The 72,089-nt window shown below is 37.6% G+C and overlaps 3 protein-coding genes across 3 annotated transcripts; 2 read left to right on the top strand and 1 right to left on the bottom strand.

The window, feature by feature from the left end:
• The first annotated feature begins 5,360 nt into the window (after positions 1 to 5,360).
• On the top strand, positions 5,361 to 6,311 carry LOC142440417 (olfactory receptor 5A2-like). The gene has a single exon (XM_075542865.1). It carries the CDS (start codon positions 5,361 to 5,363, stop codon positions 6,309 to 6,311), a length of 951 nt encoding a protein of 316 aa, XP_075398980.1.
• A 30,038-nt stretch (positions 6,312 to 36,349) lies between these two features.
• LOC142440416 (olfactory receptor 5A2-like) lies at positions 36,350 to 37,300 on the top strand. Its single transcript, XM_075542864.1, has one exon. It carries the CDS (start codon positions 36,350 to 36,352, stop codon positions 37,298 to 37,300), a length of 951 nt encoding a protein of 316 aa, XP_075398979.1.
• A 30,694-nt stretch (positions 37,301 to 67,994) lies between these two features.
• OR1C1 (olfactory receptor family 1 subfamily C member 1) lies at positions 67,995 to 68,936 on the bottom strand. The gene has a single exon (XM_075542863.1). The coding sequence runs from the start codon at positions 68,934 to 68,936 to the stop codon at positions 67,995 to 67,997; it is 942 nt and encodes a 313-aa protein (XP_075398978.1).
• Positions 68,937 to 72,089: the final 3,153 nt, after the last annotated feature.

Raw genomic sequence — 72,089 nt, 5'->3', positions numbered from 1 at the left:
TTGGAATTCTGTGAATTTCAGGTGTCTTAATTTTGCCCAATACCTTCAGTGTACTTTGAAATTTCTTCTTTAATTCCATCAATTCTTGATCATATGGGACTTGCTGAAACAAGTATACATTGACCAATTGATTTTCTTATAGTGATTCTGTATTCCTTATATTTTTTACACTTTTGCATCATTCATTATTCAATATTGGATTCTTCAATATTTCAACTTTAGTCATGATTATTTTTCAGCTTGAGAAATAGAAGTATGGTCGTCCCTTTTGGATATATAATTCTTGGTCTTTACAAACTTAATTATTTGTCTTCTCAAACAACTCTTTGAAATCCATTTATCTCTTTTACATCAAAATACCTTAGTCACTTTAGATGCTCAAAATTCACGAACAACTTTCAAAGTCTCTTTTGCCATCCATTGCAGTCTTCTCTTTTCATTCTTATATTTTTAACGGCCTTTTGTTTCTTCATATATGATGTGCTTGATGTCATCCTATAACTCATTTTGTCTCTGACCATTATGGCCCAATGAATCATAGCTGTTCTTCACATGATGGCTAAACTAGGGGGATATAGTCATGGCTGCACTTTACCTCTCAAGGAAATTCCCTCCATTTTCTTCATCTTTAAAGTGAACTTGCATATGAGCAACCACGGCCATGTTCCACAGCTAGCCTTGTTTTGATGATGATATTCCCCCTCGTCTCTTCCCTCAGATATAGTTATTTTTTATTCCTGTGTATTCAATCTGGTGTGATAAAAGTATGTAGTCACTATTAATGTTGTTGAAAAAGACATTTACTATGAATAAAACACCGATTTTGCAAAATTCTGTCATGTGAGTCTTGACATCCTTTCTAATAGCAAGGCCATCATTTTCCAACTAGTAATCATGCTTGTCTATTCCCAAATTTTATATTCAAATTATCGGTAATAATCAATATAACTTTCCCTCAAAATCACTTTATTGGGAGCTAATACAGATATCATATAATTCCATAGTTCAATGACATCAAACAGTATTTCAGTTTTGCTCAATTTCAAATGGTAGAATTTTGTTTGTTCCCCAGTGTCTGTGGCATGTCCCTGTTCTTATACTCTTCTTTATGTAACTGAGCAGTGATTTGGTTTAGAATCTGCCCTACACTAATATAATAACCACAACCAATTGATTATATTACATCACCTTGTACGGTGGAAGGCATCCAGAGGAAAATGAGCTTTAAAAAGTTAATCATGTAATATAAACATAAGGATAATATAAACATAACAAATCCAAATTAAAATGTATACAAGTTAACAGGACAAGTTTCACAAGAATGCCGAGTAGATACATGAAGTGATGCTCACTAATTTCTCCTTACAAATTTGAAAAGAGAGGCAAAATCAGATATAATGTGTACCTACAGGAAGGAATCTTTAGGAGACAGTATTTGGAGTGCTTATTTGCTAAGCGAATTGTGGGCTGTTTGAACCTACTAGTCACTCCATGGGAGAAAGAAGTGGCAACATGATTACATATAGATTACCCATAGATTATCTATTGATTGGAAATATTCTGGAGCATTTCTACTCTATCCTATAGGCTCACTATGATATGAGTCATAATTGACTCAAAGCCTGCAGGCTTGTGGTGTTCCTTATACATACACCGGAGAATCAAGACTTAGAGGTAATAATCCAGGGTTTACATTATGCATGTATGGGTGTATATAAATATAAATGTGTCCATATTTATAATCTAGATGTCTAAGTAGCAATGCTAATATAATTATGTTTATGCTGATTCCGTTTGTATTTGTTATAATAATGAATACATTCTATTAGTTACAATTGTTATAGCTTCATATTAAAAGATACTATTTTGAAAATATAATTTTAAAATTAAATAATGAACAGAAACTTCTAAAAGAAAAAAACACCTAAGGCACCTACGCTGCTGTTCCTTTAGTTTCTGTGGAGATCTTGCTAATATTCCCTCTAGTCTCTTTGTTCTATCTTTAGTCCTGGGGGAAAGTGCTCTGACCCTAGCCAAATGAAAGTCCCCAGAGAATTAGAATTGTGTCCCCAGGTAGAGGGCAGCTTTTCAGGGCTCCTGGATGATGAAATCATAAAAACATCACTCAGAACCATGATCTCAGGCCATCGCTTGCACTTTGACCACAGGAATCGTAGATGTCTGACGGGGGGGGGGGGTGGGGGGGGTTGTGGGGGAGGGGCGGGGAAGCACACAGGGGTTTGTCTCCAGCACAGATGCAGTGTGATAGCCAATATATCACCATTAAAGGATCTCAACAAGTAGTAATGCGGAAATATTTTGTTTCCCTTATGAACTGATGGAATGAAGTTTAGACTGCGATCCATAGCCTTCCTGAAGTGAAGCATCTACACGAAATTTAACTAATAACATATTATTTCGGGCACACATAACAACTGAATAGAGGCTGTGAGTATTCCTGGAAATATAGTGTCCGTGCTATTGCTCACTTGGTTCAAAAATAATCAAGGGGAAGGGCAAATAATTATACATAAGAATGTTTTGTACTTTTGGATATTTGTATGATCATGAACAATAATAAGCCTCTAATCTTTACTTTGGAATAGAGAGAATAATTATGATTTTAATGTTAAACTAACAAAATATATACAAATTATTGTAAATGCATGCATTTTATGGAGCCCTGTTGACTCAGGGGTTCAGTGCTGGGCTGCTAACTAGCAAAGTCAGAGGACAAACCTGATCACAAACAGGTCACTGGGAGAAGAGGAAGGTCTTTTTCTTCAGCAGAGCCTCTGAAACTCTAAGGAGTCGTTCTGCACTGGCCAATAGGGATCCCCTGGATCAGAACCAACTCAGTGGTAGGTTTGTGTTGGGATTTTCTGTCTTTTATCTTTTTAAAAATATAAACTGACTTTCTTTTCCAACTTAATCTTAAGGTTATATAGGTTACATTTAAGCTAAATTTAGTTCTATGAAGATAGAGTTATGAAAACACGGTCTGTCTTAGGAGAAAAGATGGGAGACACACTTAGAGGTAGTGGTATTGTGCAACTGTCACAAAGCCTTCAGAAATATTTCAGTCTTCACACATTTTTTATTTTGCTCTCTTTTTTTGAGTCCTAATGAAAAGTTACTACGCATGTTCCTTTCATGATGAGAAGACGAATCACCTTGGAACCTTGTGGTTACACGCAGCAATTGTGACTTTAAAATAGGAAAGAAGAAAGGAAGAAACCTGATAGTAAAATCTGGAGACTAGATGGTTAAATACTCTCCAAGCTGTTTTATTGGAAACAGTTTTCTCTAATGACAGATTCTAAGAAGATTGGCATTCATAATGTTTAATATTTTTCACCAATTGGTTGGAAAAGTGATGTTAACTACATAATGTATAACCTTTTATAGGGTAATATTGTATAATTCCTTGAACTTTAAAAGAATTCATAAACAAAAGTCAATCTTGTGATGCAACCAAGGTCTCTTCTGACCACGTGAATATTACCTAGCATGTTAGTATGTTCTTGTTTAGTATATTTATTTTACTTTATCCAGATATTCCATTATATTTATATACAAATTTTCCTACTTTTTTTACCAGTACACAAGAAACATCAATATTATGCTATGATGCCTAGAGTGTATTTGTGTTGTTTTCTTCCTTAACCCAATTTTATAACTTTAAACCTCCATTAAATTTATATTTAGAAATCTATCAGCATGAACACATCTAAAGCAATAAGTTATTCATGTTTTTCCATTGTGATAAAGGTTTTATGTATTTATTTTTACTGCAGGAATTTAAAAAATAATAATATAAAATACATTTACTGATATTTTATTATGAATGTTAAGAAAAGTTTTTATTTTATATATACTCTGAATATTTTGACAAATAAACATTTCCATCCACTTAGAATTCATTCTTTCTTTAATAACAAGAATTCTGAATTTTAAACTTATTTGTTAAAATGGTGCTCACAAAATATAGTTTTAAAACAGAAAACACATTGTTAAGACAAGTTTTGTTTTAACTTCGTGCATTTAAAATGTGTTCAATGAATAAGAAAGAATTCAGATTGTATAATGGATAAAAAAAACGAAGAAGAATAGATGCATTTGAATTATGGTGTTGAAAGTACCATGAGCTGACAGAACAGCAACAGCAAAGTCTGTCTTGGAAGCAGTACAGCCAGCATGCTCTTGTTGGCATTTTCTCTCACATACTTTGGACATGTACAAGGAAAGACTAGCCCCCGGAAAAGAAGACTATGCTGCGTAAAGTGGAGGGTCTGTGAAACAGAAGACCCTCCAGAAGGTGGACTGACAGACACAGTGGCTACAACAATGGGCTCAAACACCACAGCAGTTGTGAGTGATGCGGGACCTGCAGTGTTTCTTTCTACGTGTATAGGGTCATATGAGTTGAAACGTACACAGTGGTACATAACATGAAACATCAGGGTGGTTTGGATATTTTACTTCAAAAAACTTGAAGATTTCAGAATTAAAAACAGTAAAAGCAAAAATAACTCGCAAATAGGTTTTAAATGTTCTATGTTTCAATTTCTGAAAATAGTACTTACCCATCTAAATGTGTAAATAACATATAATTAATGGAATATATCAAGTCTTGAAGTTAAAATCGCTCTACCTCCTTAGTTTCAACTCAGTAATGTGTATGTCTGAGAAGTCTCAGACAAAGGTAACTAGTCCCCTGGCTTTCAACCTGCACCATCCTGTTGATCCTGAATGTCTAATCCCTCAGACTAGAATATCTCAATGATGCAATAATGCTGTTTTTCTATTTAATCACATTTCATGTCTTAGCTTGGACTATGATTTTAAAGCAATATGCCTGTGTTTTAACTTTGCCACATCAATCTAACCACTGGTAAAGCTAAATAGAATCTCAATGTCCTTGTCTGTATTCTTCATACATAGTTATCTGAGAGATATATTTTGAATACAAGAGGACTAAAGAAAATTATGGAGACAATCTACTCTGTACAAGTGTGGACACATTAATTATAATAAACTCTACTCTTTCAGGTATAGTATATTTGTGTTACATTTTGATGAGTTACTGAGTGGAGAAACATCAAGTTTTGGGCTACTATTGAAATGTTTGGATCTCCCTGTAGAGGCCGCAGAAGAAAAATATGGCTAACAATTTCCAAAACCTCCGCTGTTGAAAACCCATAGCACACGACAATGACATTGAGAAGGAAGTGATGCAGCATCAACTATGTTGTTGTTGATGTTTCATGATTTGTAAATAAAAGAGGATTAGTCTTCTTTCTGCTAATCTCTCACGCCATTGGGCTTGTTTATTCCTTCCAGATTAGAGAAGATGAAATATGGATGTGACAAACCGCACAACAGTAACGGAGTTCATCTTCCTTGGATTTTCGGGTGTTCCCCAACTCCGGCTCACATTGTTTGTGCTCTTTCTCGCCGTGTACTTGCTTTCCCTCACAGGAAACACACTCATCATTTTCATTGTTCTGTTGGACACCACACTCCAGACACCCATGTACATTTTCTTGGGAAACTTGTCCTTTCTGGAGATCTGGTATACCACAGCCACAGTGCCCAAACTGTTGGCCACCTGTGTCTCACAGGTTGTGACCATCTCGGTGGCTGCTTGCATAACGCAGTACTACTTCTTCTTCTCCATGGGGGCTACCGAATGCATTCTGCTGGCGGTGATGGCCTATGACCGGTTTGTAGCAATATGCAACCCGCTTCGCTACTCGTTCCTCATGAGTCTTCAGGTTTGTCTGAGGTTTTCAGCAGGATCCTGGATTGGGGGCTTCATTGCCCCACTCCTCCCTACCATACTCATTTCTTATCTTAACTTTTGTGGCCCCCAGAAGATCAACCATTTTTTCTGTGACTCAGACCCAATTTTCAAGCTCTCCTGTTCAGACACGTTCTTAGTGGAGGCCTTGGGCTACACGTGTAGCTCTGTGGTGATTCTAAGTTCCTTCCTTCTTACTATGTCTTCCTATTGGAACATTGTGCTCACAATAATCAGACTTTCTTCCCGGGAGGCTCAGAAGAAAGCGTTCTCTACATGTGCCTCCCACCTGTCTGTGGTTACCATCTATTATGGCACCATTATCTTTGCCTATGTCCGACCTCCAGCTAAATACAACTTCACTATTGGTAAAGTGGTATCTGTATTCTACTGTGTGGTCACACCATTGGTAAATCCTCTAATCTACACCCTCAGAAACAAAGATGTGAAGAACGCTTTCAGAAAGACTCTAGAACGAAAAAGATTGCTCTGGGCCAGCACCTTGTAAGATTTTTAGATTTCAACTGATAATGAATTTTGAAAATACATTTGTAAACTCTAAGTTTTGATAATATATTGTGAATTGTTACTATATAAGATGTACATTCATTTTGGGGTGGAATGCCACTCAGTTATTCTATACTTATTGTGCTCCAGATTCCACAGTACAATGTCACAGAAGATAAGGCACAGAACGTTTCTGCATGCAAAACCTTCCCAAAAGGAAAATAGCTGGGAATAATCCCATATAAAGTCTTCATTTAATATTTATATATTTTATATATTAAAATTAGAGGGTAAGGAAAAGCATCTTAAAAGCTCTTAAATGAAGCAGTATTCTTCCATCTGGTAGATGGGCTGTAAAACTTCATCACTTTGTAACTTAAATCTGTTTTTACTCAATAAATATTTATTGAGAACTACCTTGGGCACACTAATGATGCTATGGACTAGGAACTGAGATGCTAACTAGTAGGTAAATGGTTCAAATCCACCAGCTTCTTGGTTGCAAAAATAAGGCTATCTCCTTTTGTAAAGATTCACTACTTGAATAAATACAATTTGGGGTTGCTATGAGTCAAAATGGACTTGATGGCAATGGGTTTGTGTTGGTCCTCTTAGGTATTGACCTTAATTTAAACATAAATTTGAATATAGTTGTATTAGACATGCTCTTTTTAAAATATCAGATGACTAAGCATGTTTCAGTTGATATGCAGTCACTGATAAGGGTCAATATGCTTCCAAATATTACAGGGAGTAACATGGTTGACAAACTGAAGGAAAAAATGAAATTTAAACTTCAGAACTCGGCAATATAAGAGGGGATATTTAGCTAACATAGTAAAACTAACTATGCTATGGAATTCCTATACAGTATCCAAGTGGTCAATTCCTTCAACAGAAAATAATTCTATGTAGAGGAAAAAAGAAATAAAACCCCAAGTAAAATTTATTTTCTATGGACATGTATCTCCTTCTAATGTGAAAGAAGAAGCATTAATATTTTCTGCGTGTTTTAGTGGTTTATGAATTAAAGGGATGGCAAGATTATAGAAGAAATAAAATAGCACCCACATTTTTACCATACAATTTTACCATACCATTTTCCACTTGATTACCTAAACAGAAGACTACTTAAGGTGTGATCCATGGACCAGTAAATTCCCATCATCTCTGAGCTTCTTAGCAATGCACAGTCATATACTGAACTCAAACATACTTAATTTCATTGAGTACTTTAGAGATATCCACAGGTGATTGGCTTGTGCATTTAACTTTGAAAAGAAATATTGTGAGCAATTAAAAAGGGGATAATTAACAGTGAGAAGAGAAAATAATGAAAGCAAGAGCCAAGCAACATCTGAAACTTTTCTTAGTTAAATGTCAGTATATATTCAATTCTCTTGGACATAGGGAAACTCTGACACAGGAACTTATCAAAAAACATGTCTTTGTCACTTCATCCATTTCAAACTTATAAATGGATTTATTTCTTGACTAGGATAAATGTAAATTACTTGGCAAATTTGAATGTGAGTAGTTTTGAGAAAATAAATATGATAGTTCAAGTTATTCATTTTATCATGGCATCTTTTTAATACATACTTTGTCTTGTATTTTAAAAATGCAATGAACGTAATCAGGATGTTTTCTCTAGAAAGAGATAATAGGAGAATTAAAATATCTGTAGACAAGTGTATTTAAGCAGACAATCCTGAACTGTGTGCTTCAGGAAATCTTCGTAGTATATCAGTAAGACATGAAATGCACACTGACGTATAAAAAAGTTTGATGATAGAAAGAAGGAAAGTATTATAGAGTAAATTTCTTTAATTTGACAATAAAACTAAGATAGTACTTGAACTAAACTTACTAAACATGAAAAAGACACTTTTGTTTCTTTATTTCCAGGCAGTTTTTTAAATCTTGAACATTATTTTGTATAAACATTTCAATCATCTGGGATAGCATGTATGTAATATTAACATATAGGAGTATTTAAGCAGCTTGGTGTTAAGTATTTTAAAAAATGTTTTGGTTTTCTGTATAATATTCAGTAAGATAAATTTGTTTAAATATCTTACATTATTTACATATTAAGTATTAAATTGTTCCTCAAGTTTTATCAAAATGTGGTTTTGATTACTATCCTTAAAAAATATCTACATCCCAGGTATTTTCTGTGAAAATGCTCTTTAACAGTAGCACGTATCAGTACAAAGCTAAATTCAGAAGTATTTTACCAACTCTAAAGTAAAAAAAATACTATTTATTTAATGTCTACCGATGCATGTATATTGGAATACCATCACTTAGTATCACATAAGGTCCCCTAATCCATCATTCTTCATAGAATCACATGATATACTCAAATCCATTACTCTTAATATTACCAGAACACTTTATGTTTGCTTCCAAAAGTTTTTGCAAGGTACCAGCCTATTTCTATATTTATAGGCAGCACTGAAAGACCCTATATGAATATATTTGGGATACCACAGTTTGTCTGTTTTCTCAGGGAAATTTCATCTCAGGACATCTTCCAATGCTCATTAATACCACAAAGAGTGGGGACCATTACTTAATGTATATCAGATTGCATCATCTTTTTGCTTCGAGAAGAACAATGCCTTTACATTTAAAAACCAAAACAATTAAATATTCATTCAATAGTAGGCCTTAGTTTCTTTAGATCAAACCCCATCTAATTATGACTATAGCATAAAATGATTATGTACAATAAAGTACTCTAAGCTTCTAAGTTATATATTAGACTTTTATATACTGTATAGGCCTATCCTAAACTGGGCAGCCAATCCCTTCATCTTGTCAAATGTTAAAAGAACAATGACTTTTTAAAGAATAAAAAATATATAATTCTCCCCATCTGAAACTTTGTTTTCTGGGATAGTTCAATTCTACATATTAATTTAATGGCCTCCCTAAATTAAAATAAAGGTATAATCCCTAATTATTTTATTCATCTTTATTATCTGATCAATTAGATGAAATGACAAAATTATGAGGGACAGAAAATTCTATGTCATCTTTTCACAAATGTTTTACATTTAATTGCTTGATTACTAGGTTCATAAAAAAGGGATGCAAATAGGTGCTTGAGTTGTGTTGTTAGTTGAACTTAAGTCATTTCTGAGTCACAGACTCCCGATGTACAACAGAATGAAACAGCGTCCAGTCATGTGCCTTTCTCCCAATCAATTTTATGTTTGAGCCCATCTCTGAACTACTGTGTTAATCACAATGTCTAATGTTTTACTTACTCTCTTTCACTGTAAACTCCCTTCTTAAGCATGATGCCTTTCTCCAGGGACTGTTCTCTCTTGAAAACATGTCCAAAGTCCTTGAGACAAAGTTTCACAATCCTCATCTATAAGCATAACTCCTGTTAATCTTCCTCCAAGACGGATTGTTTTTATCTTTAGGCAGGGCGTGAAACTTAAAATACTCTTAGCGCATAATTCACATGCATCAATGTTCCATTGGTCTTCCTTATTCAAAACCCAACTCTCACATGCCAACGAGATCATTAAAAATACCAAGGCTTTGGTCAGGTTCAACATAGTTCTCAAAATATCATCTCTGTGCAATGAAGTCCCCAGGAATAGATGTGGGGCCAGTGTATGGCACCCCATCAGACTCCACTGGAAAGCACTCATGGAGGACAACAAACAGACCCTGAATTATTTCTAGGGTTTTGTTGTTATTGTTGTAGCTATTGTATTACTTTCTATTGTTACTTCCTTGTACTCAGTCTTGTGATTTTACATAGCAGGTCTACCTGGAAGGGATAAGCAGGATAAACAAGCAGGAAGAGAGAACAAAGGGATGACAGTTCCAAGGAGACCTGGGAGAAAAGGTGGTGGGAGAAAGGAAGAGGGTGTTAACAAACCCAAGGAAAACAAATGAGTGTCAAGGGGGGTGTAGGTGGTCTGACAGGGCTGGATCAAGGGCAATGTAACTGAAAAGAATTCCTAAAACCCAAATGAAGGCTGAACATGATAGTGGGACAAGAGGAAAGTACAAAGAAATAGAGGAAAGAACTGGGAGGCAAAGGGTAGTTATAGAGATCTAAATACAGGCATATAGAGATATAAATATATTTATATATGATGAGGGGGAATAGATCTATGTACATATATTTGTAAGTTTAGTATTAATGAAGCAGATTGACAGTGGGACCCTGTTCAAATACTCCCTCAACACAAGAACACTTTGTTCTAACAATTCGGCAGTCTGAGATGCTCACCTTACTGGCAAGATCGCTGAAGACAATGGGTGCACAGGCAAATGTGGTGAAGAAAGCTGATGGTGTCCGGCTACCAAAAGGTATAGCATCTGAAGTCTTAGGCCTGAATATAAACAATCGGCCATCTAGCTAAGGAACAACAAAACCCACATGAAAGAAGCACACCAACCTGCCCCGACTCAATCGCTGAGGACAAAGCAGGTGCATAAACAAAAGTGGTAAGGAAAGATGCTGGTGCCCAGCTATCAAAAGATGTAGCATCTGTGGCCTTAAAGGCTTGAAGATAAACAGGAGGCCATCTAGCTAAGAAACAACAAAGCAAACATGGAAGAAGCACACCAGTCTACCCCAGTAATAGCTCTAAAAGCAAAGTGGATGCATAAACAAATGCAGTAAAGAAAGCTGATGCTGCCCGGCTGTCAAAAGACATAGAATCTGGGTCCTATAGGCTGGAAGATAAACAAGTGGCCAGATACCTGAGAAACAACAAATCCCACAAAGAAGAAGCACACCAGCGTTGAGATCACAAGGTGTTGAAGGAATCAGGTATCAGGTATCAAAGACCAAAAAACAAATACATACAATTATGAATGAGGGGGAATGCATGAGTGGGTTCTCAGAGCCCATCTCTGGGAAATTGGACATTCCCTTGCAGGCAGGTTGCAAGGAGGAGACTAGTTTGTCAGGTTGCAGTGTAGCAATAATGAAAGTTACAATTTTCCTCTAATGCTTGAGTGCTTCCTTCCCCCACTAACATTATAACAATTCTACCTTACAAATCCGTCTGGACCAGATGATGTACACTGGTACAGATAGGAACTGGAAACATAGGAATCCAGGAGAAATGAACTCCTCAGGCCCAGTGGTGAGAGTGGCATTGCCCAGATGGTGGAGGGTAGGTGAGGGAGAAAGGGGAAACAGATTACAAGGATCTACATACAATCTCCTCCCTAGGAGATGGACTGCGGAGAAGTGGGTGAAGGGAGATGTCAGATGGTGCAAGACATGACAATATAATAATAATGTATAGATTATCAAGGGTTCATTGGGGAGGTGGGAGCAGGTAGGGAGGCAAAAAATGAAGAGCTTATACCAAGGGCTCAAGCAGAAAGCAAATATTTTGAGAATGAAGATGGCAACATATGTAGAATTGTGGTTGACACAATGCATGGATGTACGGATTGTGATAGGTGTATGACCTCCCAATAAATGTATATATATATAAAATCTCTTCTTTGTGGAGGGCCAGCCTCCCTACAACCAAATGGGACTATGGGGCAGATGTGTAATTGAGGGGTAATTGAAAAGACATCAGACAAGATAAAGCATGCAAGGGTTCTTCAGGAACCAGGTGCAAGAAGAGAGACTATAATGTAATGTCATGACCTTATATAATCTGGGGCACACATTCCATGATAAGCACATATGTAATGGGAAGGGGCTGTACTAGAGGCATGAATGTAACAGGAGTGGGACAAGCTTGGGATATGCCCACAATAGGAAGGGGTTGTACTAGAGGCTTTTATGTGAGTGAAGGTCAAGATGGCAGCCTAACCTTGGTTGTCTCTGAGCTGGCTTGACCTTAGGTGTTTTTGAACTCCTCTTCAGGGGAACATTCTATGATCCTTTTCAGAAAGGAGGGGGCCCTACTGTAGGTGGGACACACACTAGGGTCTGATTGCCTTTAATGGCAGACAACCTTCAGGCAGGTAGCTTTCAAGCAGCTGACTTCAAGTATGTAATACGCGAATTGGCAATATTACGGGGCTCTTTGAGGGGAATGACTTTTACTTAGAAGAATGTGAGTGGCATTCATCTTCTACCCACCAACAGGAAGGTTCCCTCCATGAGAGCGCTGGCTTCCCAGACTTATTAAAATATGAAGGTTGAGAATTTGTGCTCCTGTACTCTCTTCCAAGTTCTGGTTCCCAAAATGCTTTGCAACATTTTAATGAGGTCTTGTGTAGTAGATGAACCCAATCCTTTTTGTCTTTTGATCTCTTGACTGCTGCTTCCATGAGAATTAGTTGTAGATCAAGGCCATAAGAAATCATTGACAACTTCATTTCTTTCTCAGTTTGTCAAAATGTTACCTCCTGGTTTAGTTGTAAGGATTTTCTTTTTAACTATGGAGTGGCAAGCTATACTGATCCTTGATCTGAAGAAGCAGGTGCTTCAAGTCCTCTTCGTTTTAAGCAAGAAGGTTGTGCAATCTGCATACCTCAGGGCTTTAATAAGGCTCTCTCCAATCCTGATGCCATATTCTTCTTTATAAGTCAGCTTCTGTGATGATTTGCTCAGCATTCAGATCGAATAAGTATAGAGATAGTTTACAATGCTGATACATAATTTTTATGAATTTAAGTCCTGCAGTATGTCCTTATTCTCTTTTCACAACTATAGTTTGTGATGGCCCACACAGTTGAATGCCTTATCAAAGCCAATAAAACACAAGGAAACATGTTTCTGGAATTCTCTGCTTTCAACCAACATAACATCTGAACCAGCATTTGTACCCCTTGTTGCATATCCTCTTCTGAAACTGACATAAACTTCCAGAAGCTCCCTGTCGATGTATGGCTGCAACCATTGTGGGATGATCTCCAGCAAAATTTTACTTGCATGTGATATGAATCACATTTTTGTACAATTTGAGCACATTGTTTTGTCACCTTCTTTTGGAATGGGTACAAATATGGACATCTTCCAGTTAGCCAATGTTGTAGCCTATTATCCGTTCCCAGAAAGAAAATAACCCAAAATGCCAGCAAGTTCAAAAGAAAAGTTTTATTTCCTGCACAGGGACTGTCAGCCCTCTTGAGAGGAGACTGGGTGCCCCCCAGTCTAATTTTCCAAAGGTTTTTATACTTTTGCAATATGTAGGTGTACAAGCAAGCAGAGTACAGAAGCGGGATATTTTGGTTAGCCATTCTTAGTTGAACAATAACTGCTTTGGTCATTCTCATGAGCCTTCTGAACATACATTTCCTTTGGTACGTTCAGCAAAATCTACCTCCCTAATATCAGCTAGTTCATTTATGATTCATAATGGCTTCTGTCAACTCAAAATGGCTTCACTCTTGTCAAGGCTGTTTAAGCTTTTCCTAGAGCTATTACATTCCCTTCTGTTCTTAGCCAAGTTCAAATCATTGACTCTGCTGTCGCTAGCCGGGTGTGTGGTGGGCTCACAACTAAGAGTTTTATGGCTGTACTTGCTGTGAAATGAAGGTCACTAGCTTATTGATTACTATTGGTCCAAATGTGAGGGTTAGCCAGAGAAGGATTAGGGGTCTGGCTTGGGCCGTTACTAGGGTAATTAGCCAGGGTGACCAATGAAATAGCTTTTCAAACCAATTGGTTCCTTCACTTCTTTTCTTGTCTCTTTCCTCAAATTTTTTTCTACTCTGGGCTAAACTATCTTTAATGATTCCTGAATGATTTACATAAAAACAAGTTTCTCCCAACGCCGTGCACAGCACTCCTGGTTTCAAAGAGAGCAAGTCAAGCCCTCGGCGGGTTTGCAACACAACTTCTGCAAGGGAGTCTAGGGATCTTTCTAAATGGGAAACTGATGTTTTAATCCTTGCAAGTCTAAATCAATTTGCTGGCGAAGGGTCCGATAGTTTAAGTTTCCTTGTATTAAAGCAGCTGACCCTACTGTGACTGATCCCGCAATCACAAGCCCTCCTAATAGTAATTGGGACTCTTAACTCATCCAGAAATTCCAAAGTGATCCTACTTCCTTCACCAGAATACAGGTACACTTGAAGAATAATATGCACAAGCACACAAATACCAAATACCCAAGTCCACTGCTAATACTGGGGAAAAGAGACAGGTGTTAGTCCTGTGGAACAAGCAAAACAAGTACCCATTGAAGTGGATAACAAATAAGGATCAGCATTTAGTTAAATAGGAACAGCTTGAAGACAAAAATCTCAATATCTTGATATGTTTATGGGATAATTAGATGAATAAAGACACAGTCCTTGCCCTTGCAAATATCTAAAGTGAGCTTAGAATTCTGATCCCACCTATAGACTAACTGCTGCTTAGTGAAATCCTTCATACTAACAGTTTTAATTTGATCAAAGTCTATACCAATAGTGCTCTTTGTATCTGTGCCTACATAGTAAAGGGGAGAAAGATTCAGACAAAGCCAACAACGAGCTGTGAGGTTAGGATTTGAGTTCATAAATTGGAAGACAGCATCCAGAGTATTAAACACAGAACCTTGAGGTGGCTCCTGAATGGGAAGGGCCTTTGAGTTGGGTTGGCAGTGAACGGGAAAGTCTGAAGGGTGTGGCAAAGGAATCTTAGTGACACGCTGCTGTGGCTCTTCAGGATTTAACACTAAGTTTGGGCCTGTAGGGACAGGAGGTTGCCATATTTTACTTTTCTTGATAGTAATGGCTATCCCTGGATCTCTGTCATTTACATAAAGTCGAATATTCCCCTTTTTTCCAGTGATCCACTTCTGCTCCCAATAACGCTTATATCCAATTCTTACTGGGTTACCTTTGAAAACTGTACAAGAGTGGGATTAAACCCCTCAGACTTTAGTTCCATTCTTTCAAAAGTTATGTCAGGGTCTTCTCTCAGAAGTTTCCACCCTTTAGATGATGTAGGCTACACAATGGTAATGTCCCTCCCCTTGGCAGTTGGAGGGTCCATCAGCAGGGCAGATAGAAGCTCTGACTTTTAAGATGTAGTTTTAAAATTTAGATTTGAGCATCCCTTTGATGTGCAGGAGTTATATTTATGTCCGACAATGACCTTTACATGCAACTCAGGTCTAAACAAATCACACAAATCAAAGCAGAAAGCAGGGGGGTCATATCCAGTGTAAGAGGTTACATTTTCCCCACTGGAGGTTCTAGTAAGAGACCACAAATGTGTTTGTAGTTGAAAGGGGAAATGGAGGGTGCTGTCAGTGATACTCAGACAGACAAAAACAATTAAGCTCTGTCTTATTTTAAGGGGTTTTCCGTCTTTCTGAGTGTCCATCTTTTCGGGATATGCTTGGAAAGGGCTTTATTTACTTGTGACTGATGAATTCCAAGTCCCTTCCCCGCTATTTTAACAGCAGATGGTGTTGTAAGTATCACTTGGTATGGGCCAGTCCACCTTGGCTCTGAGGTGTCGGGTTGGTACTCCTTTACCCACATCCAGTCTCCAGGTTGCAAGTTTTGGGCTCCTTCTTCACCTTTCCCTCATTTGGGTCCAAATTGAAGGTGTCTGAGCAGATGATTTGTCTCTCTCACCTGCTGCACAGCTTGCAGGGACTTAGTGAGAGAAAGATTAGTGATTTCCATTATTTCTACTTCCTTCAAATTTGGAAGGATTGAGGGAGGTCTGCCCAACATGAATTCAAATGGGGCAATGCTTTTCACATAGAGAGTGTATCAGACTCAAAGTAGGGCAAAAGGTAAAAGATCCACCCAGTGTTCGCCAGTGTCTAAATGCAACTTAACCAAAAATTCGTTTAGGGTTCTGTTCATTCTCCCCACTTTCCCTGAACGTTGGGTGCTGTAAGGACAGTGGAGCTTCCAGTTAATATTTAAAATCATTGCTAATACTTTAGTAATTTGAACAATGAATGTTGGGCCATTGTTGAATCCCAAGGTGGTGGGAAGGCCAAATCTAGGGGCAATTTTAGTTGCTAATAATTTACACACAGTGGCAGTGGTTCCTTCTTCTTTGGGAAGTTTTTTACTCATCCAAAGAGGTGTCCACGAACACCAGCAAATACCGGTAGCCATACCTTCCAGATCTGATTTCTGTAAAGTCCACCTCCCAGAATTCTCCACGACTACTACCTCGAGCTTGTGGGTGGAGTTGTTCCTTCTCTTTTCTAGGGTTGTTTCCCTGAGAACAACGGTGCAAACAACGGTGGGTGACATCTGCCACCCAGTGTCCAAGCCTGGGTATGTAAAAGTACCTGCGGAACAAATGAGACAATATAGAGGACCCCAAGTGCATACCTTCATGTAGTCCTTGAATCAGATCTCTCCCCAGAGCTTCTGCTATGACTCTTCTTCCATCGGGGCGGAGCAGCCACCCTGAATGCTCTGAGTCTTTCTGGCAGCCCAGCTCTTGGCTTACCTTTACATCATTCTCTGAGTATGCAGCTTGTGGTGTTAACACTGGGGATGGCATGGTCACGACCACTAGCTCAGGGGGATTGGCGGTATAATCCTGGCGTTCGAGATCCTCCGGTCTGGGGGACTGGTTAGGAGGTTCTCAACCATAGGGCCCCCTCCCACAGCAATGTCCTGTCCCAGTGTAAGCTTTCTAGCTTCTATAACTAGGATGGCGGTGGCAGCCGCAGCTCGCACGCCACTCGGCCATCTTGCAGCTACAACATCCAGTTTCGTTGAAAGGTAGTTCACAGGTCGCTTCCATGACCCCAAGTTCTTAGTTAGCACTCCGTTTACTGTGCCTCAAGCCTCATGTAAGAACAATTGGAAAGACTTTTTTTTTTAATGTCCAGAAGGGCAGGATTGAGTGCCGATATGATTGCATTTTTTTCAAAGATTCAAAGGTTTGTGCTCTGCCTTCATCCATTTAAGTTCTTTTTCCTTTCACGAAGTACTTGCGTAGAGGGGTTTGGCTATTTCTGCAAATCCCCAAATCCATAATCAACAGTACCCCATAGCTCCTAGGAACTCTCTCACACCTGCCTTTTAGTCTCAGGTACTGGGATTTTGAGGATCGCCTCCATGTGGCTGTGGAACAAGGTTCTTTTTCCCTCCTCCAGTTGGCAGCCTAGGTATACAGCTAGATTGACACACAGTTGAGCCTTTCTTGCAGATCCCCTGTACCTCAATTTGCAAAGGACTATTAACTGGTCCTTGGTAGCCCTTTTGAATTCCTCCAGGGTTTCAGAGGCTAGGAGGAGATCATCTGCATATCAGAGAAAGGTTGTTTTGGGGTGTTTCTCCTTGTATTCCTGTAGTTTTTACTAGGTTGACTTACAGGGGACAAGGACATGGAGAAGAAAGCATCCTTGAAGTCCAAAACAGTATCACAAATCCGGTTTGGCAGAAGAGTACTCAGGAGGGTATAAGGATTTGGTTCCGTGGGATGAATAGTGTTTACCCTTGCATTTACTTCTCTGAGATCCTGCACCGGTTGGAAGTCCTCAGTTCCCGGCTTCTGCACAGTAACAGGAGGGTATGCCATGCAAACATGCAGGGCACCAGAATGCCTGTCCTTTTTAGTCTGCGTATGTGAACAGCAATACCCAGCATTGTTTCCAGGGAGTAGCGTATTGCTTGACTCTCACCAGTGTAGCTAAGCTCAGAAGTTGTACTACCACAGGCGCCTGATGCTTGACAGGGCCTGGCAGGTTGTTCTCTACCAAACAAAAGGAATATCTTTTAGCCATTTATCAAGAAGTTCCTTTGATGAGGAGGTTTCTTCTGCTCCTTGATAAAACACATATTCGTCTGACAACGGAACAGTGAGCAAAACCTGGTCTTTTTCGAGTTCAAGGGTTATGGTGGTCTCAGTAGGCAAGAAGTAATTGTGGCCCCCAGTTTTCATAATAAGTCCTGACCAATTAGGGGATAGGGGCACTCAGGCATTACCAGGAAGGAGCGTGTAATTGTTCCTTGTGCGAAATTTGTTATTCTGGCCGTTGTCCATGGGTTTGCTTGGGTCCTTCCTGTGGCCCCTTTAATTAAAGTATTTTCTTTTGACAATGCGCCTGTAGGCTTTTTCCAAACCCAGGAGGTGGCCCCTGTGTCCACCGAGATATTTACTGGCTTGTACCCTACTTGGAGTGTTAGCGTAGGCTCCTGAGGGCCAAATGAAACAGAGCCCTGACCCTTTCATTTAGCTTCTTCAAGCATTATTGTCTCTCGCTTGAGTTTTTTTTAGGCGAGATTGAGGCCCATCCTCCATGAGTGGGCCATGATTATCTTTTCCTAAGCCTGTCCCCATGGCAGTTACTGGAATTTTCGCTAGTTTCTTTGTCTCTCTCACGGTGGGGTCATTTCTGTTGTTATAAACCCGCTGAACCACTTACACCAATTAAGTAAGATTTTTTCCTTCAACCCCTTCCAACTTCTGCAATTTCTTTCTAATGTCTGGGGCTGAATGAGTAACAAAGGCAATATTTATTGCCATCCTGTTCTCGGGGGCCTCTGGGTCTAATAGGGGTATGAAACCTGTAGGCTTCCATCAGCTGCTCTAAAAAGGCAGCCGGAGATTCTCCTCTTAGAGACAGCAAAGTCTCACTGACCTTAGATAAATTCATAGGTTTCCTGGCCCGTCTGCAGAGGCCCTGCAAAAGAAACTGAAGATACCTGGTTAAGGCCACCTGGATCCCACATCGGTCCCACAGTAGTTAAAAGAGTTTTCTCAAGTGGGGAGTGCCCGCTGGCTTTCCATCAGGGGCAATGACTGCCTTCTGGACCTCTCTCTGGATGCGATCCAGTTCCTCTGATGTGAATGACACTTGGAGAAGTTGCTTGTAATCATCCCAGGTGGGCTGATTAGTATTGAAAACAGCTTCTAACAAAGAAATCAGACCTTGTGGTTTGTCAGAAAAGGAGAGATTTTGTTGCTTCCAGTTATACAAATCACTGGAGAAAAAGGGGACATATGCCAAAAAGGTCATAGGGTCGTACACAGATATTGGGGCTACTTGTCTTAAGGGGAGAACGGCTGCCGCTGAGTCAACCTTCTCAGGGGTTTGGTGAGACGTGCCAGCCCTAGTGTGGGGGGAGAGGGACTCCAAAAGGGGTTGTTAGTATTTCCCTCTCTTCAGCCCCTGGGAACCTGACAGGGTGATGCTGGCACCAAAGGGTCTGAGGCCAGCTACCCCACCCTAGAGTCCTTCCTGAAAAATGGAGTAAAACCGTTGGGGAAGGAGAGGGGTGGGTTAGGCTTTGGTGGTTATAGGAACTTAGACTAGTTTTTTCTCCTGTTCACTGCATTTCCTGAAGTCTTGCAAACAAGAACCCTTTCTGTTGGGAAGAAGAAAATCTTTAATATATGCTGGCTTATCAGTGGCAATGTCAATCCCCATATCAATATAGGGGATCTGATCAGGATGTCCTGGTTCCCCATAAACATAACGATGAACTCTGAGTAATAAGGGAAGGGAACCAATTAGGGAGTCCTTCTGCGCAATCACCATTAAATAAATTGTGGGGTCTCCGGTCTTTAGGGTTAAAACCATATGCTCTTCATGAGCGCCTAGAGAAATCAGAGAAATTAGCCAACAGACAATCAAGTGATGTCAAAGGCTTCTGTCCCATTGTGGAACTCTCTGGATTCTCATCTGCCTCTGAGAAACCTTTAAAAGGGTAAAATAAACACTTAAAGCAGCAACACAGACTCAAAAGTGAAAGCAGCACAAAAGCAGCAAGCAAACAACAAGAATGCCAACACCCGTGAATAGCCATGGATGTCTCCCTGGGACCTCAGGTGACTATCATATGCCGACTCCAGCTGACAATTCACCCCCAAAGGTGCGCCGTGCAAGTCACTCACCAAAGGCGGTTGTTCAAATCAAATGAACTAGGGTGAAGGCATGTCTCTTCGGAAATCCCCTAGTTCTGGGGCGAGCACTCCTATAAAGGGGGTCTCCTTTCTACCCAGGCTCAGGCAGTGACAGTAGGCTCTCAGTGGGACCTCCAAATGTTGTCGCCTACTGTCCATTCCCAGAAAGAAAACGACCCAGACCGCCGGCAAGTTCAAAAGAAAAAGTTTTATTTCCTGCTCAGGGACTGTCAGCCCTCTTGAGAGGAGACTGAACGGTCCCCAGTCCAATTTTCCAAAGGTTTTTATACTTTTGCCCTGTGAAAGTGTGCAAGCAAGCAGAGTACAGAAGCGGGATACTTGGTTAGCCATTCTTAGTTGAACAATGACTGCTCTGGTCATTCTCTCATGCCTTCTGAACACACATTTCCTTCGGTGCATTCCGTTGGGCTGAGTCTGCACAGCCTACCTCCCCAATATCAGCTAGTTCACTGACAGTTCATAACTTGTTCATTTACAGTTCGTAATGGTTTCTGTCAGCTCAAAATGGCTTCACTCTTGTCAATGCTGTTTAAGCTTTTCCTAGAGCTGCTACACCAAGTAGATGTCTTCCAGGTTTCTTGATAATAGATGAGCGAGTACTTCCAATGCTTCATTAGCTGTTGGAACATTTCCATTGCTGTTCCATGAATACTTTCATCCTTGTTTTCTGCTAATGTTTTCAGTTCTGGTTTTACTTCTTACTTCAGTACGACTGGTTCTTTATCATATGCTCCTTTTTAATATGTTTTAATTTATACTGATTCTTTTCACTAAGGTGACTGCATTTTTCCATCTTTTAAATATTTCCTGCAACATTAAATATTTTGTCCATAGAATCTTGAAATATTAAAATTTGTGGCTTGAGTATTTTCTGGAGTTTTTCCATTTTAAGATATACTGAGAGTGTTATTCCATTTTTATGTTCTAATTCTAGGTTTTTGTCCATTTCACTGTAATATTTTACTTTGCATTCTCCAACTGTTTTTTGAAATTTTCTCTTCAGCTCTTTGGCTTCATCATTTCTTCCATTTGCCTTAATCTACTCTATTATTAAGAGCAAGTTTCAGAGTCTCTTTTGATATCCACTTTGATATTTTCTTGCTTACCTTTTTAATTACGCCCTCCCCTTCATATATAGAGTTCCTGATGTCATCCCACAGTTCCTCAGGTATTAGTCATTAGTGTTTAATTAACATTAGTGATTAATTGATCGAGTCTTCTCTTACTGTTCTCAAAATTCAGATGAGATAGGCTCAAGGTCATCCTTTTGGACTTGTTTTCATTTTCGTCAGTTTCACCATGAACTTACATATGGTTAATTAATGATCTGTTTAACCGTTAACCCCTGGCCTGGTTTTAGCGGCTGATATTGAGCTTCTCCATCATCTCTTCCCACAGATATGATCCATTTGATTTCTGTGTATTTAACCTTGAGAAATCCATGTGTATAGTTAGTTGCTGTGATAGGTAGGTTTATTGTGCCAACCTGGCCTGTAAACACATGTGGGATTAATAAGGTCACCGGTTAGTTGAAGGACAAAGAGATAAATGGCTCAGCAAGCACGGCCTTTCTGTATCTTATTCTCTGACAAGCAGACCAGTGTGTGGCAGCCTTAACTAGCTTTCTGATTCAACTTTTGAGGTCCACTACCTGTCAGAGACCCAACCCATGCACTGTGTCGCTGTAGTCTGAGGTTCCTTCAAGACCTGCTTTGCCACACTTCTAGTGTATGTCACTTAAGCAGGGGACTGGCGGACCCTGTCATCTGACTGACTGTTGGTGATCTACCTGCCCTGCAGTTTGGTCCCTGTGTGTGGCTGGACTGCCTATGTGGCTCTAGAAGACTCAGCTGTCTGCTTTCTGGATGTGCACACACCAGCTCTCTTGAGTTCAAGGATGGTGGAAGTGAATTTACCTGAGTCCTCTCTACTGCTCTGTGGACTAATTAGTTTATTTCTTCATGATATATATACATATGTGATACATATATATAAAATCATAAATTTTTTGTTTTTGAAAAAAACAGGATTTTTTGTCATCTTTGCTTCATTTCTATCACCAATGCCATATTTCCAGCTACTGTGTCTTTTTTGTTTCCGACCTTTGCTCAATTTTAATCAAGTTTTAATCAATGCAAAGTGCTTACATATTTGATCAATTTCAGAGTGAAGCTATAGATAAAATTTTTCAATTTTCTGTTACCAGCTTGTTGGTTGGTGCATAACTTTCAAGAGTAGTTATATTGGTTATATTTCCTTGATTTTAAATAGATATAATCATCTCACTAAAAGCATTGGGCTTTAAAAAAGATATTAAAGAGTTTAGAATTCCACCAATAACACAACTTCAAACACTTTCTTCCTCTTACATCCGTAATGAGGGTTGCTGTTTGCCATCGTAACTATCATTTAACTGCACAACTACAATCCAAATAATAATTTTTACTTGTTAAATCTATTACATTACAAAGTGCCACATCAATTATATTTATTGTTGTTTTTATTTCTTTTTTTAATTCTGCAAATATATATTCTGTATCAGGCAACAGATTAACTATGTTATTGGTATTGTTAAACACCTAGTCAATTCCAGGTTAAAGGAACCCCATGTTTCTAGCGCCGAATTGCTCCCTGGGGTTTTCTTGACTGTGACTTTTCAGGAGCATACAGCCAGCTCTGCCTCCCTAAGCACTTAGGACTGTGTTCAAACTGTCATTACTTTGCCTAATATTTGAGCACTTAAGTAGACATCTAGGGACTCCTGGTAAGTAACTAGAAGAGATAAAAATATTAATTTGTTTTCTGAATTAACTTGTTGTGGACCTGCATCCCACATATATTTGCTTTTTTTGGTGGGGATGGGTAGGGATGGAACTAATAAGCTATTTGTGTGTGTCTTGTGAGTGTGTGTTTGTGTGTGTGTGTGTGTGTGTCTGTAGAATAAGTGCTCAATAATCAATGATGTAAGAGGATCACAGACATAAGGTTTTTAAGTCAAGAAAAGGTCAGGCACATCAGCACTTTGTCAGATGTGAGAGCTAACATATGATGGAATTCGAGGGAGCATAATTTTTAAGCACGTTAACTTTACTTCCAATGATCCACATAGTTTTCTTCTGATACCACAGGCATCCTCCTCCTGTATTAAAATAATATTATTTGATCTTTCGATGACCATAGCCTTTGGCGAGCTTAAGAAATTCTTTAGAACCCAGTGCTATGGGATTTCGTTTCTAGGATCCTTCTTCATAGCAGCTCACAAGCACTGCTTTCTCTTTATTACATCAATCTTTCATTGAGTGCCTGTTTATCTGAAACACTTAACTGGTGGATCACACAAACATATTTAGAAGCATTGCTGTGAGCCATGAATACTATTTTGTCTTTTGCTGCTTTGGGGGATTCATCTCCACCTAGTGGACTATTCACTGAACTGCTAACCATTAGGCCTGTGGTTGGAAACCATCAGCTACTTTGCAGGACAAAGATGTACTTGACTACTCCCCCAAAATATTTGATGTCTTGGATAACGCAAATGGATAGTTCTATACTATCCAAAGATAGCTTTTACTAGGAATCAGCTGAATATCAGCTAGTTTATTCATTTTTTCTTCATGTTGCTTCTTTCCTTATTATTTAACATATTCGTGTGTGCTCACATACACACACATCTAATATAGCCAATATTTAATGGGGTTGTGCAACTTGTTAAGCTCTGCATGACTAACTGAAAGTTTGAATGTTTTAAACCACCCAAAGTTCTGAAAATTGATTTCTGAAAAGTCACATTCTTGAACACACTAAGGAGTAATTCTACTTTGCAAATTAAAAGATTATCATAAGTTGAAATTAACTACATGACTAATAACAACACTATCTTGAAATATTAGCCAGTTCTTTATTTAGAAATCACATTTTCTAGTTATTTTATCAAAGTTTGCCACTTCTAATGAATGTCATTTCTTTTATCTAACATTACTAAATCACAGAGTTGCAACACTATTATTTATATAGACAGCAAATTCTCCAAACAAAAAAATTATTGTTATTCTTAAAGTTGTAAATAAACAACATGATCAAAATCCTATATTTGTGGAAGTGGTACACAAGGTGAGGGTGATAAAATCCTTTCTCTTAGCAGTTTCTTGATTATGACTTTTCATTCTTGAAATAAATTCTTCATTGGCTATTCATAGTATTCTATTCTTCTCTCTTGATTCTTTCTATCAGTAATTAACAACCAGGGGATTTTACTCATGTATTAAAGAGTTTACCTAATTTTTTTCCACCACAGTTTCCATTATAAAGTTTATAAAATCATTATCTCTCAGAATATCTTTGGCCTTCTTTATCCATATGATTTGAATGTAGGTTTGATTTTAGAAACATATCTCAGGCCCTTGGGGTATTTCTTTAATTACATACAATATAATTTTTAATTATTTATAACTTTATCATCTATATATATAAATGGGTGACGGGAGATGCCAGGCAGTGTAAGACATGAAAACACCAATATTTATAAATTTATCAAGGGTTCGTGAGGGTTGAGGGGAGATAAAGCAGGGGAGCTGGTACCAAAGACTCAAGTAGAAAGAAAATAATTTGAAAATGATGATGAAAACCGATGTAGAAATGTGCTTGATACAGTTGGTGTATGGATTATTATAACAGCTGTCCCCCAAAGTGATCTATAAATAAATAGAGCTGTATAACTGAAAGTTACATTTCTTTATCTTTTTATTCTCGAATTCCAAAACCTCTAATAAGTAATTTTATTTATTTTTGTGTGCTAGATATAATATTCCATTATCTAGTCTCTGCTCTTACTTATACCAGTGATGCTTAAAAACATTTCAAGGTTCTGCTTTAAAGGAATCTGATGTGCACTAGAGGTTATATACCTAACCAAAAATTGGCAAGATTAACATTTAAATTTTAAGTCTTTCTTACTTAATGGGCTCTTCATTCTTTTGTCACGACAAATACATTTAGATTTGTAGGGGCTGTAATTTTTTAATATGACCCTTCTAGCCGAAGTATCTCTCACACATCAAACAAGGTTTTCTTGTATGTGGCTTGGTAAGAAGCTGGGAGGAGGGAGACAACACTGTTGAGAGTCAACTGGGATTAATTGTTAACAGGCTACATTGTAGTTGCCATCCTGCTGGGTATAAATTGGGCCATCTGAGAAACAGGAGGTGGGAATCTCACTAAAAGTAAGAGCCTGCAGTGGAGTGCTTCTTCTGGATCCTGGGCTTCCTGCAGTAAACCTCTTTGATCCAGAAGATGCTATGACATAAGAGAAAGAGCAGCAGAACCAGGAGTCAAAGCATGAGACAGAGTGGGGGAGTTTCTAGCCTACTGAGAAAGCAAAGCTTTCTGTAGAAAACTCTCTCAATTAATTTCATAGCATATTAGGTGTGCATTTAACAATTTTTTACATATATTGTTTAGTGATGTCAGTTACCTATTTTACAATGTGTCAGTATTCTCATTATTTCTATTTTGGTTATTGTGTTTCTAGTACTCTGTGATACCTGCCCTCTTACCTTCTCATCTTTGTTTTAGAGTAATTGCTGGCCCTTTGATCTCATATAAGAAAAGTTTTTATAGGAATACAGTATTCATTGGTGGCATTTTTAATTTTATGAGACAATCTGTAATTTATCTAAATTTTGCTGATTTTCACTTCAACATACACCTTTTTCCTCTACTATATTAAACAATATTATTCAAGATGATTGCTGTCATGATCTGGGTTCATGAAACTCAATATTGGGAAATCATCTCTTCTGCTATACAATCAATGTCAGTAATTCAAACCCACCAGCAGTTCTAGGAGAGAAATATAAGGCTGTCTCCTCCCATAAATATTTAAAATCTAAGAAACCCAGGGAGGCCACTGTACCCGGCCCTACAAAGTCACTAGATTCAGCATTGACTCTGTAACAGTGACATGTTGGTTTATTTGTTGTTTACCCCTCTATCAGCTCAGGAAATATGTGTGCCAGCGTTGTGTCCTCTCACCATAATTATTGAATCTATATGCTGAGAAAATCAACAGAGAAACTAGGTTATATGAAGAAAACGTGACATCAGGAGAGTCTTATTGTCAATCTGTGATATGAAGATGACACAACCTTGCTTACTGAAAGTTGAAGGACTTGAGCACTTGCTGATGGAGATAAAGGATCGCAGTCTTCAGTATGGATTTCAATTCAATGTAAAGAAATAAAAAGCTTCACGACTGGGAAAATTTGTAACATCATCATAAATAGAGAAAAGACTGAATTTGTTAGGGATTTCATGTTGCATGGATTCACAATCAATCCTCATGAAAGCATCAGGCAAGGGATGTTAATGTATTATATAAATCTATTGCATTGTCTAAATCTATTGTACAAGACCTCTATAGAGTATTGAAAAGCGAGAGTGTTACTTTGAGGAATAAGATATGCCTGACCCAAGCCAAGGTACTTTCAATAGCCTCACATGCCTGTGAAAGTTGCACATTAATTAAGGTAGACCTAAAAACAATCAATGCGTGGTTTAATTATGGTACTGTGAAGAATATTGAAAGTTCCACATTCATCCAAAGAATAAGCAAAATTGTCTTGAAGAAATATGTCCAGTGCTTCCTTGACAGAAAGGAAGGCTAGACTTGGCCTCACAAAACTTCAACTTTTTTCATGAGAGACAAGTCCCTTCAAATGCATATCATGCTTGGTACAATAGAGGGGTGGTAGACAACGGGGAAGTCCTTCAATGAGAGGAACTACACAATAGCTACAACAAGGGCCTCCAGCATGTAAACACTTGTGAAGATGGTGCAGGACTGGACACTGTTTCCTCCTATTGTGGGTACAGTTGCTATGGGTTTGAACACACTCGTGTCACCTAACAACAACAAAAACAAGCTAATCATGGGCCTAGGTCTGGAGTTTAAATAAACCTCTGAGACTGGAAGCCACCAAGACTGTGGAGGTAGAATACTAGCCCATGCTGAAAGATGGATGGATTTCCTCATATGATTCTCTGGAGATTGAATGTTACCATAAATAGAAAACATTTAGACTATTCCTTAGAACATGGTAAAAAATATGAAGTTCAACCATCTTTATGTTTATAACTACACAGGGCATCAGCATTTTTATTCATGTTAATAGGATCGGAGACTCATATCTGAGAGGTCAATGATTGGGGAACTCAGAAATGATTCTACACCTGGTAGGAATCAGTGAAAAATTAAAATGTTGAACTATTTCAAAAATAAGGGGGAAAAATATGAGAATTCTAATATTAAAAGTTTTCATTTTCCTTTTTTTCATGGTGCTCTTTCTTTTTTTCACAATTTATTATGCACTATATGTGCCGTTTAATGTCATGCTAAGTCAAGGTAAATCAAAATCTAAAAATTTAGCAGCAATTTTACCATTCATACCAAAGTGCTATCAGTTTTATATGCATAGAACACTGGATTAATAATATACAGACTCAACACATGTCAAAATCCGTATTTTGTTGCATGTATGTATAGATTCATTTTGTCATTCTTAGAACAGTGGAAAATCGTTAAACCCAACTCACTTTGCTTCTGTTTCACTCCCTGATTTCAGCACATTCTAACTCTAGTCTCTTTATACAACATACAGTATTCTCTCTCTGAGACAACACCCCACAGAGACCATTTTAAAATACTACCTACAGAATTTAAATGGACAAATTTCTTATAAAAAGAACATATGTATCAACATTTTATTTTGAGAAATAATGTCATAAACTTAATAGTACATACCCAAAAAAGTTAGATATTAAACAGTACATATTCTAAATAGTTAGATATTTCTTCCCAGAAATTTCCTTGAGAAAAAAAACCTGGTATCCCATGATGTAATATTTTACATCAAAGATGTGTGTAATAATAGCACAAATAGTTGGATAAAATATAATATATCTTTAATAAAGTCTATCATAAGCCAATGAAACAGAATATTTTACAGTATGACAATTTTCACAATTACTTAAAAATAAATATTTAAAATAACAGGTTTAATTCAAAAATTATAATTGTATTATCAATTAAAATTACTTATGTGGAAAGGACATCAAGAATCATATGCAGTTTGGAACCAAAGAGATGCATCACCAAAATTGACATTATTTAAAATATCAGGCTTTGTGTTAGATGAGTTTACTAGAGAAACAAATCTAGAGACACTTATATATGTATAAGAAAGAGCTATATACCAAGAAGTACTTACATATCATGACAACATCCCAGCCCAGTCCAACTCAAGTCCAATAATAATTCATAAGTCCCTTTTCAGACTCCCTCAGCCATATGCAACGATGCTGAATGCAAGTCCAGTGGGTGCAAAGTCATGTGGTTCCAATGGTGGTGAAAGCATCACAGGTCTCTGGCAGCAATCTGGTTCAGCCAGCAGGAAGGCAGAGAAGACATTCCTGGGGCCTTCCCTATGAGAAGGCCACACCCACTAGAAGGTATGTACCATCAGGTTGAATTCCACCCCTACACTTTTATATACCTTCAAGTTGATATGAAATTATATAATTATCACTGGCTTCAATTTTGAGTTTTGTCTATTGCCTTTGGATATTTTTCTTTTGCATGATTCATTTGTGTGTACTTTCTATTTAAACTAAAAACATTTCACTACAAATACTAAATCATTGTGTTAGTTTATTAGGACTGCCATAGAAAATATCACAAAGTGAGTGGCTTTAATTAAAATCATACTTGACCTTACATGTTACGCAATTAACAACCCTAAAAAAGAAACTGTGTTAAGCTCATTTATATCTGATATAATTATAAGAGAACCAAGCAAACATACAAGAGGACTGAATCCATAATGTTTTCTAACCCTGACTTGTGGTAACCTGTTTGCTTCCTTACTAAATTCCCATATCATAAGCATTGTCTGTTGTGAGTTCTGTGTTGTAGTAGAATGAATTTTCAAACACAGCAAGCAAGAAGGGCACCCTAGGAGGAAAGGTTGCTGTCACAGCAGGATCAAAAGAATGGATGTGAAGACCTGTCTGACCTGGGCCTTGTGGAAATGTTCCTTGGACTGATTTGAAATTGGAATTGCTCCTTCCTGCTTATTTGGCCAGAAGAGTTTAGATGTGTTATTTCCTCAGCGTCTTTTGGGATTCTCTGCTTTCAGCCAAGATCCAGCTAACATAAACCATGATACCCTCTTTCCAAGTCCTCACCAGAATCCAGCTTGAAATTTGGACAGATCCCTGTCAATGAACTTTTGAAACCATTTTTGGATTATCATATGCAAAAATGTACTTGCATGGGATATTAAAATGAAGAACGTAAGTTTCCCATTTGGTTTGATCACTTTTCTTCAGAATGGGCACAGATATACACCTCTTCCAGTTGGCCGACCAGATTGCATGTGTCCAAAGAGCTTGGCATAGAAGACGGAGCTCTTCCAGTGCTCCATCAGTTTGTTGAAATGTTTCAGTTTTGACAATTCCTGGGGATGTCTTTTCTTTCATTTTTCAGTTTTATGTGAATCCGAATCAGCGGTTCCCAACTTGTGGATGGTAAGCCCTTGGGGGTTTCATGTCCCTTTCGCAAGGCTTGCAAGATTCATAAGAGTAGCAAAATAACAGGTATGAAATAGCAATAACATAATTTTATGGCTGGGGGGTCACTACAACATAAGAACTATATTAAGGGGTCATGGCATTAGATAGGTTGAAACTACTGATCTAAATAAACTGCAATCCTTGATAATTGGAATATTTTCTTAACTTATTAGTCCAGTTGTGGGATTTCTGTTTTATGTTGAGATGTAGTAAACACTGGAGGCTGTAATCTATTATTTGTATCAGGAGTGCGTTAAGCTCTTTTGGTTTCGCCAATAAGATTGTGTTATCTGCATATCATAGGTTGTTAATGAAACTTTCTCTACTCCTGCTGCCATTTCTCCATAGATTTCAGATTCTCGCAGCATTTTCTTAGTATATAGAATTAATAGGTGTACTAAAATTTATGATCATGGCAAACACCTTTCTTGATATAAAATCATGCTTTCTTTTAAAATGACTGGGTCTTGCTGTATGTACAGGTCTCAAAAGAGCACAGTTATGTGTTTCGAATTCATATTCTGGACAATATTATCCATAATTTGTAATGATTAACATATCAAATGCCTTTGCACCGTATAAAAAACATGGTACATCTCTTTCTGGAATTGTCTGTTATCCACAGTTATAGATTTCCTTTGACTTGCTATTCTGAATTCAACTTAAAAATCCGGTAGTTCCCTGTGTACAAACAGCTGCAGCTATTTATGCATTATTTTTGGTATCATTTTATTGATATTGATGGTATTTATCTATAATTTCCATATTCCATTTGATCATCTTTCTTTCGTGTTGGCACAAATAGAATTCTCTTAGCTTTCTTCAAATTTGTTGGCATAGTTCAATGGGCATTTCTGTACTGGAACTATATATTTAAATATTTCTATTGGAATTCTGTCAATTTCAGGTGTCTCAATTTTGCCCAATACACTGAAGAGTTTACTTTGAACCATCTTCTTCAATTCCATCAATTCTTGATCATGTCGGCTTTCCTGAAACAAGTGTACAATAACCAGTTGATCTTGTTATAGTGAGTGTATTCCTGATAATTTTTAAGTTTTTGCATCATTCAATATTCAATATTGAATTCTTCAATATTTCAACTTGAGTCATGATAATTTTTCAGCTTCAGAAATGCAGGTATGGTCTTCTCTTTTGAATATATATTTTGGGGTCTTAGAAAACTTAATTATTTTGTCTTCTCAAACAACTCTTTGAAATCTGTTAATCTCTTTTACATCAAAACATCTTAGTCACTTTAGATATTCGAAATTCATGAATAAGTTTCAAAGTATCTTTTGACATTCATTGTAGTTGTCTTTTTTCATTCTTATATTACTTTTTTAATAAATCTTTTTATTGGGGCTCATACAACTCTTATCACAATCCATACATACATCAATTGAGTAAAGCACCCTTATACATTCTTTGCACTCCTCCTTTTCAAAATTCGCCTTCCACTTGGGTTCCTGGAATCAGCTCGGTTTCCTTTTTTCCCCTCTACCCCCCTCCCCGTCCCCCCTACTACTGCTCCCTTAATAGTTTATAAATAATTATTTTATCTTATCTTACACTGTCCGGAGTCTCCCCTCACCCACCTTCCCTTTGCCCATCTCTTGATCCCAATTCTACCTTGCGGACCTAGTTATACCAGAGGATGTACAGCGGTGCAGTTGGGATCTGGAAACACAGGGAATCTAGGACAGATGAACCCCTCAGGACCAGCGGTGGGAGTGGTGACACCGGGAGGGAAGGGGGTGTAGAAAAGGAGAACCGATTGTGGAGATCTATGTGTAACCTCCTCTAATTCTTATATTTTAATGACATTTGTTTCTTCGTATATGATGTCCTTGATGTCATCCTACAACATGTTTGTCTCTGACCATTAGTGCTCAACGAATCATAGCTGTTCTTCACATGATGCCTGAACTAGGGGCATATAGTCATGGCTGCACTTCACCTCTCAAGGAAATTACCTCCATTGTCTTCAACTTTAAAGTGAACTTGCATATGAGCAAACACGGCCATGTTCCACAGCTAGCATTGTTTTGATGATGATATTCTCCTTCATCTCTTCCCACATATATAGTTATTTGATTCGTGTGTATTCAATCTGGTGTAATAAAAGTATGTAGTCACTATTAATGTTGTTGAAAAAGACATTTACTACGAATAAAACTTCGATTTTGCAAAATTCTATCATGTGAGTCATGACATCCTTTCTAATAGCAAGGCCATCATTTTCCAACTAGTAATCATGCTTGTCTATTTCCAACTTTTATATTCCAATTATCAGTAATAATCAATATAACTTTCCCTAAAAACCACTTTATTGGGAGATAATACAGATATCATATAATTCCATATTTCAATCACATCAAACAGTATTTCAGTTTTGATCAATTTCAAATGGTAGAATTTTATGTTTGTTTCCCAGTGTCTATGGCATGTCCCTGTTCTTATACTGTTCTTAAATGTAACTGAGAAGTGATTTGGTTTAGAATCTGCCCTACACTAATATAACCACAACCAATTGATAATATTATATCACCTTGTATGGTGGAAGGTATCCAGAGTAAAATGAGCTTTAAAAAGTTAAGCATACAAAAAAAACATAAGGATAATATAAAGATAACAAATACAATTTAAAATGTATACAAGTTAAAAGACACAAGTTTCACAAGAATGCCTAGTAGATACATTAAGTGATGCTCACTAATTTCTCCTTACACATTGAAGAAGAGAGGCAAATCAGATATAATGTGTACTTACAGGAAGGAATCTTTAGGAGACAATATTTGGAGTGCTTATTTGCAAAGCAAAATGTGGGCAGTTTGAACCCACTAGCCACACCATGGGAGAAAGAAGTGGCAACAGGATTACATATAGATTACCTATTGATTGGAAATGTTCTGGAGCATTTCTACTGTATCCTATAGCCTCACTATGATATGAGTCATAATTGACTCAAATCCTGCAGGCTTGTGGCATTCATTATCCACACACCGGAGAAACAACACTTAGAGGTAATAATCCAGGGTTTACATGATATATGTATGGGTATATATAAATATAAATGTGTCCATATTTATAACCTAGATATCTATGTAGAAATACTAATATAATTATATTTATGCTGATTCAGTTTCTTCTTGTCATAATAATGAATACATTCTATTAGTTACAATTGTTATAGCTTCATATTAAAAAATTCTATTTTGAAAATATAATTTTAAGATTAAATACCATGAACAGAAACTGCTAAAAAAAAAAGCAGCACAATATCACCTAAGGCACCTACGCTGCTGTTCGTTTAATTGCTGTGGAGATCTTGCTAATATTCCCTCTAGTCTCTTTGTTCTATCTTTAGTCCTGGGGGAAAGTGCTCTGACCCTAGTCAAATGAAAGTCCCCAGAGAATTAGAATTGTGTCCCCAGGTAGAGGGCAGCTTTTCAGGGCTCCTGGATGATAAAATCATAAAAACACCACTCAGAACCATCGTTTGCACTTTGACCACAGGAAACGTAGATGTCTGGGGGGAAAAGCACACAGGAGTTTGTCTCCAGCACAGATGCGGTGTGATAGCCAATATATCACCATTAAAGGATCTCAACAAGTAGTAATGCAGAAATATTTTGTTTCCCTTATGAACTAATGGAATGAAGTGTAGACTGCAATCCATAGCCTTCCTGAAGTGAAGCATCTACACGAAATTTAGCTAATAACATTTTATTTCGGGCACACATAACAACTGAATAGAGGCTGTGAGTATTCCTGGAAATATAGTATCCGTGCTATTGCTCACTTGGTTCAAAAATAATCAAGGAGAAAGGCAAATAATCATACATAAAAATGTTTTATACTATTGGATATTTATATGATCATAAATAATAATAAGCTCTAACCTTTACATTGGAGTATAGAGAGAATAATTATTATTTTAATGTTAAACTAACAAAATATATACAAATTAATTTAAATGCATGCATCATATGGAGCCCTGGTGACTCAGGGGGTTCAGCGCTGGGCTGCTAACTAGCAACGTCAGAGCATAAACCTCACACCCAGATCACTGGGAGAAGAGGAAGGTCTTTTTCTTCAGCAGAGCCTCAGAAACCCTTAGGAGTTGTTCTGCACTGGCCAATAGGGTCCCCCTTGATAAGAACCAACTCAGTGGTAAGTTTGGGTTGGGATTTTGTGTCTTTTATCTTTTTAAAAATATAAACTGACTTTCTTTTCCAACTTACTCTTAAGGTTATATAAGGTTACTTTTAGGTAAATCTAATTCTATGAAGATAGAGTTATGAAAACACGGTGTCTTAGGAGAAAAGATGGGAGACACTCTTAGAGGTAGTGGTATTGTGCAACTGTCACAAAGCCTTCAGAAATATTTTATTCTTCACACATTTTTATTTTGCTCTCCTTTTTTGAATCCTAATGAAAAGAAACTACGTATATTCCTTTCATAATAAGAAGAAAAATCACCTTGGAACCTTGTGGTTACACGCATCAATTGTGATTTTAAAATAGGAAAGAAGAAAGGAAGAAACCTCATAGTAAAATCTGGAGACTAGATGGTTAAATATTCTCCAAGCTCTTTTGTTGAAAGCAGCTTTCTTTAATGTCGGATTCTAAAAAGGCTGGCATTCATAATATTTAATGTTTTTCACCATTTGGTTTGAAAAGAGCTACTAACTGCAAAATATATAACCTTTTATCAGGGTAATAAGTATAATTCCTTGGATTTTAAAATAATTCATAACCAAAAGTCAATCTGTGATGCAACCAAGGTCTCTCCTGACCACTTGAACATTTCCTAGCATGTTAGTGTGTTCTTGTTTAGTATATTTAATTTACTTTATCCATATTTTCCTTGATACTTATATACAAATTTTCCTATGTTTTTATGAGTGCACCACAATAAACAATATTATGCTATGACACCTAGATTGTGTTGGGTTGTTTGTTTTCTTTCTTAACCCAGTTTTATAACTTTAAAACTCCATGAAATTTATATTCAGAAATCTATCAGCATGAACACATCTAAAGCAATAATTTAATCCTATGTTATTTCCATTGTGATAAAGAAGACTTTATGTATTTATTTTTACTGCAGGAATTAAAAAAAATAATACCACATATATATACTGACATTTTATTATTAATGTTAAGAAATTTTTTATTTTATATATACTCTGAATATTTTGACAAATAAATATTTATTTTAAACCATCCACTTAGAATTCATTCTTTCTCTAATAACAAGGTTTCTAAATTTTAAACTTATTTTTTAAAACTGGTGCTCACAAAATATTGTTTTAAAACAGAAAAAACATATTTAAGACAAGTTTTTTTTAACTTCATGCATGTATAATATGTTCAATGAGTAACAAAGAATACAGATTGTATATTGGATTAAAAAAACTGAAGAATAATGGATGCACTTGAATTGTGGTGTGAAAGTACCATGAGCTGCCAAAACAACAAAAAAACAACAACAAAGTCTGTCATGGAAGAAGTACAGCCAGGATGCTCTTGGCAGGATTTTCTCTCACATACTTTGGACATGTACAAGGAAAGACTAGTCCCTGGAAAAGAAGATTATACTGGGTTAAGAGTTTCCGTGAAACAGAAAAAGACCCTCCAGAAAGTGGACTGACAGACACAGTGGCTACAACAATGGGCTCAAACACCACAGCAGTTGTGAGGATGATGCGGGACCTGCAGTGTTTCTTTCTCTGTGTTGAAACATACACAATGAGGGTCATATGAGTTGAAACATACACAATGGCACATAACATTAATCATCAGGCTGGTATTGATATTTTACTTCAAAAACAAATTGAAGATTTGAAAATTAAAGACTGTGTAAAAACAAAATAACTCACAAATATTCTGTTTTGATTTCTGAAAATAGTACCCATTAAATGTGTCCCACTAATATATAATTAATGGGATATATCAAGAGTCTTGGGATAAATTTGCTGTTACTCTTTTGTTTCAACTCAGTAATGTGTATGTCTGAGAAATCCCAGACAAAGGTAACTAGACCCCTGGCATGGAAAAAAGATGAGGAAGAAATGTCAGAGGAAGAAAACCAAACCAAAGAGATGGTCATAAAAGCATTGTAACTTTAATAATTAAAAATTTACTTACTCACTAGGAAATATTTGAAGGATTGTTATTCTGAAGATTATTAAAATATATTTTCCATTGGAAAGAAAGGACGTTATGGAGACAATCTACTTTTTATACATGTGGACACATTAATTATAATAAACTCTACTTTTTAAGGTATAGTATTTTTTGTTATAGTTTTGACACGTTACTGAGTGGAGAAAAATCAAGCTTTTGGCTGCTATTGAAAGGGTTGGATCCCTGTAGATTCCTCAGAAGAAAAATAGGGCTAACGAGTTCCAAATCGTCAGCTGTTGAAAAGCCATCACACACAATGCCTACAACTGACACGGGGTTGCATTGAGAAGGAATTGATGGAGCTGCAACTGTGTTGTTGATGTTTCATGATTTGAAGATAAAAGAGGATTAGTCTTCCTTCTGCTAATCTCTCACGCCATTGGGCTTGTTTATTCCTTCCAGATTAGAGGAGATGAAATATGGATGTGACAAACCGCACAACAGTAACGGAGTTCATCTTCCTTGGATTTTCGGGTGTTCCCCAACTCCGGCTCACATTGTTTGTGCTCTTTCTCGCTGTGTACTTGCTTTCCCTCACGGGAAACACACTCACCATTTTCATTGTTCTGTTGGACACCACACTCCAGACACCCATGTACATTTTCTTAGGAAACTTGTCCTTTCTGGAGATCTGGTATACCACAGCCACAGTGCCCAAACTGTTGGCCACCTGTGTCTCACAGGTTGTGACCATCTCGGTGGCTGCTTGCATAACGCAGTACTACTTCTTCTTCTCCATGGGGGCTACCGAATGCATTCTGCTGGCGGTGATGGCCTATGACCGGTTTGTAGCAATATGCAACCCGCTTCGCTACTCGTTCCTCATGAGTCTTCAGGTTTGTCTGAGGTTTTCAGCAGGATCCTGGATTGGGGGCTTCATTGCCCCACTCCTCCCTACCATACTCATTTCTTATCTTAACTTTTGTGGCCCCCAGAAGATCAACCATTTTTTCTGTGACTCAGACCCAATTTTCAAGCTCTCCTGTTCAGACACGTTCTTAGTGGAGGCCTTGGGCTACACGTGTAGCTCTGTGGTGATTCTAAGTTCCTTCCTTCTTACTATGTCTTCCTATTGGAACATTGTGCTCACAATAATCAGACTTTCTTCCCGGGAGGCTCAGAAGAAAGCGTTCTCTACATGTGCCTCCCACCTGTCTGTGGTTACCATCTATTATGGCACCATTATCTTTGCCTATGTCCGACCTCCAGCTAAATACAACTTCACTATTGGTAAAGTGGTATCTGTATTCTACTGTGTGGTCACACCATTGGTAAATCCTCTAATCTACACCCTCAGAAACAAAGATGTGAAGAACGCTTTCAGAAAGACTCTAGAACGAAAAAGATTGCTCTGGGCCAGCACCTTGTAAGATTTTTAGATTTCAACTGATAATGAATTTTGAAAATACATTTGTGAACTCTAAGTTTTGACAATATATTGTGAATTGTTACTATATAAGATGTACATTCATTTTGGGGTGGAATGCCACTCAGTTATTCTATACTTATTGTGCTCCAGATTCCACAGTACAATGTCACAGAAGATAAGGCACAGAACGTTTCTGCATGCAAAACCTTCCCAAAAGGAAAATAGCTGGGAATAATCCCATATAAAGTCTTCATTTAATATTTATATATTTTATATATTAAAATTAGAGGGTAAGGAAAAGCATCTTAAAAGCTCTTAAATGAAGCAGTATTCTTCCATCTGGTAGATGGGCTGTAAAACTTCATCACTTTGTAACTTAAATCTGTTTTTACTCAATAAATATTTATTGAGCACTACCTTGGGCACACTAATGATGCTATGGACTAGGAACTGAGATGCTAACTAGTAGGTAAATGGTTCAAATCCACCAGCTTCTTGGTTGCAAATGTAAGGCTATCTCCTTTTGTAAAGATTCACAACTTGAATAAATACAATTTGGAGTTGCTATGAGTCAAAATGGACTTGATGGCAATGGGTTTGTGTTGGTCCTCTTGGTATTGACCTTAATTTAAACATAAATTTGAATATAGTTGTATTAGACATGCTCTTTTTAAAATATCAGATGACTAAGCATGTTTCAGTTGATATGCAGTCACTGATAAGGGTCAATATGCTTCCAAATATTAGGGGGAGTAACATGGTTGATAAACTGAAGGAAAAAATGAAATTTAAACTTCTGAACTCGGCAATATAAAAGGGGATATTTAGCTAACATAGTAAAACTAACTATGCTATGGAATTCCTATACAGTATCCAAGTGGTCAATTCCTTCAACAGAAAATAATTCTATGTAGAGGAAAAAATAAATAAAACCCTAAGTAAAATTTATTTTCTATGGACATATATCTCCTTCTAATGTGAAAGAAAAGCATTAATATTTTCTGTGTGTTTTAGTGGTTTATGAATTAAAGGGATGGCAAGATTATAGAAGAAATAAAATAGCACCCACATTTTTACCATACCATTTTACCAATATTTTCCACTTGATTACCTAAACAGAAGACTACTTAAGGTGTGATCCATGGACCAGTAAATTCCCATCATCTCTGAGCTTCTTAGAAATGCACAGTCATATACTGAACTCAAACATACTTAATTTCATTGAGTACTTTAGAGATATCCACAGGTGATTGGCTTGTGCATTTAACTTTGAAAAGAAATATTGTGAGCAATTAAAAAAGGGGATAATTAATAGTGAGAAGAGAAAATAATGAAAGCAAGAGCCAACCAACATCTGAAACTTTTCTTAGTTAAATGTCAGTATATATTCAGTTCTCTTGGACATAGGGAAACTCTGACACAGGAACTTTTTTGAGTTGCTAACTTCCATTTTAAAGGGATACCTATCAGAGATGCTCTGTCAAAATCACTTCTATATGTAATTGTGGACCTACACCATGTTTTTCTTAATCCTTTCATATCTGTATCATAATATCAAAAGGTACACATTGAATATCGCAATAATAGTGAAGTACATAATTTCTGTGTATACTACCGTACTATTTTGTCAAACATCTGCTTCCCTGGTGAAATGTTTATCAATGTATGCATTTTTTTCTGCTTCTTCCCACACGGGGGCATTTTATTAGGGGCTCATACAACTCTTATCACAATCCACACATATACATACATTAATTGTATAAAGCACATCTGTACATTCTTTGCCCTAATCATTTTCAAAGCATTTGCTCTCCATTAAGCCCTTTGCATCAGGTCCTCTTTTTTTTCCCCCTCCATCGCCGCTCCCCACTCCCTTCATGAGCCCTTGATAATTTATAGATTGTTATTTTGTCATATCTTGCCCTACAGGAGTCTCCCTTCACCCCTTCTCTGCAGTCCTTCTCCCAGGGAGGTCATATGTGCATATCAAAAAACTTGTCTTTGTCACTTCATCCATTTCAAACTTATAACTGGATTTATTTCTTGACTAGGATAAATCTAAGTTACTTGGCAAATTTGAATGTGAGTGGTTTTGAGAAAATAAATATGATAGTTCAAGTTATTCATTTTATCATGACATCTTTTTAATACATACTTTGTCTTGTATTTTAAAAATGCAATGAACGTAATCAGGATGTTTTCTCTAGAAAGAGATAATATGAGAATTAAAATATCTGTAGACAAGTGTATTTAAGCTGACAATCCTGAAATGTCGGATGTGTGCTTCAGGAATTCTTCGTAATATATCAGTAAGACATGAAATGCACACTGAAGTATAAAAGAGTTTGATGATAGAAAGAAGGAAAGTATTATAGAGTAAATTTCTTTAATTTGACAATAAAACTAAGATAGTACTTGAACTAAACTTATTAAACATGAAAAAGACACTTTGTTTCTTTATTTTCAGGCAGTTTTTTAAATCTTGAACATTATTTTGTATAAACATTTCAATCATCTGGGATGGCATGTATATAATATTAATATTTATGAGTATTTAAGCAGCTTGTTGTTAAGTATTTTTTAAATGTTTTGGTTTTCTATATAATATTCTGTAAGATAAATTTGTTTAAATAAATTACCTAATATTTATATATTAAGTATTATATTGTTCCTCGTGTTTTATCAAAATGTGGTTTTGATTACTATCCTTAAAAAAAATATCTACATCCCAGGTATTTTCTGTGAAAATGCTCTTTAACAGTAGCACATATCAGTACAAAGCTAAATTCAGAAGTATTTTACCACCGCTAAAGGAAAAAAAAACTATTTATTTAATGTTTACCTATGCGTTTATATTGGAATACCATCATCCTTGTATCACATAACATCCCCTAATCCATCATTCTCCATAGAATCACATGATATAACCTAATCCATTACTCTTAATATTACCTGACAGTATATGTGTGCTTCCAAAAGTTTTTTGCAAGGTACCAGCCTATTTCTATAATTATAGGCAGCACTGAAAGACCCTATATGAATATATTTGGGATACCACAGTTTGTCTGTTTTCTCAGGGAAATTTCCTCTCAGGACATCTTCCAATGCTCATCAATACCACAAAGTGTGGGGACCATTACTTAATGTATATCAGAGTGCATTGTCTTTTTGCTTCGAACAGAACAATGCCTTTACCTTTAAAAATCAAAACAACAACAACAACAAATGCTTTGCAACCTGTAAAACCAGACTAGGATTTCCCTCTCTTATCTCTACGCGCTGTCTTACAGTCAGACTTAAGGCCAAAGTAGATTATTTTATAAGTGTCTTTCTGTCATGCTTATACTCCCCAGAAGCTGGTTACATCTCCTTCCACTATGTCTGCCTTTCCTGTAAAGCACCGTTTTCCTCAGGAAGAACTCCTGTCCACATTAAGAAAACCAAAATATGTCTAAATCACCTTCCAATCACCAAATAACTTTCACTCAAGTTTGTTGTTATAGTTCACCATATTTTATATAAGTTTTTGGAGTTTAATTCTAAATAAAGTTTTATTACTTAATAACATATCACTTGTTTAAAAATGTATACACACATACACTCACATATATGTATATATAATCCAACTCAAAATTAGCTTCTACTGAGTCAATTGTGACTTGTCATGATCCTAAAGATCATAGTAGAACTGCCCCTGTGGACTTCTTGTGCTGTGCACATTGAAAACAAAGCAACACTCAAAACCCCACTGCCATGGAGGTGAGGCCAACTCCTAGCAATGCTATAGAACAGAATGGAACTGCCACATGAGTTTCTGAGATTGTAACTGTTTAGGTGAGTAGAAATCCCTATCGCTCCTGATGAGCAGCATGGTGGTTTCAAACTGCTGACCTCTCAGATTCAGCCCAACCCACAATTATTATACCAACATGACTCCTAAACTTTACAAGAGGGGAAAGTGTCATTTTTAACCCTCGGGGTGTCTAGTAGACTTGAATTTCTGACACTGCCAAGAATATTAACCCAATTCATAGCCAGACATCTACACCAAAAGGTTAAATATATCAGTGTCAATGTCTAGGTCTCTATAGTTATAGCTATTTCTACCTAGGTAGCTCTACTTATATTTATATCTATATCTCATTGTTGTTGTTAGATTCCACCAAGTAGGTTCTTACTGATAAAGACTGTGTTAGGTTTGATGTCAACTAGGATGGACTAGGATTCTCCCATAATACTATCTATCATGATGTAATCAACTCCATAATGGGATATTCTGTGAAGCAGCAAGGTATTTGTCAGGAAAATGTTGTTGTTGTTGTCAGTTGCCTTGAGTAGGGGTTTTGTTTGTTTGTGTTCTTATTTGAATTTCCTCAACCAAAGTAGTTTGGCCTTTTAAATTTACTTGAAACCATTTCAAAGAAGCTCTTATGTTAACCCTGTATCCTTTGAGAATATCTGTCAAGATTGTCTCTTTGAAATTCAAATAACAACTGATAGAATAGGCTGTGCTGACTACCTCCCTCTGCCAAAAATGTAAAGACCTATCGGATCAGATTAGAATGCCCATTGTTTTGAGCTCAATGTCAGTAATTAGAACCTGGTCAGAGTCTGAATTGGAAAAGACCATCAATTGCTTATATGTAAGGTCAGTTTGAAGCTAAATAATTTAAGCAAGTCCATGAGAGCCAAAATATGACCTTGAGTCTATGTCAGCTGAAATTTGGGACACCTGAAGAACAGATTTTCTGCATTGAAAGACTAATGACAGAAGATGTGAGGAGCTGTGAGACGACATCAAGAACATCATTCCACAAGAAAGGAAAGATCATGAGGAAGACGGAAAAGAGTCAAAATGGATGTCAGCAGAGACTCTGAAACTTGCTCTTTATCATAGAGTGGGCAGAAATAATGAAATTAGAGAGCTCAGTAATCTCTGCCATGCTGATGCATGCTAGCGCAATAGGACAGGGTAGAACTTCCCCTGTGGGTTCCAGAGGCTGTAACTCTTTATAGGATCAGAAACCCTTGTCTTTTTTCCTGTGGATAGCAGTTTTGAACTGATTATGAATGGAACTTATCCTATGAATTGGAAGATTCTATGGGAAAAATAATAAATTATGCAGGAATAAGTAAAAAGTGAAAAATAATATAGTCACTGTACCACAGAGAACTGGTTGGCATTCAACCATTTCAGGAGTTAGCAAATAGAAGGAGTCAATGTTACTTAAAGACGAAGTTCAAGCTGCACTGAAAGCAATAGACAAATACAAGGCTTCAGAAATTGATGGCATACCAATTGAAGTGTTTCAACAGGCGGAAGAAATATTAGAAGCACTTACTCATCTATGCCAGGATTTTTGGAAGACAACTGCTTGGCAACTAACATGAAGAGATCCATATTTGTACCATTCCAAATAAAGGAGATCTATATTTGTTCAGATTATAGAGTCATATCATTGATATCACATGCAAGCAAATTTGGCTGAAGACAATCTAGCAATGTTAGCAGAAATACATTGACAGGGAGCTGCCAGAGATTTAGGCCAGGAAAAGATGTGGAATAAGGGATATCATTGCTGATGTTGGATTGCATAATTGCTGGAAGCACAGAATACCAAAAAAGATGTTTTTTATAGGTTTTATTGACTATACTATGGCATTTGACTGTGTGGATCATAACAAACTATGGATAGCCTTGAGAAGAATGGGAATTCTAAAACACTTCATTGTGTTTATGTGAAACTTGTTCATGAACAAGAGGCATTTGTGTGAACAGAACAAGGGAACACTGCTTGGCTTAAAATCAGAAAAGGTGTCCATTAGGGTTGTTTCTCTCATTGCACTTACTCAAGCTGCATACTGAGCTAATCATCAGGGAAGCTGAATCCTATGAAGAATGCTGCATCAGGAAGAGGAAGGCTTATTAAACACCAATGATATGAAGATGACATAACCTTGCTTCTGAAAGTAAGGAAGATTTGAGGCAAATGACAATAAAAATAAAAGCTTGCAACCTTCAGTGTGAATTACAACTCAGTGGAAAGAAACTTAGTTCTTCACTGCTGGACTAAAACATAGCATCATGGTAAATGGAGAAAGATTGATATTGTCAAGGATGGTGTCCTGCTTGGATCCACAATCAATGTCCCTGGAAATAGCAGTCAAGAGATCAAACGCATGTTACACTGGGTAAATCGGCTGCACAAGATATATTTAGATTATTGAAAAGCAAGAATGTTATTATGAAGACTAAGTTGCACCTGGCCTAAGTCGTAGTATTCTCCATTGCATCATTTGCATGTGCAAGTTGGACATTTAATAAAGAAGAACAAAGAATTGATGAGTTTGAATTGTGGCACTGGAAAATATCATGGACTGCTCAAAGGACAAATCAATCTTACTTGGAAGAAGTAAGCCCAGAGTGCTCTTTCTAGGCAAAGATGGTGAGACTTTGTTTTATATACTTTGGACAGGTGATCAGGAGAGGCCAGGCCCTGGACGAGTGCATACGCAGAGGGATAAGGACAGAGAAGAAGGGCGTCAATGAAATGGTTGACACAGTAGCTACAACAATGGGCTCCAGCAGAGACGCAATTGTGGGGACGGCACAGGACTGAGCATTACATTGTTCTCTTAGCCGTGCAGTCACTATGGGTCGTGACTGACTAGATGGTGCCTTACAACCAACTTACTTTGCAGAAACCCTAATGATATTTTTGGTTGTTGTCATTAGGTGCTCTTGAGTCAGCTCTGTGCCAGACTGACCCTAAGCACAGACCTGTGCAATCCTATGCTTGAGCCTATTTATGCAACCATTAGGTCAATCCCTGATTAAAGGCCTTCCCCTCCTTTACGGCCCCTCTACTTTACCAAGCATGTTGTCCTTTAGTCTCTCCTGAAACATGTTCAAAGTATGTAAGATGAACATTTGAAATTCTTGCCTGTGAAGAGCACTCTGAATTTCTCCAATATAGATTAGTTTGTCCCTTACACATCTATGGTACTTTCAATATTCTTCTCCAGCATCACAAATCAAATGTGTAGATTCTTCGTTAGTCTCCTTTGATATGGATAATATTAAGGCAAGAAAGTATATTACTGAAAGGCCTAGTCTGCTGCCATCCACTAACCATAGTTATATTTGAACACATTGTTTGAAATAAAACTATGCATGTCTGAATAGAGAAATAGTAGCAATAATACTTGCATAACCCTAATATCTAGCTAAATGTTATGTAGTTTATAATGGCCTTCTTGATAAACTCAGCCAAGATCCTACCAATATATGTAGGATGTATTTCAAATTCTGGTTATGGTTGTTTTATATTATCATATTGGATTATATGAATACTGTTAATTATATGTTTATTAGACTCACATAATGATGTAAGTATGTGTGTGTGCACATGTGTAAATGTAATTATATGCCTAGTGTTAATATTGCCTGTCATCAAATTGCTCTTCAAAATCCTGAATTAAAACATCCCTAGTTATAAAGTTTAACAAGAATATTTACTCTGAGGAAGAAGATTGCATTTTGGGTTTTCAACAAAGTAAATCTTAAATTATATTATATTTATAGTATTTTGATTAACAGCAGGCTAACTCTTCCACCTCTCCTATAATTTACCAGAGGGGAATAAAGTATCCACCTCTAATAAAATAGCCAATAAAAATCTTATTGATAACATTGAAACATTGTCTCATACTGAAAACTTCATGAATAAAGGCAAACTACTGTCAGAGATGGTGCTAGAATGAGCACTTGAGTTCCAAATAACTGAGGATGATGGGGCTTCTCAAAGTGGGGTCAGCATAATAATGTAGTTGAAGTAAAAGAATTTGAGACCTTCAATTGATGATGAGGTACAACTCTAGATTAGAAGAACGATCTGGAAATATTAATTAATAATTGGGACCTGGAATATAGGAAGTATGAATATAAAATATAAAAAGTCAAAAATTAAATGGAAAACAGAGATTGACATTCAAGATATAACTGACTTGATATGGACTGGTATAGGCCATTTTGAATCAGAAAATAATATTGCTTACTATATAGGGGACAAAAGGTTCAAGATTAATGTCATTGCATTTATCACCACGTAAGGCTATTCCAAGATATATCTTGAAGAAAAATGTTGTTATGTACGAATGTGCTACACACAAATAATGTATGTATGGATTGTGAAAAGAGCTGCATGAGCCCCTAATAAAATCATTTTTAAAATATAAATAAAATGTTGTCTATGGCAGGATAACACCTATCCACTTACAAGGAAATCTAATCAAAAGGATTATTCAAATGTATGCGTCAACAACTAAATGAAGAATTGAAGAACTCTACCAGTGTGTTCATTCTGAAGTTGAGCAAACATGCAATCAAGATGTATTGAGAATTATTGTTATGAAAAAGTTGGATACAAAGAGGAAGGAAAGGTATTGGAAAATATGACCTTGGTGGTAGAAACAAAGCTGGAGATCCCATAATAAAATTTTTCAAAACCCAAAACTTAATTGAAAAACCTTTTTCTAACAGCACTAAAGGTTATTATACTGATGGACATCTCCGGACAGAAATCTAAGAAATCAAATTGACTATATCTGTGGAAGGAGACAGTGGAGAAGCTCGATCTTAGCAGGTAAACCCAGCCAGGAACCAACTTTGAAACAGAGACACTTGTGTGATTACATAAGTTCAAGTTAACATTGAAGAAAATTGAAACAAGCCCATGAGAGTCAAAATACAACCTACATCTATCCTACTTGAATTTTAAAGACATCTCAAGAACATATTTGCTGTATTGAACACCATGAGAGAAGACCTGATGACCTTTAGAATGACATCAAGGGCTTCATTCACGTTGAAAGCAAACGGCCACTCGAAGGCAGGAAAGAAACGATCAAAGAGGATGTCAGAAGAGACTATGAACGTCACTCTTAATCACAGAGTAGGTAAAACAAATGGAAGATATGATGACGTAATCGTTGGACAGAAAATTTCAAAAGGCAACTCTCTTGCGAAGGGAAAATGATATTATAATGAAAGATGCAATGATCTAGAGTTGGAAAACCAAAAATGAAGCACACACTAAGTATATTTTAATCTGAAAGAACTAAAGAAAAAGTGAAAGCCTCAAGTGACAATATGGAAAAATTCTAAGGGAAAAACGTTGAAAATGTAGGAAACATCAAAAGATGAAAATATTGTCATGTCGCTGGTCACTGTACCACAAAGAACCAGTTGACATTTCACCATTTCAAGAAGTTGAATATGAACAAAAATGAATGGTACAGAAGGAAGTAGCTCAAGCAATCAGAGCACACCTGATAGGACAGGTCTCAACACTGTCAGACCTCCAGTACTCTGCCTAGGATGGCTATCTCCATTAAGGACTCAGTCAGTCAAGCCCCTAAAAGAAAGTGCCATTATTTGAGCTGACAGGAGAAGGTTGGAGGTACTCTATATTTCAATGCACTTTCTGAGGACAAAATTATCTAAATCTTTGGATTATGATCAGAGAGAATTCAACAGAGACTTCATCTAAGTCGGGACTTGGTAATGGATTTGGGGCATTTACTGTAAAGGAAGCCTTCTGTAAAGGAAGTGCTCAGAATTCAAACTGTAATATAATTCTCTCCTCTGATAATGGATTACATTATTAATAATGTTTAAATCATTCAGGCTGCAGTGATTTTTCTGTGTGGATTTAGCTGACACCTCACTTAAATGGTTGCTATTTAGGACAAATAAGACTTTAGACACTATTCTCTCTGATACATAGCCACCATCTCATCCTTTCAAAACCCCCTGATATGCACCCATATCTTTGATGATGACTTCATGAGGGCTATTCTTGAACAGGGTCATATCATAAGAACTAATTGTTCTTAGATTAAGGCTTAGATTAAATGTGAGCTCAAGATTCATTCATACATCTAATGTATATGAATGTCTACGTATGTGTGTGTCTATGTATGTCTACATACTGTGTATGTGTATCTATGAGTCATTTTATAAGCAGTGTTGCCAGCTTGAGAAATAACATAAATAACCTCTAAGGGACATTTGATATTTCTAAGAAAAATCCCATTAATAAAGCCAATAATTTCATGTACTGGTTAGAAAAGGAATTATTTTAAATGCGTAATATGGCTTAAGAAAACTGAGGGGCACAAAGTAACTATTTCAATAACACTCATTCACTAAGCTTAGACTGTCTGCAAAACTATAAATGTGATAAAAAGCAAAGTAAACACAAAAATAGAAATATATGGTGGTTTCAACTGGTCAATTATCGGACAATCTCAAAGCAATAGCTGTGTGAAACAAGGTCCAATGACTTCAGAGTCCATGACTCAGGTATAAGTTGTCACAGAACAGTGTTTAAGCTTTAAGTACAAAGGAGTATTTCAGTTTCTTAATTGGCAACATGTATGTTTAAGGTGAACTCTAGTTCGGAGGGGTGTTACTGAATAAGGTCCTTCGGATGGGAACTATGCAGAAAGCTGTAACCTAAAAGGGAAAATTTGAAAATCCAGGTAGCTTATAGTACAAGGCCTGGATCACTAAAGTCAAAAAAGATATTTAGTCAAAAATGTATGAATTACAATAATATTCATGGCAGTTTTTGTTTTAACTAGGGGTCCATACTAGTAATGTTGGGGTTTTCTCTAATGGCAAGATGCCCTTCTATATTTTAACCACCAACAGACAGCAGAATGGAAATCAGCTTCTCAAAGACACACTTAGCAACTCCTTTCCCCCTCCCTGCCCTTTGGTCATGAATTTTCATTAGAAAAAGAAAATCACTGAACACCATTGTAGGACTATTAAATGAAAGTGATGGTGGGGCAATACTACATAACAGCAACTATTAGATTCTCTCCTATTCTCCATTAATAAGTATACTAAAAGGTAGTCATAAATGAATTATAAGCATAAGACAGATATAACGAGACTGTTTGGGAGATCCGATTAAATAATTACAAGTTCTGCTCTAAATTTGAATGACTAGTCTGATTTCTTTTGCTTGTTTGGAGTCTGTTTTTTTTTAAAACAGATTGAACTCCTCAATATGTCACGTTGCTTAGAGTAAAACGTCTACTGCTCTTTCTGGACCATGATTCAAATTCAAAATTGCTTTCAGACACTAATTTTTGTTTGCTTTGTGCGTTAGTCCTGGTAAACTAGAGAAAAAAATTCATAGGCACTCATGTGTATGAGTTTCATATAAAGGGTAATTATACATTAAGAAAGTCTAATTTAATCCAATTCAAGCCCATTAATCCGATATCAGCCCATACTTCCGATACCAATCTATAATGTCCTCTTTAGACTCACAGAACACATGCAATGACACTGAATGCCTGAAAATCACAGTGGGTAAAAAGTCTTTGGATTGAGTGGCGTTGTAAGTATCTCAGCACTGGCAGGGGTCTCTATGTGGCTTCTCTGGCTTCAAAGTTCTGGTTGCATCAGGATAGTTTCATGTGGCTTCTCAAGCTCAGGGGACTAACATAATTCCATGTGTCTCGTCATCTGCAATGTTTTAAGGGAAAAAGCTGAGAGAGTGAGTCTTCCACCTCCAAAGAGGAAAAATGCTGAAGTTCCTGGAATTCTCAGGAGAAGACCATGCCCACACAGAGGCCTCGCTGATTATGTGTTGATTGACAAACCAGACCCCACTTCTCCACTCATAATTCTCTCAAATTAACAACAGATAATGTAACTACTACCCTCTGTTTTAATATTCTGAGTTTTAACAAAAGAGCGTTTAGGAGCAAATGGTTTGTACATGGGCTATTCCAATTTCCAAGGAAACCAGATGCAGAACAGAAATAAAACAATATTAGGCCAAGTGTTTGAAAGTATCATATGACTTAAAGCAATAAATCACATGAGGTGTTGTTGATAGTTAAATAACATCCATATTAGCTACATTCTTGAAAACCTCAGGTTTTTTTTTTTTGTGAACAAGGATATGAATACGGAAACTGAAGAGTCATCTATTAAGACACATATCGTCTCTTTGGAACTTAGCCGAAAATCTTCCTGTTACTCTATTTTGTAACCCATAACTCAAATATCACTGGCTTCTCTAATCATGATTATATGAATTTGTTAATAAATGCTTTCAATTCAAGAGTTATGATATTTCAAACCATAAGTGAAGTAATTGGGAGAAAATGGAAAATATACATTATTATATACAGAGGGTAATCTTAAAATGTCCACAATACTACCACACATAGAAATATTTGTTGGAAGTTGGCAGCTCGTGCTGGGAGCTCTGTGGATATCTGTGAGTGGGAAGATTTGTGGGCTGAATAGGGGTTTTGAGGCTGTGAGTTAATTCCCATGACAGCCTAAAGCACTTCCTTGAACCAGGAGCTGTCTTCCACCCCATCTCCTGCACCTGCTGCAGAAACCTGAGGACCCAGCCCTGCTTCAGGAACTGAACCAGGCCAAGCTTTCCATGCTTCTGCGGATCCCACTACAGCTATTACCATAAAATTTGGCATTCTCCTTTCTACCTTTTCAATATTTTTGCCAGTATCCCCTTAACCTCTGTGATCTGAGCTACAAAGCTTCATGTAAGCAGACTCAGCTGGGCCCTTTTTCCTACCTGCCAACCTGTCTTCTGTGCCTCTACCTGGAAACAGACCACTCCCGTACCCACCCCTGGCACGACAGACTCCTGCACATCAGCTAGCAAGTTCCTTCAGACTGTGACCTGCACAGCTGCGAAGTGCCCATATCGAAGTCTGAGAGTTACTTGAGCACAACACAGGCTGAATTCATATCCTGACAACTAATAGGGCCATCCAACCTGCCCTCCATAAACAGATTACCAACAGGCTAGGGTAAGAGGGAAACTTCAGTGGGACAAAGTGAAAAACACCCCCAAATGAGTTGGTTAGAGGTAGCCCACAGAAGCATTCATACCAATCTCCAAAAGAAATAACCCAGGTCTCTTTGACCTGGGTCAAAATGGCACTGTGTCCCTCTGAAATGATATGTAAACAATCTGTCTGAACAGCCTCAACAAGAAAATAGGAGAAACAAAACCCAATGTCAGAAGATGATCTGAATTTAACAGCTGTCATAGAAGAGGCAGACATTGACCTACCACAGAAAGAACTTTTAAATTTTTGCTTAGAATCATATGGAATATAAGTGAAGCAATTCAGAAAAGGGATAAAATGCTCGAGGAGATAGTGGCCATACACCAAAGGTAAATATAATAGCTAAAGGATGAGGTAACAAATGATGGTAGCAAATTGACAGACTTTGCCAAAGGATTGAAGAGGAGAGAATGCACCAGTGACCTGGAGGATAACAAGGCAGACTTCAACAAATGGGAAAGACAGTCAAACAATATAATCAGAGAATCTGAAGAAAACCTGAGAACAATGTCTGATGCTATGAAGAGGAAAAACATTAGAATATTTGGTCTACAGGAACAAGACACAATGAAGAAGTCAACAGCTAAAATAGTGAGGGAATCCTTAGAGAGAAATTTCGCCAGCTTAATGAATGAAAACCAGGCAACCATTCAAGAGGCTGAAAGAACACCAACTAGACTGAATTCCAAGAAGAATTTACCAAGGCATATAAATGGTTAAACTATCCAACTTTTAGAAAAAGGAGAAAAAATCATAGAAGCAGCAAGGGGAAAACATTCAGTAACCTATAAAGGAACCCAAAGAAGAATATGCTCAGAACTACTAGCAGACACTATGAACAAAAGGAGAGAGTGGAGCAACATCTTCCAAAAACGGAAAGAAAATAATGCAAACCCATGAATACTCTATTCAGCTACATTATCTAGCAAGATAGATGGAGAAGTAAGAGTCTTCCTGGGTAAGGAAAACTAAAAGAATATGTTAAAAGAAACTAAGACATACAAAAGAACCTTTCCTGTATGGGCAGAATAACAACATTCCTGAACACAAAGAAGAGACCACCATATAGAACTACTACACCCAGAGGTCAACAAAGTGAAAATGCTGCCAAGATAGTACTGGATCAATGGTGGAAAGAAGGAAAGAATGAACCAAACACAGACACATGCACAATGCACTGATAAGAAATGGAGGTAGGAAATCACACAACACAAAAGGTAAAAAATTACATCAGAGAGTCCACAGATGGCTGTATTTATTTTGAATATCAAGTGACTTAACTAAAGCATTAAAGACAGAGGCTAGCAGACTGGCTTAGAAAATATAACCTGCCGATATACTGCCTTCAGAGGACACATTTGGAGATTGCAGACAAATATAGACTGAGAATCAAAGACTGGAGAAAATATACAAAGAAAATGACAATTTTAAAAAGCAGACGTTGCAATCCTAATCTCAGACAAAATTGATCTAAAGTTGAAAGCCATAACAAGAGATAAGGAGAGGCATCATATAATGCTCAAGGAAACAGTAGACCAAGAATCAATGAGCATTATAAAAATACACATATGCCCAACAAAAGACCCTTGAAAATCGTTAATCAAGTGCTCCAAAAGATTTTTTTAAAAGGAAAACAAAACACAGGCTCAACAATTATAGTGAGTAACTTTAATACACTGCTCTCTGAGAAATATAGATAACAGGGAAAGAAATTTAAAAAGGAGGCTACAGGTCAAAATTTTACAATTAGATGACTTAACCTGATAGATATTTTCAGAGCTCTCCAACCAAATGCAAAAAAAAAAAAATCACATTCTTTTCAAGGCTGCATGACAACTACTCAAAGATAGACCACATGCTGGGACAAAAGTAAAGTATATGTAAATTCAAGCACATAGAGATCATATAGATTTCCCTCTGCAATAGACTTCCCTCTGTCATAAGGCTGGAAATAAACAAAAGAATGGTTAAGAAAACAAGGGCAAATAATTGGCAGATGAATAACTATTGCAAAAGGAGCCAGTACTGGCCCAGATCAGAGATAGAATTAGAAAGTTTCTAGAAACCAACATGAATGAGAATATGATATGCCAAAACATTTTGGACACAGCCAAAGCATTTATAGGAGAAGTTTAATAGCAATAAATGCACAGATGAAAAAGGAAGAGAGACTTAAATTGATATGCTAGCAGAAACATTACAGCAATTAAAGCAGAGTCAATAGGACAATCCTATTAATAGGAAAAAAAAGAAATAATAAAAACCATGGGGGGGTACATGAGAGGGAAAACAATAATAATGGAAAAATATATGCAGCTCAAAGTTGCTCATTAGACAGGATTAAAAGAATCAACAGAGCACGGGCAAACCTAGCCAAAGAAAGGAAGGGATACATTTCAATATCAAGGAGGAGGGATGAAACAGGGGACATTACAAGGTACCCTAATGAAATCAATAGGATAATTACACAGTACTATGAAGGCCTGTACTCCAATGAATTCAAGAACTTGGTAGACATGGACAAATACTTTTAAAGACAATCCCTCCAGAGACTATCCTCATGATGTAAAAGGTCTCAACAGACCCATAACAGTAGAAGAAATAGACAAGGTTGGATTACCAACAAAAACATCCCCTGGGCCAGATGGCTTCTTTGGAGAATTCTACCAATCATTCAGGCAAAAACTAACACCAGTCCTACACAAACTTCCAGAGCAAAGAAAAAGATAACAAACTCCTAAATATTTTCTACGAAGCTATATCTGTGGTAGTTACATAATCTCTTGTCAACTTGAGACTTAAAAGTCAATGGGTGGAGTCTAGCTTGTCAGTCTGGTCGCTGCTTGATTACCTCATTTGGAGGCCCTACGGAGATAAATAGCTCACTGGAGGCCAGATTAAATTACTCCCTATGAGACATTCCTGTTGACAAGACACATGGAGCTATGCTATATGCTGGAGCTGGAGGAGCCACATGGAGACACACTAGTGCTCAGATAGTTCCACCATCAATGGGTCCACAAGACTTTTCCCTAACTGGCCTGTGATCTTCCTGAATTTGGTGTCATTGCATGTGTTGCACGAAGTCTGAAGAGGGAATAATAGACTGGTATAGGTCATACGGGCTAACATTGGACTTATGGACTTGATCTGGATTGGAATGCGATGTTTTTTCAATATTCAATTGCTTGTGTATATAAAGTTTGAGTATATAAAGCACTATGAGTATATGGATTTGTTTCTGGTCAACCTGGACTGACATAAAGTCCAACACCTATTCCTGTTTAAGATACTGAAGAAGATAAAAAGGTGAGGACAATTTTTTTCAATATAATACAAGCTCTATATGAAAAAACTAACCTCCAACTTGGTGATGGAGAAAAGATGAAAACAACACTAATGAAAAGGGGAACCACAGAAGGATGGCCCTAGTCCCCACTCTTATTTAACATCGTAGAGGAGGACCTGGGTAACAACATAAGACAAATGAAAAACATCAAAGTTATTTGTCGGGGGAAGGAAGAAGTGAAACTATCATTTTGTGCAGATGATATGATTTTATATATGGAAAATCACAAAAGCTCCAAAAGGGAAGTGCTAGAAGCCAGAGAGGTATATGACAGAGTGGCAGGATACAAGATCAACAAACATAAGTCTGTCTGCTATATACAATGGACAGGATCATGGAAGAGTGGATCAAAAATGTAGTACCCTTCACAATAACCCAAGACAAGTTGAAATATCTAGGGGCATACCTGACTTAAAAAATTATACAAGGAAAACTATAGAATATTATTACAAGAAACCAAGAGTGACCTCCATAAAAGGAAGAATATCCCAAGCTCGTGGATTGGGAGACTCAATATTGTAAAGATGTTAGTTCTACTCAAAGCACTATATAAGTTTAATGTTATCCCAATACCAATACCATCATCTTTCTTCAAAGAACTGGAAAAACTGATAACCAACTTCATATGGAGAGACTAGAATTAGCAGAGAACTCCTCAAGAAGAAGGGCAAAGTGGAGTACTTGATTTACCTGACTTTAGCACCTATTATAGAGCCAGAGTAGTCAAAATGGTGTTGTACTGGTATAATGACAGATAATCAGACCAAAGGAAAATTACTGAAAAACCCCAAAATAAAATCATCAGCATACAGACATCAGATCTTTAATAAGGACCCAAAAAATATCAGATGGGAAGCAGATACTCTCTTCGACAAGTGAGGCTGGGAAAAATAGAAATCTACCTGCAGAAAAATATGTAAAACCCCTTTCTCATTCCATTCACAAGAATAAACTCAAGATGGATCACAGAGCACAAACTATAAGTGTCATCAATGAGAGAATTGGGACAAACCTGAGAACATTAAAACAGGGACTATAGAGGCTATCAGAAATAGGGAAGGACACAAATACAGATGAGTCACAAATTTACAAGTGGGATATACTGAAGATTAAACACCTCTGTATATAGAAAGTATTCACCAAGAGAGTAATAAGAGAGCCTACAGACTGGGAAAACATCTTTAGCAATGACATATCAGAAAAAGACCTTATATACTAAAATTTACACTACTCTACTAACTTACAATAAGAAAAAAAAAACTAATAGCCCATGAAGAGGTGGGCAAAGGACCTTAACAGAAGTTTCACAAGGGCAGAAATTTGAGAGGCCAATAAAAATATGAGAAAAAGTTCTCAGTCCTTAACCATAAGAGAAATGCAAATTAAAACAACTATGAGATACCACCAAACACCCTCAAAGAGAGCCCAATTCAAAAAATCAGAAATTAACAAGTGTTGGAGGGGCTGTGCTGAGATAGGAACTCTCATCCACTGCTGGTGGACCTGTATGTATGTACAGCCACCATGGAAATCGATTTGGTGATATCTAAAACAGATGGAGCTACCATATGACCCAGACATCCCCCTACTTGACATCCCCCTAAAAGATGGAAGAAACAAATCTTGGCCAGATATCTGTGCTCCAATGTCCATCCCCAAACAGTTTACAGTTGCAAGCAGTAGAAAATGATCACAATTGTCATCAATGGATGAATGGATTAAAAAACTGGGGTGCATACATACAATGGAGTACTATGCATCCCTAAAACTCAGTGATGAATGCATGAAGCACATCACTGTAGGGGAAGAATTAGAGGGAATTATGTGAAGTGAAATAAGCCAAGCACAAAAGGACAAGTAAAACATGAATCCACTGAGCTAAGCTTAAAATGCACAAACAGCGTAGAGGAAAAGCTAACTCATGCATATATTCCTGGGGTGAGGTCCAGGTAAAATGGCAGGGGCCAAACCCAATCCAGGGATACATATGGCAGTCAACTAAAAAGCAGGGGAAAGAAAGAAAAAAGCACAAATAAACAAAAAGACTTAGGTAGCAGGGAAACAGGGCACTAACCTACCCAAAGGGAGGATATTATTTATATCTCCAAAGGAGAAGGAGAGAGGGACCAGACCTCAACCTGGTGCACCAAGATGTGAATGCAACATACTACCACGAAGCAGCAAAACAAGAGATCAGTCTGAATAAAATGGAAAAAACTGGTTTTTCATTAATAATCTACCACTGCCCACCTTTTGAAACACTTGTAATATCTAATTCAAGTCACTTGCAAAGGTCTAGAGTCTAGACCCTAAGGTTGATATATCTATACAGAAAAATTGTCATAATGTATGGCTTCATTAATCATTCATAATATTAAAACAATTTAATTCAGAAGCATATCTGTTATAAAATCAAAAGAATTCTGAAAAATAAATATAAAAGTGGGGCATCCATATCTCATTTCCCTTCTGCATTGAATTCTGGTTGCAGGTGGTTATAAGAGCTTGTATGTGAGGAATGTCATCCAATTTGCCTAACATTCTTCTAAACAATCATAACTGTAAATGATATGAAAATTTAGACAGCCATTGTAGGGTCATTTCTCCCCTGAATCCAGACTACAAAAAAATTCAAGTGTTGGTACAATAAAACCAAACCAGAACAAACTCATGTCCATCCCGTCAGTTCTGACTCATGGTGACCTTGTAGGGTAAGTAGAACTGCCTCCATGGATTTCTGAGACTGCACTCTTTATAGGAGAATAAAGCCCCATCTTTTTGCCTCAGAGTAGTGGGTGGTTTCAGAACTACTCTTCCACCATGGCTCCTCTTAGAGGAGGACATTTTCTTTTAAATTAGTCAGAACACACTCTATAAGGCTTTTCTTAGGGATAATGTGAAACCCATCATAAGCAACCAGCTTTGCAGTTACAGGAATATCCTAATAGAACATGCATTAGTAGGGTTTGCTCCAGGACAGAGAGCTTGGAATGGGATTGGGACCAACATTAGGACAGGTACATTGTTATATCGAAGAATTTACAAGATTGGTTCATGCCTGTGTGTCTCTCCCCCCCCCCCCCCCCCGCCCGGTACAGTATCCAGTGTGGTGATCTCCATCTAGGTAGGACACACACAGCAAATTCCCTAAGAAAGAGTGACTACACATCCCTGGGCTGACTATAGAGGGGTGGAGGTAATTAAAATTCAAATTTTGCCTGAGGACAAGACTATCTTCATGCTTGGCTCATGATCAGAAAGAATTCAATGGAGGCATTATCTATGTGAGGATTCTGCAAAAGGGATTTTGGGGTGTCACTGTCATTCACAGACTTCTGCAAACCCAATGCTCAGGATTTAAGCTCTAATACAAAAGGCAAGAGTTAAATACTCAATTAACCAAAAAAAAAGGCTGCTGCAGAAAGCAGGCCCTCCCTGGGTATTCTTGAGCACACCTGTACTACTCCTTTCCTTATAAGCAAGAAGCCACAGCACAACCTGAAGCGCTGAGATTGTATCCTGCTCCCTCCCACTTATTGAAGTTACAAGAATTTAGGGAATATTAGCATCAGAATTTGATGGCTTCAGAGGGTCTTTCTAGTCACCTCTGCCCACCCACAACAGCCCTCTTCCTGACCCAGCTTTAGACCAATATGAAAATGACTTCCAGAAGGACGCCTCTCAGCAGGAATTCTGTCCAGTGGGCCACTTGCTGGAAGAAGCAGTGTTGCTTCTCCTGGTCCGTAAATCCCTAGTCTGCCATATAATCCAATAATGTCTATCAAATTGCTCCAGCTCAACTTTTCAGTCTAAGCATATATGTATAGAGACTATCTTTTTCCCTTGGCGTTGAATAGATCACATAGCTGTCAGACCAGGCAGGGGATGAAGACTCCCAAGCCTCACAGGTGGGGTGGCGAATGAGACCTCATGAAATTTCTCATCATACGATAAAGTTTTGTTTTATTTTTACCCAATTTAAGACTTAACGAATGCTCTCTTTAAACCATATTTGAGAATGGAGTCGCTTTTGTACCCTAAAACAGAAGCAATGGATTGTGCAATTTCCAGAGACCCTGTGATAACAACATTTAGCAACACCAAAAATGAGCTAGTGCCTAACCATTATTTCTCCAACAGCCATAAAAGGTTATGAAAATTGAAATTTCTGGCAGAGATGAAAAATGCCCGCTGTCTCTGCCTGGCAACTCCCACATTTTCCTATTGCAGTTTCTCAAGGTCTGAGCAATTGAGAAAACATTTGTCTCTCTCACATGCACATGGTAAACCGGAACTCAGTGGTTCAATACTTTGATCCCCTGGGGAGAAAGGCTAGAGTTAGTGTTGCGGAAGCTGATAAAGTTAAATTGAGTACCCTCCTCCTGTCTCCAGGTGACTAATGCCAGATGAGAGGTGTGATAGTTAGGTTTATTGTGCCAACTAGGCCAATAGGAATTTGTGGGTGAAGATTAATCAGGCCACAGCTTGATTGGAGGGCAATGAGATCACTGGTGCTTCAAGGTCAGACCCCTCTCTCTTGCTCCCTGGTGATCAGACCAGTGTGCTGCTGCTTTAGCTGGTTCTCTGCCTCAGTCTGTGTGCTGCATTATCTGTGGGCCAAGCCAATCCAAAGATCCTGTGTCTAGAGCTTGAATCTCCTTCGAGACCTGCTTTGCCAAGCTATTGGCGTGTGCATTGCAATAGGTAATCTTCAGGCTTATGGATCCTGTGTCAGTGCTTGAGTTCAAGATACCACCAGGGTCTGCTTTACTAAGCTCCAAAGTTATGGATTGTCCTTTACCCACCTTGCTGTGGGCAGACTCTGCCTGCCTTGACTAAGGGAAGACTCAGCAGTTTACTTTCTTGACCTTGGACCTGGCAGCCCACAGAGTTGAAGAAACTGTTTCTTAAAGTGAATTGAACTGAGCCCTCTGTACTGCTGTGTGGACTAATTCATTGTCATAATCCTTCTTGCTGTATAAACCTTTATCTATCTATCTATCATCTATATAAAGTATCCTCATGTTGTGTCTCTAGAGAACTCTGCCTAACACACGAGGCAATCCCTAAAAGGATCCAAGTTTTAAACCTGTGGAGTATTGTAGTCTTGCATTTGGATTACCCTGCCTTCCTTCTCCAGAGGTCCCACATGCAAAATCTATATGGTATGACAAGACTGGGAGCCACTCTAAGCAAGTCTCCCACCACTGAGTCATTTTAAGTGATGGGTATGATTTCACCAGGATTGAAGTCCCTCACTTTTCTGACTTTTCACACCTCGTGTTTCCTGTAATGTTTGTCTTGCCAACTGGGCCACATGATTGCTGAGGTGAGAAATGAACTAGTTGTTGTTGTTAGATGTCACCAAGTCAGTTCCCTTCCATAGTGAACCCCTTAAGAACAGGAGGAAACACGGCCCAGTCCAGTGGCATCTTCACAATTGTTCCTATGTACGAGCCCATTATTGCAGCCATGATGCCAATCAATCTCCTTGAGGCTCTTCTTCTTTTCTGCTGCCCCTCTACTTTACCGGCATACTGGCCTTCTCCAGGGACTGACCTCTCCAGACAACATTTCCAAAATATGCAAGACAAAGTCTTACCATCCTTCCTTCTAAGGAACAATCTGGCCTTACTTTTTCCAAGACAGACTTGTTTGTCTTTTTAGCTGTCCGTGGTACATCCAATAGTCTTCACAACACCACAATCAAATGCACCCATTCTTCCGTGTTCCTTATGCAATGTTCGACTTTTTTATGCATATGAGGTTAATACAAATTTGATTCAGTCACACCGTAGTTCTCAAAGTAACATTGTTATTTTTCAATATTTTAAAGATGTCTTGTGCATCAGAGAAATCAAATAGATTTGAGAAATGCCAACATCTTCAGTTTCTGCCTACTATGTAAAGCTGCCTGTCAATACGCATGCCTGAGTGAGTCTCCTGTACTGGTGTAACCATTCTGGATGAGGGGTGCCCTCAACCCCTTAAAGCGAAGTGTTCTATCCATTGACCGAGTTTCTAACTGGTTTAATTCTTTACTCTCTGCATGGAATTCTACAGGCTTGCTAAGAGTAAAGAAGACGTGAAACACTTGCTTCTTCAGATCAAGGATTGCAGCCTTTAGTGTAGATTGCAACTCAATGTTAAAGGAAAAAAATTCTTGCTACTGAACCAGTGGACAATATCATGATATACTGAGGAGTGATGAAAGCTGTCAGGGATGTCTTGTAGCCTGGATCCACAACCAAAGAATACTTATAGAAGCAGCAGTCAAGAGATCAAAAGACTCATTGCATGGGTTAAATCTGCTGTCCAAGAACTGCTTAAAATGTTAAAAAGCCGGGTTTGAAAGTAAACAAGTGGCCATCTAGCCCAGAAGCAACAAAGCCCATATGGAAGCAGCACACCAACATGTGTGATCATGAAGGGCCGAGGGGACCAGGTCTCAAACAACAAAGGCAGGGGGGCGGAAATCACATTACCGTGAATGAGGGGAGTGCATGATGGGGACCCAATGCCCATCTGTAGACAGCTGGACATCCCTTGCAGAGGGGTAAAGGGGAGAAGATGAGTCACTCAGGGTTCAGTGTAGCAACAATGAAACTCAAAACTTTCCTCTAGTTCTTGAACGCTTCCCCCCCCCCCACCAATTATCATGATCCCAATTCTGCCTTGCCGACCTGGTTAGACCAGAGGATGCACAGTGGTACAGTAGGGATCTGTAAACACAGGGAATCTAGGACGGACAAACCCCTCACCACCAGCGGTAGGAGTAGCGACACCAGGAGGGAAGGGAGTGTAGAAAGGGAGAACCATTCTTGGGGATCTATGTGTAACGTCCTCTGTGGGGGATGGACAGTGGGAAGGTGGGTGAGGGGAGATGCTGGGCAGTGTAAGAGAAGATAAAATAATAATTTAAAAACTATTAAGCGTTCGTGAGGGAGGGGAGATGGGGGGGAGGGGGAGGGGAAAAGGAAACCGAGCTGATTCCAGGAATCCAAGTGGAAGGTGAATTTTGAGAATGACAAGGGAAATGAATGTATAAGGGTGCTTTACTCAATTGATGTATGGATTGTAATAAGAGTTGTATGAGACCCAATAAAATGATTTGTTAAATTAAAAAATGTTAAAATGCAAGAGTGTTACTCTGAGGACCAGGGTGTGCCTGATCCAAACTATGATATTTTCAATCACCCGTATGCGTATGAAAGTTAACTAATGAAATAAGGAAGACCAAAGAAAAATATATGCATTTGAATTATTCTAATTATTGTACTTGAAAGTGCCATCGATGCCAGAAGAACACACAAATTTGTCTTAGAAAAAGTACAGCCAGAGGCTCTTTAGAAGGAAGGATGTTTAATGACTATGTCAACTGGACATAAGGGTAGGGTGGAGCTGAGCTGAACCTATCCATTGTGTCTGAGTGTGATGACCCCTGCTTGGTGACATAAGCCTTTTTGTATACTAGACATTGACCTAGACAAGTAGAAGCCTTTTTGGATCTTCTCCTTCCACTGAAGCTGGATCTTGCATCTGGATAATACAAAAAAGGGAAGAAATATTTGAAAAAGAATGACATATTAAGGGATTCCCAAGGGATGCTGGTTACAGATTGAGCTGTCAATCATAAGGTCAGTGGTTTGAACCCACCAGTTACTCTGAAGGCTTCAAAAGTTTCAAAGGTGTGGAAACCCAAAGGAACAGTTCTTCTCTGCTATATAGAATCACTGGAGGCAACTAGATGGCACCAAGGTTTTCTTATTGTTATGGGAAGCTATGCAATGCATGCAGAATCTACACATTGGGTACTGCAAAGTCAAAAGGCAAGTTGAGAAGAGTGGAAAATATTTTTTTTTTAATTTTTGAAGAGTATATAGAAGGTGTGAGGGCAACTGTGTGTCAAAAATGTAAGGCTTCTTAGAAAATTTCATAAATATTCTAAGATCTATTTTTTTCTACCTTAAATTACGTAATAAACATTTCAGAAACATTTTAATATATGGAAGTCCATGATAATTCATGTTAAATATTTCAGAAGGGAGGTTGGCTCTAAGCTTCTTTATAAAAGAAATTCAACTTTTCATTTAAGAGTTACTGTGCATCAGTGGAGAACTTGTGCCATTTATAACAATACTGGAATATTTTGATTTTAATGAAGCAGTTTAAACTCTGGCAGACCAATTTGGGGCTTCAGAGCCTTTAAATCTCAATTTATTGCACCAAACATATTACTAGTCAGTTGCTATGACTCCTAATGATCCTATAGAACAGAGTGAAACTTCTATGATAGTATGAGGCTGTAATTATATGACAGAGAAACAACTTTCATTTTCCTCTTGGAGAGCAGCTGGTGGTCTCAAAGAGTTGACCTGGTGGTTAACAGTGAAACACACAATCTACTATGTCACCAGGGCTTGTGGTGTCTATTCGAGAGAATTATGAGTGAAGAGGTGGAGCCTGGCCTGTCACTCAAGATATAACCAATGAGGCCTCTCTGTGGGCATGGCCTTCTCCTGAGAATTCTTGGAGCTCCTGTTTTTCCTCCTTGGACAGGGCATCAATTCTCTCTGCTCACTCCATGAAACAGGCTCTATTAACAAGACACATGACACTATACCAATTGGTCCCATGCCCTGAGAACTGGAGGAGCCATGTGGAGACCCCTGAGATGCCTCTACTGCCACTGCATCCACAGACTTTGTGCCCACTACCCTGTGATCATCCTGCATTTCACATCCTTGCATGTGTCTCATGAGTCTGAAGAGGACGTTATAGGTTTGTGTCGGACGTATGGGTTAATACAGGACTTATGGGACTGATCTAGAATGGGCTGTGATGCTTTCTCAATATTCAATTGCTCTTATATATAAACTTCTTTCTTATACACATTTGCTCTTTATGAATTGGTTTCCTTAGTGTACCTGGACTAGCACAGGGCTCCTTAGTTACTTAACAATTTCTCTTATCTCTGGAATCATTTTTAAAATAAAAATAATTGGAACTGCCTACTATTCATTTCCTAACAAAAGTTAAGTGATATTTGGGGGAAATCAAAGTTCAGAAGAGGATGTGGAACAAATGATATCACTACTGACATTGGATGACTCTTGGCTGAAAGCAGAGTACACCAGAAAGGTGTTTACTTGTGTTTTATCTGTTATGCCAAAGCATTTGATTGTGTGGATCACAACCAACTACGGACAGCCTTTGAAGGATGTATATTCCAGAACATTTCATTGTTCTCATGTGGTTCATAGAACAAGAAACAGTTTGTGAACAGAACAAAGAAATACTCCGTGGTTTAAAATCACAAAAGGTGTATGTCAGGTTTGTATAGTCAAACTATAATTATTAAACCTGTATGCTGAAAATATCATCAGAAAAGCTGGATTCTTTGTAGAATAATACGGCATCTGGACTGATGGAAGTCTTATTAACAACCTGTAATATGTAGATGATGCAACCTTGCTTGCTGAAAGTGAGAAGGACATTGAGCATTTGATGATGGAGATTAAATAACCTAGCCTCCCATATAGATTAAACTAGATCATCACATCTAGATCAATAGGCAACCTGATGAAAATGGAGAAAAGATTGAAGTTGTCAAAGGTTAGTCTTGCTTTGGATCCACAATCAATCCTCATGGAAATGGAAGTCAAGAGATCAAATGAATTGAGTCAATTGGCTGCACAAGACTTCTGTCAAGTATTGGAGATAAATGATGTAATTGTGAGGACTAAGCTGTGCCTGACCCAAGTTTTGGCATGTTCAGTTACCTCACATTCCTCTGACAGTTGGACATTGAATAAAGAGTACAGATGCTTCAAAGAATTTGAATTGTGATGCCAAAGAAGAATATTAAAAATACCATAAACTTCCAAAAGAACAAACAACTCTCTCTTGGGGAAAAAATGGCCAGAGTGCTCCTTACAGGCAAGGATGGTGACAGTATGGCTTATGTACTTTGGGCAGGTTTGTCAGGAAAGAACAGCCCTTGGAGAAGGACATTCTGTTTGGTAGATTGAAGGGGCAGTCAAAAAGGGGAAGGCCCTCAATGGGATGGATCGAGACCATGGCTCCAACAATGGGCTCAGGCACTGGAACAACTGTGAGGATAGCCAGTGTTTCATTCTATTTGACATAAGATTTCTATGGGTAAGAATCAACTCACTGGCAGCTAGTAACAACAACAGTATATATTTCCTGTATCTCATACTAGCTCATACTACATCCTTATGGGTAAGAATCAACTCACTGGCAGCTAATAATACCAACAGCAATCATTTCATGTATCTCATACTAGATCATACTATACCCTTCATTAAATGGTGAGCAGAGTGAAGGGTGATATATAGCATATGTTTGATATCTCAAACTACACATATGATAGGTGAAAACTGGTTCTATTTTTGGAATCAGGAGTCAAATATACACAGAAACAAGACTAACAATGAGGCACAAAATGCATGTTGGCCACTGTTATTATTAGAAAAACCAAATATACCATGTGGGTTACTTCTCAAGAAGCTGATAATGCTGTCTCTATAGTGGACCAGGAAAAAAATATACACACACATATATTAGATGTATGTATGCATTTTTATCTCACATCTAACCCTAACCCCTAGTCTAGGGAGAGTTAGCACATATGATGTGGCTGGCTCGGCTCAATTCTTTCTCTCATGAAGTTACCACGGAATGTATGGGTGCTATAGCAAAGTGTGGGCCAGAAATCTAATGGTGCCCATATATCAGAAAGAACAGAATCTGGGATCTAAAAGGCTTGTCTAAGTGCAAGCATCCCTCAAAGGGAGGCGTAATCAAGTCCAGTTGGAAGGAGCACAGGAGTCTGTATTATCTAAGCTTTGTTTATAATTAAATGCAGGATCATAATGGGAGTTATTAAAGCCTCAATTCTGAGCACTTTGTTTGTAGAAGGTTATTGCTGACAGTGAAATTCCATATTTCATTTGCAGACTCTCCACATACACGAAGGCTACATTGAGTCTGCTCTATGAATACCTTTGGCCTCAGTGTGTGTTAGAAGCTCTTAGGGAATTAATTGAGGGTGTTCTTGATAAAAAGCACCATACTGAGGACAACATAGTCTGATGGTTTAACCTACTGCCTCAGAAAAGCCTCTGGACCAATACTGTAAGGTCATCATGTCCCTGTTACTGTGCTTGGAGCTTCCATGTTATATATCATTTACCAACCGTGTTCATGTGACAATTTTCTTTGATCTCCTATGTCCTTTTTAACCCTTTGTATTTCAGCAAACAATAAACAATATTATTACTTCATGTTGATGGAATCCTTGATGTGGTTCACAAATCTCTGTAGTTTTCCTGTCTTTGCCCCACTTACGATTTAATAACCATTCTCTTTAAATTTAAATAAGAGACAGACACCATCCATGACTGTAGTCCTTAGTCACTCTTCAGATCTGTAACTGAACTCACCCTGGCTTAGAATAACCAATCATTCAAGATCAAAAGGGCAGCATTTATCCAATGGCAAGTTTCAGAAGATTAGGGACACAGGAGTAATGGAAACATGAACACAGGGAAGAAGTGCAATGAGTGATGGTAAATTGGGGAGAATACAATGCATATGATGAGGCGAAATATGTATGATTTTTAATGTAAAACTCATCATCTGCTATGTAAACCTTTACCTAATTTACAATAAAAATATCTTTAAAAAACTTCTGGAGAAAAGAGGGCTGTTAAAATCAATCTTTCACCACGTGGAATTGGAAACCGCCATATTTTTATATTCTCTGATAGTGGAGGCAATAACTAATACTAGCAAAAAGTATACACATATAATCATACATGATTATATGAGTATTTTATTAATAGTACGATCTGCATGAAGATTGAAGTATTTAATGAATATAATCAGGCACTGGTGTCTTTAGATGAAAATCCATTGTATTTTGTCTTTCACAAAAATGCATATGTGCAAAAGGGTTCAATGTTTATAAATATTTGAGGGGTACCCCCTAAAAAGCACAGAAAAATTGTCTAAGCTCTGTATTTAAACTTTAAAAAATAACTTTATCGTCTTCAAATTACTCCCCATTACACTTCATATATTTGTCAAATCCATGATTCCATTGTTGAAAACATTTTTCACACTCATCTGTTTGAATGGCTGACAACACCTCTCTCATTTTTTTCTTCACGTCTTCTAAGTCATCAAATTGCTGTCCCTCTTTATTTGTGGAAAATTAGGAAGGCGCAGCAGTGAGGTTAAGTGAGTCGGGTGCATGGGGACAAGAAAGGCACGCTGTTTTTAATAAAAACATGGTGCCTTGAGGTAGCTGTGTGAGCAGATGCATTGTCATGGTGGAAACCAGTCACCCATCTGCCACAAATCAGGCTTTTTGTGGGGTATCAGACAAGGTTATGCTACCTTTTCAGATCTCTAAGTAAAAAGCTTGATTAACAAACTGACCTGGTTGAACGAACTCCAAATGCAATACGAGTCGACATTTTCATCCATTTGGGAAGTTGACGGATGTCCAGAACAGGTTTGTCATCAACTGACTTTCACATTTTTTGAAACGAGAAAACCAGTCGTACAATTGAGGTTTTCCAATAGGGTCGACGCCCTTGTAAGCTGTGTTCAACATCACGACAGTTTCTGTGGCATATTTTCAGAACAGGAAACACAATTTCACAGTCGCACACTCTTGTCTTAAACTGGCCGCTACAAAAACCGAGGATCAAGCAAAACGGCTTTAACAAAAAGATTCACTGTGACCAAGGAGAACCTGCCCAGGTGACGCCACAAGGTGCATTACCTCAGAGGGAGATGCTGGATGCTCGCCTAGTTGGGAGAACAATACGTACTATGAAAGCTCTATCCAGCGGGGTTTTTATCCTTTCTTTTTTGGGGGGGAGGGTACTCCCTCTTATATTAGACATTGAAGTGCTGTTTAGGTTTGTTCTAGGTTGGGCAGTCATTCACCCTGCATTGTCAATATTAAATGAATAATGACTTTTTTTATCAGGTAAGAAGTAATATCATACCTCCATTTTATGCATACTTTCTTCCTTGCGATAGTTCAAATTTTATATATTAACTTGACATCTTTTAATAGCCTCTTTAAATTAAAATTGTGATGTAACATTTATTATTTGATCTACCTTCCTTATCTGAATAGTCAACAGCAATGGAAAACCTAGGAGAAATAGGAAAGACTATATCATCCCATAACACATGATTCATAAATATCTACCTGCATGATTACAAGGTTCAGCAAAGAGGAAAGCAAATAGGTGCTTGTAGGAGATTAGATTCTATCATTTACACAACTTAAAACAGTTTCTTGCTCCTAAGTTCACATTCCAGCATTAGGTTTGCTTTTGAAAAATAGCTATAATGCACTTGTAACCACAATACAAATAGTGATTGTTCATGGTTAAATCTGTTACATTATAAATTACTTTCCCAGGGCTGTTTTTGTTTATGTTTTTTTAATTGTTTAACTCTGTGAATAGCTATTATTTTTCAGCCATCTAAAATTAGGGAAATATGTTACTGTCAGTACTTGCTCTGGAGTCAATTCTGCGTACGACAATTCCATAGGACTGCCCTACAGGGTTCTCAAGGCTGCGACCATTGGGAAGAAGAGGCCAGTACTGTCCCCAAACTATTTCTGGGTGGATTGTGACTCAAACTTTTGGCTAATAGATGAGCACTTAACAGCACCATCCAGAGACCCCTGGTTTAAATTAGGCAGTAACACATTTTTTACAAATTATGTTGGACTTTAACAATTCAGTTGCATGCTTAAGAGGTACATTGTTAGTTGTTTCTGTATCCTGAATTGATTTGTTTTGCATCCGGCGTAATTGCATTTGTTCTCTGTGAGACCATGAGTATGATGTGTGTGTGTGTGTGTTTATTTAATGCGTATTAAATTCAAGAAGTTATTTACAAGGATCCCAGAGCTAAGATTTTTAAGGTAAGAGAAGACCAAGCAGGCATGAATTTAAGCTTATTATTAGATTTAGAGTGCTAATAGGAAGTGGGGTGAGGTGAAGACACAATCATGGTGATTAATTGCTAAACCTTAAAATGCATTTACTTAGATAAAAAAATCGATAATAATGTTGGTAACCTCTATATGACTATTTTTGGAACAAAAGCATAGAGTAAAATAAAACCCATGAATTTGGAGGTGACTTCCTATATTTGTAATTCTTCTTTATTTGAAATTTGAAATCTGTACACATATTATATATTTTTATGATTTTATGATATGAGAAATAGGTTTTAAATATCTCATTTATTTTAATAAAATAATCCGTATATTAGCATTCCAAATATTTAATAATAGCTGGCTGTTCATGTTTCCTTTATGAATATATTTAACTTAGTTACCAAATTCATATCTTTGATTCAACCAGAGAAGTCAAGAATTTTGATAAAAGGCTCTGCCCTTAGCAAATGTCTTCTGGAGCGCTTTCTTCATGTCTGTGTTCCTTAGGCTGTAGATGAAAGGGTTCAGCATTGGTGTCACCACAGTGTACATGATGGCTGAGAGAGTATCTCTCAGAGGCGTGTGAGTAGAGGAAGGACTGAAGTACACAGCACTGGCTGTGCCATAGAACAGCACCACCACAGACAGATGGCAGCCACAGGTGGAAAAGGCTCTCTGCTTTCCTTGAGTAGAAGTTATCTTGAGGATTGTGGAGAAGATAAACCCATAAGATATGAGTATGCAGATTAGAGGTGTTAGAGCCAATAGACCTCCCACTGTGAAAATTAGCAGTATGTTGAAGGATACATCAGAGCAAGAGAGCTTCAGGAGTGGGTTCAGATCACAAAAAAAATGATGAATGGTGTTGGAGGAACAAAAGGACAGACGTGCCATTAAGGAAGTGTGTAGGAGGGCATGAAGAAAGGTAACCATCCAGGATCCAGCAACCAAGTGCACACAAACGCGAGGATTCATTAAGGTTGTGTAACGTAAAGGGTGGCATATTGCCACATACCTATCATACGCCATCACACAAAGAAGAAAGCTGTCCATATTCACAAAAGAAATGAAGAAAAAAAGCTGAGTGAGGCAGCATGAAAAAGATATAGTCTTTGAGCTGGACAATGTGTTCACTACCATCTGGGGGACTGTAGTGGAAGTAAAACAAATGTCCACAAAGGCCAAGTTGCTAAGAAAGAAATACATGGGAGAATGGAGACAAGAGTCCCGCACAATGCCCAAGATGATGAGCATGTTCCCAGCCACGGTGACTACGTACATACAGAGGAAGAGTGCAGACAGCTGGTGTTGCTGCTCCACAGACAGGGAAAGTCCCAACAGGACAAATTCACCGATGACGGTTAGATTTCCCATTTCTGTCTTTCCAATGACTCTAGAAGAACAAAGTATCACATTGTAGAAATAACCTCATACTCCATGATGTGTGTGTGTGTGTTACTAGAACATGAATTAATTAAAGACTGAGGATGGTACTAACCTTTCCCACAGCAGTTTCCTAACAATGCCTACATCCTAGAAATAAGTTCTTCTTTTCCCATTTATATTATTCAATTCATCCTTCCTGCTTCTATCCGACACCAACTCTTATGTCAGTCACAACAACAGGAGATTTTATTCATGCCTTACTGACTTTGCCTAGGAATGTTTTTCCTTTCCTCACTCCCAATAACAATTTATATACACATAAAGTTTATTGAAAACCATCAGAAATTTTCTTGAATTATATTAACTTAAATGACCTCTAACTATGTGGGTTTAATTTCAGGCACCTACTACAGATTCATGATTTCATTTTAATCTACATTTTTATCACATACAATTTAAGTTTTTGTCATTTATACATTTCTCTCATCCAGAATTTTAATAGTACCATTTCTCTTGCTATAGAATCTTATCCATGTTGTTTTTATTCCCTTATTTCCATTTATTTTAGTTCAACTTTTTCAAGACCTTCATTCTCAAAACTCAATATCTACTAGAGCCTCTAACAGTTTGCAGCCAGAATGAGAAGATGATGCCTGGCTGCAACAACCACTGCCCTCAGGGAGGTCACCATAGAAGGTCTTGTACGGAGTGGAAGAAGAAAAGGTAGAATTAAACCCAACATCATAGAGAAGAAAAGACTTACTGATCTGAAATAGACTGTGAAACCCCTGAATCATGAGTCTTAGATAATCTTAAAAGATGGAAATGAAACTACTCTTGAAGACCATCTTTCAACCAAATAATGGACAAAAAGGACAAATAAACAATAACACACGTGCAGATCATCCTTCTCAGAACAATAGATTGGATTATATTAAAACCACAGTATTTATGCCCAAACCAAGTTTGGAAAGCAAGAAGAAGCAGGAAATAAGGGCAGATGAAAATGGGAAACCAGGGAGAAAATGGAAAAAATGACATAATATTGAGGAGGTTGCAACTAAATTCACACGCAAAAAAAATGATGTGTAAATTTGCTGATTAGAAAACTAATTTTCTGTATATATTTTCAACAAAGCCTTAAAAAAATCTGTCAAGTTTGTTGCTTCATTTCCAGTTCAGCCAATTTAAATGTCTCCCTCTATTCGTCCATCCTTCCTGCCACCCTCCTCCAAAATCGTATTCTGCATCAGGCTCACATTCGCTTTATTGTCTCTTTACCAAGATACCGGATACATTCTAGAGATCTAACTAGAATGCATTTAGTTCTACTACGTTTTGGATTTCGATCTCATTTTGAACTTCACTAACCCTATGAAAATAATCTTCAGTTCCCTGTACACTTGATCTAATGTTCTTTGCATCCCAACCTTGTACATGGGACGATGAGGATTGCTCTGGGCAGAAACACTGCATTTCCCCATTTCTCTTTGAGGAAGGAACTCCCTCTCAAAGAGGCAGGCAGAATCAGTAATGCGATTCTTGTTCTCCAAATTAGTTAGTAATATCACTGTCATAAAAAGCAGTGTAGGTAGCTTATTTTATTTTCTTGTCTGATTCATTGCTGCTGCTGATATCTTGGGGCAATGTTTTTAGTTTATTATTTTAAATCCTTAGTAGGTAACACAAAAATGACACATAAAAAAAAAACTCCAACCAAATCCACTGTTACCGAACTGATTCAGACTCCTATGAATATTGTAGGATAGGGTAGAACTGACCCTGTGATTTTTTTGAGACTATAATTTTTTATGAGAGTAGAAAAAACATCTTTTTCCCTAGGAGAGGCTGGTGGTTTTAAACTGCTAACATTGCAGTTAACAGAATAATGCTTTACCACTATGCCAACAGGGTTCCTGATTTTACTAAACAGCCCTTATGGAAACAATAAATGAAAGAAAAATGATAGAGTAATCATTTGATAGTTTTTTAATGGAGTTATTTTTTACTTTTGATATTAATAATTTGATAACCTTATAATTTGATAGTTTCTCATTGATTCAATAAATCTGAGTTTCCAAAGAGGTTTTCTATAGCATATTCGTATTTATAACAAATATTATTCCAAAATTTTATTTATTTACCAGGATTATTTTTATTCAGTTGTTCTTAAAGATTTACATTTCATTCATTAAAAAGTACTTACATGTTACTATTCAGAGAATTACACATTAATCACCTAATGTAATTGTTTTTTAATGTTGGAATACGTACCCCTTTAACTTGAGACTTTTTGAATTCTACAACCTGCACATTCGATCAAAAGAACATGAGTATTCAAGATTCTGCATTGGTGTTGGGAGTGAAAAGAAGGGGAAAATGAGATATATGTAAATATGTCCTCCCTATTGAGAACGATGGTATATCACAATGGGAGTATTTACTCCCTCACTATTTATTTTTAATAATACAGAAATATTGGTCTTGAGCAAGGACACATTTTCCTCCCTGGAGCTCAGCACCCTGGAGGACACAAAGAAGTCAATTCATCTTCTAATGATTACTCTTGTTTGTAAATGTTACTTACTTATTTGAAGAGTAATCAAACGGAGTGTAAAACATTTAATAATAAAAACATAAGAGCCTCTGGGGTTCTAAGAGTAATATTTTTTGTGAGTATGAATGACAAGTGCTAAAATTTGAGAGGACTTGAAGCAATGATGAAGATCAAAGAATACTGCCTTTAGTATGGGTCACATATCAACATAAGGGAACACTTTCTCCACAATTGAATCAATAAGTAGCAATATGCTAAGTGTAGAGAATTTTCAAGGTATCAAGGAGTTTATTTTACTTGAATTAACAACCAAGCAACCTATTGCATTGGGCAAATCTACTATATTTGGTTTGCAGCATTCTCTGTAAATTTTTGTTTTTCGTTTGTTCATTTTGGGATTCATTGCAGGTGTAATTTGTTAGTGGGGATGGCTCTCTTGAATTTATTATATGTTTTTCTGCCTCTCAGTATATGAAACCAGCCTTAATGAACCTATAGGGACAGAAACTGTAATAAGAGTTTCTGGGTGGTAAGGTGGAGGAAAAGGGAGCTGATGTCAAGGAGTTCAAGCAGGAAAAGAATGT

Source organism: Tenrec ecaudatus, chromosome 2, assembly GCF_050624435.1.
Source record: "Tenrec ecaudatus isolate mTenEca1 chromosome 2, mTenEca1.hap1, whole genome shotgun sequence".
Lineage (NCBI taxonomy): Eukaryota > Metazoa > Chordata > Mammalia > Afrosoricida > Tenrecidae > Tenrec > Tenrec ecaudatus.
Note: the sequence above shows the minus strand (reverse complement) of the source record. Positions and strands in the feature narration are given on the sequence as shown.

Coding starts and splice junctions, on each gene's coding strand:
- LOC142440417 (XM_075542865.1), top strand. CDS start 5,361: ATGGATGTGACAAACCGCACAACAGTAACGGAGTTCATCTTCCTTGGA.
- LOC142440416 (XM_075542864.1), top strand. CDS start 36,350: ATGGATGTGACAAACCGCACAACAGTAACGGAGTTCATCTTCCTTGGA.
- OR1C1 (XM_075542863.1), bottom strand. CDS start 68,936: ATGGGAAATCTAACCGTCATCGGTGAATTTGTCCTGTTGGGACTTTCC.